The 71,376-nt window shown below is 43.4% G+C and overlaps 3 protein-coding genes across 4 annotated transcripts; 2 read left to right on the top strand and 1 right to left on the bottom strand.

The window, feature by feature from the left end:
* Window positions 1-1,361: 1,361 nt before the first annotated feature.
* On the top strand, window positions 1,362-8,338 carry CCL5 (C-C motif chemokine ligand 5). The gene is made up of 3 exons (XM_069481036.1): window positions 1,362-1,566; window positions 2,479-2,590; window positions 8,164-8,338. Exons 1-3 carry the CDS (start codon window positions 1,491-1,493, stop codon window positions 8,249-8,251), a joined length of 276 nt encoding a protein of 91 aa, XP_069337137.1. The 5' UTR covers window positions 1,362-1,490; the 3' UTR covers window positions 8,252-8,338.
* Window positions 8,339-11,197: 2,859 nt separating this feature from the next.
* On the top strand, window positions 11,198-24,204 carry HEATR9 (HEAT repeat containing 9). Its single transcript, XM_069483125.1, is given in 16 exon segments — window positions 11,198-11,384; window positions 12,903-12,952; window positions 14,715-14,899; window positions 15,193-15,319; window positions 15,526-15,582; window positions 15,775-15,831; window positions 16,576-16,633; window positions 17,019-17,149; window positions 20,653-20,835; window positions 21,203-21,295; window positions 21,401-21,520; window positions 22,506-22,579; window positions 23,035-23,086; window positions 23,526-23,612; window positions 23,852-24,154; window positions 24,157-24,204. Coding segments are annotated over 16 exon segments (1,812 nt in total).
* A 16,179-nt stretch (window positions 24,205-40,383) lies between these two features.
* TAF15 (TATA-box binding protein associated factor 15) lies at window positions 40,384-70,881 on the bottom strand. Of its 2 annotated transcripts, none has more exons than XM_069482297.1 (16): window positions 70,787-70,881; window positions 63,778-63,817; window positions 61,746-61,797; window positions 61,573-61,657; window positions 61,387-61,489; window positions 58,105-58,298; window positions 56,981-57,101; window positions 49,742-49,776; window positions 49,093-49,125; window positions 47,458-47,567; window positions 46,247-46,376; window positions 43,856-43,948; window positions 42,895-42,976; window positions 42,687-42,775; window positions 42,038-42,578; window positions 40,384-40,723 (listed from the first exon to the last, which is right to left on the bottom strand). In XM_069482297.1, the coding sequence occupies exons 1-16, from the start codon at window positions 70,791-70,793 to the stop codon at window positions 40,684-40,686; spliced, it is 1,755 nt and encodes a 584-aa protein (XP_069338398.1). In that variant the 5' UTR covers window positions 70,794-70,881; the 3' UTR covers window positions 40,384-40,683. The 2 variants fall into 2 exon arrangements, with proteins under 2 accessions (XP_069338398.1, XP_069338400.1); XM_069482299.1 differs by having other exon boundaries at window positions 61,582-61,657.
* Window positions 70,882-71,376: the final 495 nt, after the last annotated feature.

Genomic DNA, 71,376 nt, shown 5'->3' with positions numbered 1-71,376 from the left:
GCTCTCACCACACACAAATGAAAAAGTGGTAACTATGTGAGGAATCGGATATATTAATTAGTTTGACTGTAACAATCATTTCACCATGTACATGTATATCAAAATGTCATGTTGTATACCTTATGGACCTTAAATATCCACAACTTTTATTATAAATAAATGCATAAGAGAGCTGGATTTTGAACCTAGACATGGGACTCTAGGGAGCCCACGTACTTAATCTAGGTGCTATAAGAAGTTATTAATATCAAGCCTAAACCAGCATTGATTTGGCATTATGTCCAGGACATTTGTTGGGAAGCAGGGGGAGAATACAAAAAACAAAGGGAAAAGAAAAAGCACAGGACACTGTCACTGTGTTCATGGCGTTAAGACAAGGCCAGTGAAACGATGATTCACAATAAAGGGGTGTAAATTGGCTTGTTTATTGTCTCTGTCTCTCCTCTCCCTCCCCCACCCATCACCCAAACAAGCTCCCGAGGGCAGGGCTTGGCCCGCCTTGCTTACCCTGGTGTCTGCAAGTGCCTAGGACAGTGCCTGGCTCACAGCAATTCTCAGTAACCACTTCAAGAGTGAATATGGAATTATGGACCAATGGTGGGCCACGCACACTGAAGGGACAGGGAGGGCAGAGACGGCCCCGTGACGTTTGTACCTCACCTTACGGTCTCCTAAGCACATCCATGGTCACTACTTCCCTCGACCATCAGTGGGATCAGACAGGCAGCAGTTCCTAGTTTTCAGGAACATGAAGAGCTGAGTGAATAACAATGATAGCTGCGAGAAGGGAGATAAAATCTGTAATGAATGAGCAGGAAATTTGAAGGCAACCAAATAAAGATCCGGTGGCTTCCGATCCTGTCCTAACTGCCCCTTGTCCCCAAGGAAGCAGCTTCTGCTTTCTGGGGAGGCCCCTGCCCTGGAAGGTGAAGCAGGTGCTGCCAGCAGAGGAAGCAGCTCCGCCCCCCCCCCATGCTTGGGCGAAGGGGGAACCTGGAAACATGGCTGACTCATGCCTGTCACACGCAGGGTTTCTAAGAAACTTCTAAACGCTTAACTAAAACCCTCCTGAGACTGTCACATTCTCTCATTTCATACATGGAAAAAATGGGGCTTGTCAGAGGATAAGAAAAGCTAATTAAATACCTACTAAGGATCAGGCATTGTGCTGACTGTTTTATGTATACATCATCTTATTTAGTCCTCACTCTAGATGGGAGGGCAGTGAGGGGGGCGGCGGGAGAGAGAGAAAAAGAGAGAGACTCAAATTTCCGGAGGCTATTTCAGTTTTCTTTTCCGTTTTGTGCAATTTCACTTATGATATCAGCCAAAGCTTGACGGCTGTTTTGGAAACTCCCCCTGGGTGGGGGTGGGGGGCTCTCTCCACGGGGCCGACTCCCCTATAAAGGGCCGGCCCTCGCTGCAGAGGATTCCTGCTGAGGAGCCCGAGACAGCACGTGGATCTCCCACAGCCTTCGCCCACCGGTACCATGAAGGTCTCCGCGGCTGCCCTTGCAGTCGTCCTCACCGCTGCCGCCGTCTGCGCGCCTGCGTCTGCCTCCCCATGTAAGTCCAGGTCCTGACCCCACGGCCCATGGAGTCGGACCCTCTGCCTAGAATGCCCACTCCCTCCCAGTGACTGGCCCGGACCTTGCCCTCTTGTCAACTGTGGCATGGATACTGTCTGGACCCCATTATTTACATTCGGATGCATGGTTTACCCAGATGTCCTGTTGTCCCTGATAGATCTCTAAGCTGCTTTATGGCAGGGACCCCCTGATCGGCTTTTCTGTGTCTGCAGGTCTACACCCTCCCGCCCCTCACTGAGTGTGTCCTGATGCTGGGGACATTAGTCATCATGGGTAGCTCAAGCTGACCTTGAAATATGACTACTCATGCCTGTCACACACAGAGTGTCTAAGAAACTTCTAAACACTTAACTAAAACCCTCCTGAGACCATCATATTCTCTCATTTTACAAGTAGAAAAAAATGGGGCTTGTCAGAGGATAATAAAAGCTAATTAAATACCTACTAAGGATCGGGCATTGTGCTGATTGTTTTACATATACCATCTTATTTAGTACTCACACCTGTTCTTTGAGTAGCTGTCCTTGACTTATAGGTGGGAAAACAGAGGCCCAGAGAGGTTAAGTAACTTGCCCAAGGGAACACAGCTCGGAAATGAGGAAACTGGTATTTGAACCCAGCTCTATCTGGCTGGCAAGATAAACATTACTGCTCTGCTGGGAAGTGGATTAGACGAGGGCTTGGGGAGACCTTCTCAGTCAGTCCTCTGATGGAATCCCCTCTCCACCACTGTGTATCTATGGCCAAGTGACTTTGCCTCTCTGAGCTTCAGTTTCTGCTAAGGAAGATAATAGTCCTTTCAAAATAAATCATATAAAGTGCCCAGCACAATGGCCAGTGTATATTAGCAACGAATAAAAGGCTCTCCTTTCTTCTTTCCTTCTCCTAGATGCCTCGGACACCACGCCCTGCTGCTTTGCGTACATCTCCCGCCCACTGCCCCGCAGCCACCTCAAGGAGTATTTCTACACCAGTGGCAAGTGCTCCAACCCAGCAGTCGTGTGAGTCCCAGCCCCATGGAGCCCTCCGGGGGGTGAGAAAGGGACGCCTCTTGCTTCCAGGGCCAGTGTTCCCAGGGGCCCTCTGAGAGGGTGCCTTACCCACTCCCACCCATCATCCAGCTGCTCAGACAGACATGGCTCCTCCGTCTCTAGCCTCAGAGGCCCCAGCTATAATGTAAAAGGACTAGACAAGGTGTTCTTGGAGGATCCTGCCCACTCTAACGGACTAGGTTCCTAGGACTTCCATCTTTACTGTCATGGCTTTTATTTGAACGTGGTCTGGAATGCCCCTGCATGGAGAAGATCAACTCAGTCATCCCTTTCCAGTTAAGAACCTTAGAGTGGCCCATATTCCACATCCAGTCAAATCCACCTAAACCTCCGAGGAACTAGGGAGGACAGGGCAGAGGTCAGGGGCCTAACTGCAGTCAAGTAGAAAACTAACAAAAAACTACCCAGGCCAGGCACAATGGCTCCCGCCTGTAATCCTCAGCACTTTGGGAGGCCAAGGCAGGAGGATCACTTGAGGCTAGGAGTTCAAGACCAGCCTGAGGAACAGCGAGACCCCATCTCTATAAAAAATAGAAAAATCAGCCAAGTGTGGTAGCACAAGCCTGTAGTCCCAGCTATTTGGGAGGTGGAGGCAGAAGGATCACTTGAGCTCAGAAGTTGGATGCTGCAGTGAGCTATAATGATACCACTAAACTCTAGCCCAGGCAACAGAGTGAGACCCTGTCTCAGAAAAAAAAAAAAAGAAAAGAAAAACCATCCCTTAGAGAAGAAACAATGAAATGAGATTCACCTTTAAATGTGCGAGCTAATATATTTGAAAAAATATACTAATTGCTACTACATAGGAAGTGCCAGCTGGGCATGGTAGCTCACACCTATAATCCCAGCACTTTGGGAGGCCAAGGAGGGAGGATAGAGGATAGCTTGAGGCCAGGAGTTTGAGGCCAACCTGAGCAACATAGCAAGACCTCATCTCTATAAAAAATTTAAAAAATCAGCCAGGCGTGGTAGTGCACTCCTGTAGTCCCAGCTACTTGGGAGGCTGAGGTAGGAGGATCACTTGACTCCAGGAGTTGGAGGCTGCAGTGAGCTATGATTGTGCCACTGTACTCCAGCCTGGGCAACAGATTGAGATCCCACCTCTTAACAAGGGAAGTTCCTACTGTGTGTCAAATGTCTTATGTGCATTATCTCTAAATTTCACATAACAGCCCTGATAGGTGTGCATAATTCTCTTCATGTTTCAGGTAACAAAACTAAGACTCAGAGAGGTCTGTTGACTTAACCAAGGCCACACAGTAAGTGAGGGATGGAACCTATCTCTGGAGCCTCCTCTTTCTACTATAGGAAAGTCATTAGTGATAGTTCCTTAAGAAACTTAAGATGATAGAGACTTTAAAAAAAATGGGTGCAATCATGAAGTTTCCTATATAAGGGTGAAGTTTTTTAATCCAAAAAATTTCATGGCACTGGCACAGTTGTAGGTATTCAAAGATGGACTTTGGGTCTCGTGAATCTCTCAAAGTATAGTGGTAATATTTAGCACTACTAATTTTATCTGAAAACAAGTATTTTTCAAAATTAAAAAAATCCTTCCCAGAGCACATATTATGGGCAGGCAGAGATGACTAAAACCACTATCCCAGCCCGTCCCTATGGGGCTCACAACCTAGTAAGAAAGGTAAGACAGACAACAGCTTGCGGAGAGACTTGGCCTGGCAGAGAAAAGCCTGTGGGGAGGGTATATCAGGCAGAGGGAACATACCCAGGATTCTACTTTGGTTTATGTAGAGTCTGCATGTAGGCAATGTCAGGACAACACAGCAAAAGTGTTAGAGCTGTCAGGTGTAAAATGAGCTAGAACAGGGAAAGCCTAGAAAACAGGAGTCCGGGTAAGAGGCTGTTGTTGTCATTATCCGTGTGAGTAGTGTTGGTGGCTGATCAGTGCCTGAAGAAAAGGAAAGACTGGAGTAAGAAACTTTTCTTTCTTTCTTTTTTTTTTTTTTTTGAGACACAGTCTCACTCTATCTCCCTGGCTAGAGTGCCGTGGCGTCATGGAGACCTCAAACTCCTGGGTTAAGCAGTCCTCAAGCCTCGGCTTCCTGAGCAGTTAGAACTACAGGCAGGTGACACCATGCCCAGCTAATTTTTCTATAATATTTTTTGTAGAGATGAGGTCTCGCTCTTGCTCAGGCTGGTCTCGAACTCCTGACCTCAAGCAGTCCTCCTGCCTCAGCCTCCCAGAGTGCTAGGATTACAGGCGTGAGCCACCTCACCCAGCCCAGGAGTGAGAAACCTTTGAAAGTGGAATTAGCAAGCCCTAACAGGTGATTTGAGGCCAGGGGCAAGGAAGAGAGAGGGGTTGGATGACGCTGAGGTTTCAACCCAGATGGCTGGAGAAGTGTGGAACCACCTTAAGTCTCCAGGAAGAGCTATTTACAAATGAAAGAGCCAAGATGCCAGCAAGACAGCCCTGTGGAAATGGCCACCAGGGAGTGTGAAAGGAAGGGCTGGGAGCTGAGGAACGGGGCTAGAGATGTGACATTCTCTTGTAGGAGGAAGGGGTCTTCCAATAAAAAAGAGGCAATGAAGCCGAGTCTTGGTGAGCACTGGCTCTAGAGCCTGTCTGCCTTGGTTAGGACCCCAGCTGTGCCACTCGCAGAGCTTTGGCCCCTCACTGAACTTCTCTGTGCCCCACTTTCCTCATCTGCAAAATGGGATAATAGAAGTACTTTCCTCACTGGGTCATGATAATCCTTAATGAAAACAATAAAATTCTTAGAGTATTCCCTGGCACACAGTAGGTACACAATTAAGTGTTAACTTACTATTATCATCACCTAAGTGCATTATTACATACACAAAAGTCATAGGTGAAACTTAAGGAATGAATGCAATTCATGCATTCACTTGCTCATTTAATAAACATCCATTAAGCATCTACTGTGTACCAGGCCTAGGGCCAGAGACCTGGAAAACAAGATAGAGAAAAGGGCGTCAACTTTGAGAACACCTGCTCTTAAGGAGCAGGTGAAAAGAGGGAAGCCAGGCAAGTAGAGGGTGCAAAAAACGTGGGCAAGGAGGGAAGACTTGGCAAGGCGGGGCTGTTCTTTGGTATCTCAGGTTGCCGGAAGGAGGAGGAAATGGAGACCTGAGCAACCTCCGTTTCCTCCATTCTTGAGGAAACCTCAGATATTGGTTTCCTGGCCTTTTGACTTCGCGGCCACGGGCTGAGGGTGCCAAGGAGAGCGGACTGCAAGTCTGGCAGGATTTCCTGTATGACTCCTGGTTGAACAAGGGCAGGGTCTGTGTCTGAGGCTCCCACACCATCCCAAATACAAAAACAAACTCTAGGAGACAAGAGAGGCCAGAATGCCCCTTCAGCCCCTTTTCTCATCGCCGCCGCACACCAGGGTGGGAGAAAGAGAGAGCATGTCACTCTGAGCAAGGCGCGGGAAAGATGGGGCCGCTTCCCTGAAAGCAAATCCATGACAGCGTCCAGAGAGCAACCAGGAAATCCTCATTCTCACCAGGCAACCTGAGCCTTCACTTTGTCTGAAAACATTTGGGCTCAAGAATGTATAGGATACACTTAAAAATGATTAAGATGATAAATTTTTTTTTTAATTTTTTTCATAAATTGCTCACACATAGAGGATGGTAAGTTGTATGTTATGTGCATTTTACCACAATTTTTTAAAAAAAATTTTTTTAGATGCTGTTAAGCACGGAATCAGGAGAACCACACAAACTTAGTGACTTTGACAGATACACCGATATATGCTCATAGAAAAGATGAAAATATTAAACCAAAGAATGAATGAGTGATAAGATATTTAGGCCAGGTGTGGTGGCTTACGCCTGTAATCCTAGCACTCTAGGAGGCCGAGGCGGGGAGGATCGCTCAAGGTCAGGTGTTCAAGACCAACCTGCGCAAGAGTGAGACCCCCAGCTCTACTAAAAAAATAGAAAGAAATTAGCCGGGCAACTAAAAATATATAGAAAAAATTAGCCAGGCATGGTGGCACATGCCTGTAGTCCCAGCTACTTGGGAGGCTGAGGTAGGAGGATTGCTTGACCCCAGGAGTTTGAGGTTGCTGTGAGCTAGGCTGACGCCACGGCACTCTAGCCTTGGCAACAGAGTGAGACTCTGTCTCAAAAAACAAAAAAAAAAGATAAGATATTTAAATGAGGTAGGTACATAGCAAATCAGAACGTATTTGAACATAATACTTCAACATAGGGAATATATTTATATTTTTAAAAAGATGATAGTAATCACAAAAGCAAAGGCTGAATTATAAATTTCCTGTGTTCTTTGAGACATAATTCCTCTGTTATGACACATAATAATGTAGCATACCGTATGGCTCAATAAGATTTAAAAAATAAATTTCTGGCCAGCTGTCCAACAATAAGTAGTTAATTTTCTTCCCACGAGAACCTCTGAAATATTTTATCTGGTGTTCTAACTTAAGCAACAGCAATGCTCAAATTTAAAAAAAAAAAAAAAATGCGCAGGAAAATATCCTAATGGAGAAGCCAAACTGAGAAAGGGCCAAGGACGCAGGGCCGACCCAGAAGTAACGTGTTACTTGACAGCACGGCTAGCAAGGCCCAGGCCGCCCAGCAGACGGGCCCCACCTTTTATACTTCCAGCTGACACCATCAACACCTGTAGAGAGAAGGCCTCTAACTCGCACAGACCTCCATATTGTGGCTGGTCCATTGGTAGACGTGCTCTGACATTACCACCGTCTCAGGGTCCTCAACCCCTCTGAGCCACAGTGTCCTGTACCAGGACCTCTGGTTTCATGTTGCTCTGAGCCACCCTGAAGCAGAGAGGTCTCACAGCATTCTAACACCACCACCACATTAATGGTATTTTTCAAAACTTCACACCCATTATCATCTGAGCATCAGAACAATTGTGCCAAGTAAGATTGTTCCTATCCACATTTTAGAGGTTAGCAAATAGACTCAGAGGCCCTAAATGATTTTCACACAGTGATCCAACTAATAAGCGGTGAAATCAAGACTCAAGTTCATGTCCTTCTTTCACCCACCCACCCATGTCTAGTCGTATTCATGTGTTCATTTGCTGAGTGTCTGTTCTGTGCCAGGCACTGTGTGGTCTAAAGTCAAATCATATGTTCTTTTAAGTATTTCTTGTCTCCCACTTAGTCGTGACTCTGTCCTTGGGGGACACTATTCTCTCTGCATCTTGAGCATCCAGCCCAGGGCCTGGAACAGAGGAAGTGCCGAGAAAGGCTAGCAGTTGGCTGGCTCAACCTTGAGCTCCAAGGCTCCAAATCCCCTTAGCTTTTGTGTTTGTATGAGAGTGAAATTGCACACAAATTTGCTTCTGGCTTGGAGCCCTTTGATCCAACAGTACAGGACATGTCCTCTCCTTCAAGGCCACAAATAAAATCTTATGAAGCCCCAAAAGTGCCCCACCCCAGCACCATCATCATTTTCCTTTATGTCTAATCCACCTCATCCTCCAAGTTGACTGTCCCAGTGCCGACAGGCTCTCACCCTCTTCCTCTTCTCTCCCACAGCTTTATCACCCGAAAGAACCGCCAGGTGTGTGCCAACCCAGAGAAGAAATGGGTTCGGGAGTACATCAACTCTTTGGAGATGAGCTAGGACGGAGGACACCTTGAACACGACCTTGCACAAACTCTCCTGTTGCTGCTTGCTCCTGTCCTAACCAGGCTGGGAGGCTTCCTCCCAACCCCCTGCCTCCAGCCCCTCCTTGGAGGGCACAGATTCCACCACACAGCAGCACTTATAAAAGCCTCTGCCACCCAAAGCCCGGACAAGCTACTGAGGCTCTGCCTTGTCAAAAGGAGGTCTCTAGGCTCTGAGCTTCAGGCTCCTTGGCTTGGCCATGGCTCTGCGACCAGGAAGGAAGCCAGTGTGCCTCTAGAGGCAAAGAAGGAAGGAAGACTGAGCTCCTGAGCCTCCCATCTCAGCCCCTCACAAGGGCTGACAGGCAAATATGAAAAATCAGCTTTCCATTAAAATTCTCATTGCAATTACAAAGCTGGCTCTTGGTTTGACTTCCTCCTCGGGAACCCTCCTTCCCCCGAGCATTAAGCATGCTGGGGTCCAGGGGCTTGCACACATCTGCTGTCCAGCCTAGATTTGGGGGCCGTGGCCCCGCCCGGTGAGCAGGGCTGAGAGCAAAAGCTCTCCAAGAAGGAGGCAGAGGCTGGCAGAGCAGTTAAAGTAACTAAGTGACTCATCCACTCTGGGAGGGTGTGGGGGACAACTGTCACCACATCCCCACCCCCAAGTCCCCAGGAGTTTATCTCACTCCCTGCCACAGCGTCTCCCTGTTCCCTCAGACTTGGGTTGGCCTTTCCACCTGAGCCCACCCTTGACCTTATCTCCAGTGGAACCCACCACCCTGGTCCCCCTAACGGGAATTAATGGCAATTCCAAATGCCTCAAGTCTTTCAAATACGGAGAATGAGGTATTTTGTGATTTTCCATGACTGCACCAGGACTTTAAGGTGAGACTACTCCAACCATCCCTTCTATGTGTCTCTTCACGTGAATATACATTGATATTATGTATAGTCACAGCCGTAGTTAACAGCAGCTCACTACGTGCCAGGCATTGGCTCAGCCCCTCACATCCGTCATCCGTTTTCAGCCTCATAACCCCACAGGGTAGGTGCTATTATTAGCCCTGTTTGTAGTCAGGAAAACCCTTGGCAAGAGAGGGAAATGATTTGCCCAAAGTCCTGCAGCTCAAAGAAAAATAAAGTGGGGGAAGAAGGTTTATAATTAAGATTTAAACCCACCAGGTCTAATGACAAAGCCCATGCTTTTCTTCCCCACCTTTAATTTGCAAAATTTCAAACCTACAGAAATTTCCAAGCATACACCCATATACTCTTCAGTTAGATTCAAGTGTTAACATTTTACCACATTTGTGTTATCTGTGTGTGTGTGTGTGTGTGTGTGTGTGTGTATGGTTAGTACATACAATTTTTTTCTGAACCATTTGAGAGTAAGTTGCAGGTGTGATATCACTTCAGCCCTAGAAGTTTCAGTATGTGTCTCCTAGTAACAAGGCAGGCTACGTAACCACACAATGAGTAGCATACTCAGAAAACTTAACAATGACACACTATACAGCACATAATCAAATTCCCCCAGTTGTCCCGATAATGTCCTTTATAGCTATTTTTTTCAAATCCAGGATCGAATTAAGTACACGTATTGAATTTAGTATCGAATTTAGCTGTCATGCCTGTTTAGTGTTCTTTAACATACTTTTTTTGTCTTTAAAAACATGATATTTTTTAGGAGTGCAGATCAGATTTTTGTAGAATGTATCTTAATTCAGATTTGCGTATTTCCTCACAATTAGATTCAAGTTAAACTTTTTTGGTAGGAATACCACATGGATGATGTCTTTCTCAGCGCATCACACCACAGCACATGATGTCAGTTTCCTGGTTTAATGACTTAGTGACCCATGCTTTCTTGCTACAGTGAGCTGCCCGCTGTGTGCCAGACACTGGGGCGGGGGGAGGGGTTCGGGGGCGGGGAGGGAGGTGAAATAGAGGAGTAAATAAGCCACAAAGCACAATCTTTACCTTTAGGCAGCTCACAGTCCAGTGAGGAAGACAGATCTATGGGCAGATTAAACGTATGACAAACACAGGGAAGAAACTGTACAAAAGGCAGTGGTCACATTGTGGGGTGGGGAGGGAGCCTGGGGAAGAAGAGAGACTTCAGAGATGAGATAACATTTGGGTAGACTTTGAAAGATTTGAGGAACATTTTAACAGGTAGAAAAGGAAGGGAAAGGGGCTGGGCATGGTGGCTCACACCTGTAATCCCAGCACTTTGGGAGGCCGAGGCAGGAGGATCACTTGAGGTCAGGATTTCGAGACCAGCCTGAGCAAGAGCGAGACCCCATCTCTACAAAAAAATGAAAAAAATTAGCAGGGCATGGTGGCACTTGCCTATAGTCCCAGCTACTCAGGAGGCTGAGGCAGGAGGATCACTTGAGCCCAGGAGTTCAAGGCTGCAGTAAGCTATGATTACACCATTGCACTCCAGCCTGGGCAATAGAGCAAGACCCTGTCGCTAAAAAAAAAAAAAAAGAAAAGAAAAGGAAGGGAAAGGACTGACAGGTAGAGGGAACAGCATATGCAGAAGTAGGAGGTATGGAAGGCAGCTTCTTTCACCACAGATAAGAATTCAGTCTTTTGCCAGGTGTGTGTCTAAAGGGACTTTCCCATCATTTTCCTGATGACCAATCCCAAGAGCAAACCCTGATCCTAACATAGACCTACCTGAGCTTGACTGTTCACCAATGCTTGGATTTATTTTTCCAATTTATGCCTCACCATAGCCCCTCTACCTAGCCAGACAGGCATGACTTTCTCACTTTTCAGATGAGGAAACTGAAGCTCAGAGAGGTAATGTGACTAGCTCAAGTCCACAGACCAGTAGACAGGCTGGGGCTCAAGAATGGAACTCGTGTGTTCTATTTACCAAAGCACTCTGGTTGCTCAGCACTTGGAAGCTTCTACCTCCAGAAGTCTCGACACCCCACAAGTCCCTCCCATGGCACAGAAGACGGTTATCCTCCAGCTGGGCCCCCAATCCCCTGACAGCTCTGTATATCTTGCTGCCCAAGGCCCCTCCCATGAGGAGAAGAAGAAGAGGGGCTGTGAAAAATCAGCCTATGTCCTTGACATCTCCAGGTCGATGTTCTCATACCCATGGCTGGAATATCCAAACAGGACCAAAGGTGAGGCTGTAATGGACAGGAATGGAGCCAGGGGCGGGGGCCTGAAAAAGAAAGGCTACCAGGTTCCCACTCCCAAGCAAGGGTCTCGGTGAGTTCAGCAAATCCATGGGAAAGGATAGGGCAGGCTCCTGGGCACTGTGGTGGCTCCAGCTCCTCAGTAGGGCCTACAGGGCCCCTAAGATGGGACACCTGTGTGTCTCCCTAGCTTCTGCTCCCACACCTGCACCCTGCTCTCCACCCCAACTCTCACACCTCCAAGTCTTTGCATAAGGATTTCCATGCCTGTCTGGCTGCCTCCTGCTTGCACTGAAGACTCAACAGTGCACAGTCTCCTCTGGAAGCGTTCCCTGATCCTCCCAGCCAGGTTAGGCACCCCTGCTCTGTACCACCTGTGCCTCCTCTAGCTGCACACTCGTTACCCTCCGTTAATCAGTAAGAATCATTCTGTCTCACCCGCTAGACCAGGGCTTCTCAAAATGTGGCCCCAGGACCAGCAGCATCTTGTTGGAAGTGCAAATTCTCAGACCGCCCCCCTCTGATCTAGTGAATCAGATGCTATGGGGATCAGTCTCAGAAATCTGTTTTAACAAGGCCTCCAGGCTGGGCGCAGTGGCTCACGCCTGTAATCCTAGCACTCTGGGAGGCCGAGGCAGGTGGACTATTTGAGCTCAGGAGTTCGAGACCAGCCTGAGCAAGAGCGAGACCCCGTCTCTACTAAAAATAGAAAGAAATTATATGGACAGCTAAAAATATATATAGAAAAAATTAGCCGGGCACATGCCTGTAATCCCAGCTACCAGGGAGGCTGAGGCAGGAGGATTGCTTGAGCCCAGGAGTTTGAGGTTGCTGTGAGCTAGGCTGATGCCACAGCACTCTAGCCTGGGCAACAGAGTAAGACTCTGTCTCAAAAAAAAAAAAAATATATATATATATATATAAAGAAAAAGAAAAAAACCAAGGTCTCCAGGTGGTTCTAATGTACATTCAGGCTACAGAACCCAAATGAGACCATTGGTTTTCACCCTGAGCGGCACATTAGAATCTTCAGGGGAGGTTTCCAAAATGCCTAGGACCCATCCCCGCAGAATCTGACTGAATTCATCTGATGTAGGGCCTATGCATATTAAAAGTTCCCTCTAATAACTCTAATATATTCCCAAGGCTGAGAACACCCTGCTAGACGAGAGATTCTCAAACTTCAAAGTACCAAGGAGTCGCTTAGGGATTTGCTAAAATTAAGACTGTGATTCAGTAGGTCAGAGGTGGAATCTGAGGTTCTGCATTTGAAGAAGTTCCCAGGCTATGGCGATGCTGCTGCTCCGTGGAACATATTTTGAGTAGCAGGAAACAAGAATACGATGAGCCCCTCAAAGACAGGAATTATGCCTTCCTTAGCTCTCTGGTGCCTCGTGAAATACCTGGCACTAACATTGACTAAATGCTGAATGAAAGATTGTTTAACCCACCATTGCAACTGCTGTCTCATTTGTACCACGTACACTCTTCCCCTCTTGCCAGAACTCAAAAAAGCTACATCTCCTGTTTACCTGCCTTTGTCCCGCTACCAGGTAAGACCCCTAACTTTTGCTACCCTGAGAGCTGTGTCAAAGTACGAGGGGAACAAATTGTCCCTTCCCATTCAGGCCAGCTCACAGAACACTGACATTCACCCCAGAGCTGCCAGTAATTCTGTGTGACCTTGGACAAGTCATTTTCCCTCTCTGGGCCTCGGGAGATTCCTTTGTCATGGCCCAACTTCCCTTTGTAGAGATGCTATGAGAAAAAGTCTATAAAGCCTGGCTTATGCAAGGAGTGACTGCTAACAGAAGTAACACAGGGGCCTCACCGTTACGGTTGCCAGATAAAATATGGGATGCCCAATTAAATTTGAATTTCAGATAAACAACAATTTTTTTTTTTTAGTACAAACATATCCCAGGCCAGGCGAGGTGGCTGACACCTGATCCTAGCACTTCGGGAGGCCAAGGCTGGAGGATTGCTTGAGCTCAGGAGTTCAAGACCAGCCTGAACAAGAGCAACACCCCATCTCTACTAAATATAGAAAAATTAGCTGGGCATTGTGGCGTGCGCCTGTAGTCCCACTACTTGGAAGGCTGAAGCAGGAGGATCACTTGAGCCCAGGATTTTGCGGTTACAGTGAGCCATGATGATGCCACTGCATTCTACCCGGGGTGACAGAGTGAGACTGTGTCTCAAAAAAAAAAGTCCCAAATATTTCATTCACTACCTGAAATCCAAATTTAACTTGATGTTCTGTTTTTGTTTGTTTGTTTGTTTTTGTTTTTGCTAAATCTGGCAACCCTACTTACCATGAGTCCACGCTCCATTTTCTGAAATCTTGTCAATCACTTGAGAACCCTTATTATGATTTCAGTCACCAAGTTGGGAACCACTGGCTGAGGTCCCTTTTCCCTATTGCCCAGAGAGATCTGTTGTAAGGATAGAAGACTTGAGAAGAGACAGGGATGAATCCCCTAGCTAAATCCTCAGAGAAAGCCCCTAACCCACCCAAAATACCCCACTGCAGTCAGAACTGCAGTTTCAAAGTTGTTTGAGAGGTGGATTATTTAAAGGAAGTTGGAGCTAGGTGCGGTGGCTTCCGCCTGTAATCCCAGCGACTCGGGAGGGTGAAGCAAGAGGATTGCTTGAGTCCAGGTGTTCAGGCTGCAGTGAGCTATGATTGCACCATTGCACTCCAGCCTGGGTGACAGAGCAAGACCCCATCTCAGAAAGGAAAGAGAGACAGAGACAGAGAGAAAGAAGGACTGCTTTCCCAACTAAGCTGTTAAATTCCATGAGGGCAGGGATGATAACTGCAACCCTAGCACCTAGCACAGTGCTTGGCACATAATAGGTACCCAAATATCTGAATGAGCAGTAGCCTGTCTTTCCCCAACCTTTATTCCACATCTCTCCCACCCATTGCTTTTTCATCTCCCTGCCCAAATGACCTTTTCAAAGAACTTTGAGCTCTTCAACTAACCACACTATGTACTCAGATTGATTTGGAGATCACCAATGGCTTCACAATCTGGATCTCTTTTGATCTTCACAACAACCTTGGGTGGGGAACAGATAAAAAATTATTAGCTCCATTTTGCACACAAGAAGACTGAGACCTTGGTGGGATGAAGTAACTTGTGCAAGTCATGCAGTGGGTTAGGTGGCAGCTGTGACTCTAGCCCAGACGAGAGGCTGAAGTGCATCTGTCTCACTCTGCCTCCCCTCCCTTCACCCCTTCCTCACTCTACCCCCACAAGTAAGGGCTTAGGAGACCCTTCTGACTGCTCTGCCACTCATACTCTCCAGGTGCCAAAGGAAGAATTTCCCCCAAGTCCAGAGTCCTGGATGCAGCACCCAGGCGAGCCAAACTTGGTCCCTTACAGCTACTCGAAGCAGCCTGAAATCTACACACACTGGCACATCCTGTATGGCCAGAGAGGGGAACGGGAGGCCCAGAAGATGCTGTTGCGGAAAATAAGAGATCACCCTAGGTGTGTTTTGCCCACCTCCCTATTCTCCTCACCCTCCACATCTTCTAGGAAAGAGAGGAAGGACAAGGAAGGGGTGGGCCAGGGAATGGGGCAAGTCAGCCTATAGGTCCCCGAGAGGACCCTGGGGTAGAAGGGTGGCTTGGATGGGCTCAGGTGGATATCACTGAGCCCTCGTCTGTCTTCCTCTGGTCCCATCTCTGAGCTGGGCTGTGGCCCTGTGGCAGAGGTGGGCTTGCAACCTGAGAAGGGAAGATGCAAGGGGACAAAGACCACCTGTGCAATTTCTCACACAGGAACCTCAAAGAGGGCACCTACATCAAAAAATTCCATCTCTCCATGAGCAAGTTGACTACAAAACCTCAGGTGGGATCCAAGCCCTTAGAGCCTACCGAGGACCACTTGAAGTGGCAAAGATTAAAGGTCAGGACCCTGGTGGGAAGAGGGAATGGAAAGACTCCCTGTGGGTGCCCTTGCCTTGGGCTCACACCATCCTTCAGCCCTCAGTCCCTGCCTGCAAAATGGAGGGGAGGAAGGAAAGGGGATTGGATTGGATGAGCTCCTAGTTTGAAGTTCTATAACCATATTTTTCTATTTCTTCATTTCTACTGGCTGCCTTGGATGGACAGGAACTCACAAAAAGCCTGAACTCTCCCAGAGAGGATGATCAGTTCTATGCAGCACAGGTGAGAAGTGGCCAGGGAAGAGGACGGTGGTGACACCTAGGAGTTGGCAGAGCTAGAACATAAAAAGCTGCTTGAGGTGGATGGTGGGGTGGGGGTGGTATTCCAGGTACAAACTCCAGCTGTGTCTAGAGGATGGTAACTCCTAGGGGTGGTGTCCAAGGTCTCCTCCCTCTGCTACCCCTCTTCCTGCAGGCTCTGGGGTACTTGGGCATCAGCGACAAGTTTGTCATGGAGGCACTATGGCAGGTGGTGAGTCTGGGGGCCATGTATAGTTGAGGAAAGGAAACAGGGTCTGAGACGTGTAGAGTGTGGGCATCTGGGCACAGATAAGGCTCCCCAAGATGCCAGGATGATGGGTCAGATCCAGTAAGGAGAGAGCCACCGGTGTGTGGAATGCCCCCATCTCATGCCCTTGACCTCTTGGAATAGCAGCTGGATCTAAAAGATGGGGAAGGGGAAATCTGAAGATCCCCCTGGTCTAAGAGAAAAGACATTGGACTGAAAAGCCAGGAAAGCCTGAGAGCTGGGACTAAGTACATCTCCAACTTAACTGAAAACACCCCATGCTTATATATCAGTTTTCCATTGGGAGCACACCTTCTTATCCATAACCTCATTTACATCTTACAACAACACTAGGAATAGGTATTAGTATCTGTATTTTTCTAATGAGAAAATGGAAGCTCTGAGATGCCAAGGGACTCGATCAACACCAAGTTGATCCAAGAAGAGGAGGAACAAATCAATATTGAGAAGTGGCCAGTGAGGTAAGAAGTGACTACTAGATACCAGATAGGCTTGAACAAATGTCTAACTCCCAAGTTTTTTTTTTCCTTCCACTGCACCATCCTGCCTGTATTCTGTATTTGAGCATACACTTTCTAGGTCTCAGTTTCCTCTTTTGTCAAATGAAAAGTTAAGCTGAGACAATCCCTAAATCTCTGACATTCCATCACTTTCCTGTATGTTTCTACCACCCGCATCTTAAATTAGGCCCAAACTGGTCCAGAGAAAGTGAAGTATGAGGCCTATCGAACCCTGGCCATCCTAGGTGAGTACGTCTTCTCCCTGGGTGGGAAGATGGGGGAGGTGAGAAAATGAAAGTGCAGCCACTTTCTCCTTTGGGTAAGGACAAAAGGGAGGGGAGCACACACCCAACCTAGCATTTGGCAAGGTCTGGGAACTATCCTAGGCACGTTGAACACAGAGAGGAAGATGGGGTGAAAAGGGAGAAGAGACTGGAGGGAAGGAGGAGGAGAGCTCCTGGAATTGTGTTCGTGCTCAGCCAGCTGCTCTGGTGTCTGGGAGGATACGCAACAAATTGGCACCTAATACCTGGAACTTTAAGTCTTGCAGGACAGTAGAGTTCAATGGGTCCTTGCAGAGAGAAGTAATATCTGAGGCTCTTCTCTGACTTGAGGACTCTCCCTGTCCAGGTTGCCTGGATAAGCATGTGATCCAGTCTTTCATCAAAAAGTTGAAGGGACAAAATGAGGGTCAGAAGTTGGAGACTTTGGCGGGGCTACGAATGGCTCTGAACTCCTGGGCTGCTGTCCCTAAAGATAAGGTGATTAGGAGCATAGTCTGTAATTGGGGCAAAGCAGGACAAGGTAATTGATAGGTTTGGCTGGAGGTTGGGTCAGGAAGCAGGTAACCTAGCTCTCAGTGTTGACAGAGGATGACACTGTCCTTGTGAAGTTCCTTCTGGAGTTGAATAGGAGCATATGGCTTGACCACTTACTGGCCAGACAACCCCTGAAAAGTCAACTTTCAGAGCCCCAGTTTGTTCATCTTTAAAATGTTGACAGTATAGATGGTCCCTGACTTACGATGGTTCGACTTATGATTTTTCAACTTTACAATGGTACAAAAACAATACACAGTCAATACACTCCTCAGCTTACCATGAGGTTACATCCCAATAAACCTATCCATCATAAGTTGAAAATATTTTCAACTTACAGTGGGGCTATGAGGACATAGTGCCATCATAAGTCAAGGAGCATCTGTACTCTGACTTGGGGGAAAAGGCAGTAGAGGAGCAACGTATGTAACCTGCAATTCTGTATCCCCCATAACAAGATGAAATAAAAAAAAAAAAAAAAAAAAAGGAGCATCTGTAATTGTCTTACAGTACTGCTGAGAAGATTAAATGAGATGATGTATATAAAGCACCTAGTACAATGCCTGTGCTCTTTAAATGATAAGTATCACTATTATCCCTAAAATAACCTATTAGAGTGAAACTTCTGTCTAGAGGGGAGAGGGCCCAAGAGAGTCTTCTGACACTACTCACGGTTTTTTCCCTTTTAACGTTCTCTTACTCTGATCCCATCACTGCTCCATGTAAAAGAGAATCCGTCATCGTTCATCCATTTATTCAGCAAATACACATTCACCAGCTACCATGTGCCAGGCACTGACCTAGGCCCTTGGCATACATCAGCGAACCAAACAGACAAAGATTCTTACCCTTGTAGAGCTTATATTTTAGTCGGGGGAAACACACAGTAACCAATAAATTTAATTAGAAAATTATATAATATGTTAGCGGTGACAAATACAGTGAGAGAAATTATGTGGCAGGGTGAGAATGATCAGGAGTGGGATGGGGATGGGTTGCCATTTTTAATACAGCAGACATGGAAGGCCTCGTTTAGAAGGGGCATTTGAGCAAAGGCATAAAGAAGATGAGGGGGTTAGCCTTATGGATAGCTGAGCAAAGACATTCCAGGCAGAAGGACCAGCACAAAGGCAGGAACATGCTTGGTGGTCGAGGAACAGCAAGAAGGCCAGCGTGGCTGAAGTGGAGTAGACACAGAGAGAGCAACAGGAAGGGAAGGTCAGGTTGAAGAAGTTAACAGGAGACTAGATCATATGTGGCCTTCAGGGCTATTTTAAGTATGTGGGCTTTTAGTCTGAGTGAAATAGGAAGCCATTCATGGCTTTTGAGCAGAGCTATAACACGATCTAACCCTTATATTTCAAAGGGTTCGTTCTGACTGCTGTGTTGCAAAAAGATTGGGAGTGGGAGGCCCAAAAGTGCAAGCAGGGGGACAAATTAGGGGCCACTGAAACCATCCTGGTGAGAGGTCATGGTGGCTCAGACCACAGTAGTCACAATGCAGTTGGTAAGAAGTGATTAAATTCTGGATATATTTTAAAAGGAAAACTCAGATAGGTTGAATGTGAGTTGTAAAATACAATGTGGAAATAAGGATGAAGCCAAGGTTTTTGGCCTAGCAACTGAAAAGATGACATTGTCATCAACTAAGGTCAAGAAAGCTGCAGGTGGAACAGGTTTGGGGGTAACAGCAGAAGTCCAGTTTTATATAAAAATAAAATACAAAAATAAAAACAAATACAAAAAAACACAAAAATAACAAAAAAAGAAGTCCAGTTTTGGACAAGTTATGTCTGAGAACCACTGGAACTCCAAGGGAGATAGCAAGTAAATGGCCAGATATACAATTTGGAGTTTATGAGAGAAGTCTGAACTAGAGAAAGAAATTTGGGAGTTGTTAGTATGCAGATAGCACTTAATGTCACTAAACTCGATGAGAACACTGAGCTTTGGGACACCCCAATGTTAGGAGGTCAGGGAGAAGAGGAAGAATAAATCAGTATTGAGAAGTGGCCAATGAGGTAAGAAGACAACCAAGAGTGTGGTGTTCTGAAAATCAAGTTAAGAAAATGTCTCCAGGAAAGGAGAGAAATCAATCGTCTCAAGTAACGTAAGGCTTGAGAATTGATACGTGGATTTAACAATTTGTGAATCATTGATTAACTTAATGGAACTATTTTGGTGGCAGCAGGTGTTGCAAGTTGGATGGAGCCGTGGTAGGTGTCTATGGAACATCTTCTCTCGTTGCTTTTACTTTCTCAGTGAAGTAGAAAACAAGGTGATCAACTGAGAGCAAGAAAGAGGAATAAGTGTTAGAGGTTCCAGAGGAAAAGGTGTGAATTAGGAAGAGTGAGAAAGAGAATTGCCCCGGGGGAAAACGGTATGATTGCCAGGCAGCATCAAGGACTTGCATGAGGTTTGTGTTTATGCATTTACAGCAAGATCGGTCATCATGACTGTGTATCTTTCTCCAGGAAACGCAGGCACAGAGTAAGTGGAGAGTTGGATTTGACCAGGGTTGCAGTTCTGTCAAGGGAGCACAATGAAGCAAGAGGGGTAAAGGACTTTAGAGCGAGGCAGGGGTGTGGCTATAGCAGAACCATGGAATTCATGCTGGGTAAAGAGGGAAGGAGGTGAGGAGCAATGACAGGCTCAACAGATTGTTAGTCCTTTGTGGAGCAACAATTGTTGGCATTGGAGGTGAGCTGGAAAAACAGGTGACAGTCAGAGAGTGGGAGCCATGAAATGGAGATTACGGACAAGTTGCAGTTGTGGGTAATGACATCTCTGAGGGATTAGTGGCTGAGGCAGAGTGGAGGACATGGTTATTGGAGGAGAGGAGTTGGATCACTTTCATGTCTTATTTTTTTAATGCCAAGAATTAAGATATTAAGAAGTGTTAAAGAGAGTAGCACTTATCCATCCCTGGGATAAACTCATAGAGAACTGAGGAGATATGACCCAGGAGTGAGTAGGTGACAGGGTGGGTGAAATAATCTGATGACATGAGATTCATTTGAGGAAGGAAGGAGAATGGTCTGGAAGTATTGTCTTCTTGTAAAGCACAAAGCCTGGCCAGGAGCAGTGGCTCATGCCTGCAATCCCAGCACTTTGGGAGGCTGAGGTGGGAGGATCGATTGAGGCCAGGAGTTCCAGACCAGCCTGGGCAACATAGTGAGACCCCATCTATACAAAAAATTTAAAGATTAGCCCAGCACAGTGGTGTGTGCCTGTAGTCCCAGGTACTGGGGAGGCTGAGGCAGGAGGCTGGCTTGAGCCCAGGAATTCAAGGCTGCAGCAAGCTTAGATCGTGCTATTACACCGCAGCCTGGGTGACAGAAGAAGACCCTGTCTCTAAAAAATTAAAATTAAAATTAAAAAAGCACAAAGCCTGGTTGACAACATAGCCCCATCCCAACCCACTTCCCTTCCTGTCTCCCTTGTAGAGGACTCAAGTTGGGGATGAAGAGAAGCTGGTACCTGTGCTGCAGATGTTGATAAAGAAGTCCTCGAATGAAATGGCCCTGGAGGCAGCCCTGTGCTTGGGTTTCCTGAAGCCCTGCAGCATCATGGCCCAAGAGTTCTTGCTGCAGTTCCTGCGCAAAGGGCTGAAGACCCAGCGGATGAAGGTGTGAGGGACAGGAGGCTGGGCTCCCTGGAGGGGACTGAGGAAACAGAGGCCAGTCTGAACTGAGTGGGGTCTGGATCCTAGCATCCCGGTGGTAGAGCACTGCAGGGTCCTCTGTGTGTTTATAAATATGTCGGAGTATGGGGTCACGTGGACATACAAGTGTACATGTGTTTGTGTGTATTTGATAGGTATGGGTGTTCATTTACATATGTGCACATATGTACACATGTAAACTTGTGTTCTCACTCAAGAGGCAGGAGAAAGAAAACCCCACACGTTCCTCACCAGTTCTAGGCTCAGCCCTCGAGTCCACCTAGCTATCCAGATGCTTCTAGGCCCTGTACACTCTGCCCCCCCCCCCCCAGGCACTTAGGATGCTGGTCAAGATGATGCGTGTGAACTCAGCCACAGTCATCAGGGCCATCCTAGACCAGCTGTGTTCCTCCAGTGTCCTCGACGTAAGCTCTGGGCTGCCTCGGACCCTTCCTTTCCCGGCGCTACGACAGGGTTGGGGAATGAAGAAGGGAGTTCATCTCTCACACCTCCCCGACCCCTGACCTCAGGACCGCTTTGAAGCCACCCAGATGCTCAAGACCATTGGGCTGGAACAGATCCAGGCACAGGGACTAGAGGAGCTCACATTTGACCTGCTCAGGAGGAAGATACACAATGAACCCTTCGTCGTAAGTGAGACCAAAGCTCCCAAGCCCAGACGGTCCAAACCTGCCTCCTTTCCCTTCTCTGGAGCCCTCTCCTGGCTTGGTCCTCACCACCCCAAAGTATCACGTTCGCCCTAACATACCCCCTGTGCAACTAACACAGTCCACGTTTCGAGCCACGTCGCCTTTGCTCAGGCAGTTGTCTCAGCTTAAAATGCCAAGTCGTCCCTTCCTCTTCTTAACATAAGAAACCGCCTCATACTATTCGCTCCCACTGATAAGTAACCCGTCTCTCTTTCCTATTAAAATACTATATTGTTCCTTCAAGAACCGTCTGAATGACACCTCCTACGGGAAGCTTTCCCAAATCACCAATCAGAATCAATCCTGCCTTCCTCTATGTTCCCTTGCTTTTATCTTTATTATGGCTCATTATAAAACTGACCACAGCATTTCTAAAGACATTTTTCTAAAATGCAGATGAGATTGTCTTACTCTGCATGAAACGTTTCACTGGCTCCCAGTGCCCTCGGGATGTTATACTGCCTCCCTCCCTAGCTTCCTCTCTCATCGCTCCCCCCCAAGCACACCATGTTCTGACGTAGCTGTGTCACAGTGTAGTCACGCAGAGGCACTCTGAAGAGTCCGTTTGGGCACCGCATGAAGCTCAACTATTTTCAGCTCCTCATCCCTCCGCACGTTCTCTTGCCTCCAGGCTTTTGCACACATCTCCCCTCTGCCCCTAAAATCTGCCTGCCGCCAACCCCCTGCCTGATTAACTCCCACTCACCCTCCAAGTTTCAGCTGGGGCTTCATTTCCTCCAAGAAATCTTTCCAGCACTCAAGGCTGTTAGGAGACCCCCCTCTGTGCGCCTGTCTGCTTCCTCAACCAGACGCAAAGCAGGGACTCGATGCAGGGCAAAGCAAGTGTCTACAAAGGTCTGTGAAGCCCTTCCCTGTACACCCCTGCATCCCCGCGCTCCGTTGTCCCACTTTGACCCCTCTGCAGGCTATGAGGCAGGCCGTGGCCGAGACTGTGGAAGAGCTCAAGATGAAGCCTATGATGATGAAGTTAGTGGAGGCGTGAGTGGCCTGGGCTGGGAGCTGCTGGGGCCAAATCCTAGGTGGTGGGAAGGGGGCAGGGGGTCGGTGCGAGGGTCTCAGCTCTCTCTTGCCTGTGCCCTTGACCAAGTCACACTTTGACCTCTGGATTTTTTAATCATAAAAACATGCTAATAATACCTACCACTCAAGGTTGCTGTAAAGCTCTAGTTCATACATGAAAAGAACTTTTAAAAGATGAAGTTCAAGGCAGATATGAGTTCTGACCACCATTTAGTGCCTCCTGGCAAACGGTGGTATCTCTCCCCACTCCCAGCCCCTCTCCTGACCTGAGAAACAAGAGAGGGAAAGAAATGAAACGAGCATTACTTATCGGCATTATGCCCAACTCACCTTGGGCCCAAAAAGCAACCAGCCTCGCTCCCACTCCCCCTGCCCTTAACTGAACCTCAACGTGCTCCCTCCCTTCGACCCAGGCAACTGCTGAACCCAGATGTCTCTGCACGCAAGGAAGCAGTCACCTCTTTGGTAAGGTGGCCTCTGCTTCTCTGACCCGATGCCAGAGAGGTGCTGATGGCGCAGGGAGCAGGCAACTGAACAGAGTCACTAAGGGGAAGAAAGGGCTGTAAAGTTGGGGGAGGTTGTTTATTTTACATTTCCAGCCCTACCAAGAGTTAAGGTAGCCTTTCCTTCAGGGTTGGGGGTGGGTGGGCTAAGGGACAGGAGATAGGTGTGCGGGGTGTTGCTTAGATACTGCAGGAATTGTCTTGATTCTTGCTGGCAAGTAACGGGCACTGAAATCCCACGCAGTGGTCCCAAATGGCACAGAGAGGGATATCTCAGCTGGGAAACCAGACCTCCCCCTCCCTTGAGGCTGCAGGGTCTCACAAAGGGACTAGAATGGGAAAGAGTAGAGGGCATCTTCCTGGGGCTGGACACTTAGTCCTTCTCACTCCGCCTTTGCCAGGGCGTCCTGGGGATCCGCAGCCCACACGTGTTCCACTTGCTCCTGGACATGCTAGATACAGAAGACAACCAGGCTGTGAAGAAGTGTGTAAGGCATCCCTGCTAACCTCCTCCTCCTCTCTACCCCTTCTCCAAGCCTGCCCCACCCGTGTCATCGTTTGCTCTTTGTCGGGAGCAGAGGGAAATGAGCCCTCAGACACGGTCCCTTGACCTCATTCCTTGGGGCCATAAAGGCCTGTGGCTAGAGCTTCCACTCCCTTGGGTGTCCCCTCTCCTCCCAGCCTAAGCCCGAAGTGAGCCAGCCCTACAGCCTTTGTTTCCACGCAGCTACAAGAAACATTAATCCTTTGTGCCTCAACTGATCCCTGGATCCAAAACAAGCTGAAGAACAAGGTTTTCCTTCTATGTGAGGAACCTAAGACTGAAGTAAAGGCGGAGCCTGCAAGGTTCCGGAAGGAGCCTGAGAACCCAGAAGAGTTAGATATCCAAGACTTTCGACTTGCAAAGCTGAAACCCTTGTTAATTGCCAAGTCCATCACCAACGGGGACCAAAAGGAAAAGCTGCCTGCTCTTCCGCCCTGTTGCTCTAAGCCACAAAAACACAGGCCACGGCCCACAGGGCCCTGGCAGAGCCAAAGCTCAGGGAATAGCTCCGGATCGTTCCTAAAACTGCCAGATAGGCCAGCTCTCCGGGCCTACCCCCACTCCCTCCCTGAGGACACTTCTCAGGCTCCCCTGGGAAAATAATCTGTGCTTACCTTCTGTGAATAAACAAACGTCACTCTACCTACCACACCTCTCTGCATCACGACCGCCATTTCTGTTCCCTTCATCAGAGGTCTCCTCACTCCTGCTTGGGTGTTCTTGCCACTGAGCCACATGTCCTTTCACCAGAGGAAAGACGGAAGGACAGAGCCAAAGCTTCTCTGGATAACCAGCCTACTCCCCTAAATCAAATCCTTATCTGTGCCCAGAATTTGATGGCAAAGCTAGAGTTGAGTCTCTGCCTAGGAAGGGCTGCTGACAGAAAACCAGGAGAGAATGTGAGAAACCTTGGACCATTTCCCCTTCCTAACTTGCCCCGTGCCCCGCCGACTTCCGGGTCAGTGGTCAGGAGATAGAATAATTAAGCTTCAATCAGAAGCAGCCGTCCTCTCTGCTGCCTCTTTGCCCTAGGTAACCTGCTTTCTACCTACTTTGGGGTCGTTCCTTTGAGAGACCCTATTTGCTCCCTAAAACTGCCTTCATTTCTCCCTTATTTCTACTGAAGCTTCAGTCTCCCTTTGCCAATAGGACCTGCCACACCAAACCCAACAACTACAACCCCTACCAAGAAGGAAAAGCCCAGGCTGGGCACAGTGGCTCACACCTATGAGCACTTTGGGAGGTTGAGGCAGGAGGATCACTTGAGGCCAGGAGTTTGAGACCAGCCTGAGCAACATAGCAAGACCCCATCTATACAAAAAATTTAAAAAATAGCCAGGCAGGGTGGCATGTGCCTGTAGTCCCAGCTACTGGGGAAGCTGAGGCAGGGGGATGGCTTGAGCTCAGGAGTTCGAGGCTTGAGCTCAGGAGTTCGACTACGCCATTGCACTCCAGCCTGGGTGACAGAGCAAGACCCTGTCTCTATAAATAAAAAGAAAGAAAGAAGGAAAAGCCTAGACTTTGGAATCAGGCAAATCTGATATCTAATCCTAGAGTTCATCACTTATTTGATCTTTGACTTTGGACAAGTTACTTAACATTTCTGATTCTGTTTCCTCACCTATAAAATGAAGAGAATAATGTCTATTACTTCAGAGAGCTCCTATGAGGACTAATGTGAAGCTTAACAGTGCCTAGCATTATAAACACTCAAGAATGAACTTTTCTCTCATTTCCTCTCTTCAGTGTTGTCATGTGAGCCTATGACCACTAGAGGTCAAAAAAGACTGTCTCCTCCCACTCTACTTCCCCAAACCTACTGAAGTGATCTAATGAGAGGTCAACTTCTTCCCAATAAGCATAGAAAGGTCAAAGTTAAATAGATGCTCCCTTCCACTCCCCCATGCCCCAAGTTCTAGAGTAGTCCAAACAATTCTGAATTCAGTGCAGATTAAGCATCCTTAATCTGAAAATCCAAAATCTGAAATGGTTCAAAATTCTAAACTTGTTACATAACAACTGATGCTTGAAAATGCACATTGGAACATTTTGGATTTTGGATTTCTGGATTAGGGATATTCAACTGGTATGTATAATGTAAATATTCCAAAATCTGAAAAAAACCTGAAACTTAAAACACTTCTGGCCCAAGCATTTTGGATAAGGCATATTCAACCTGTATAAGGTGTCACTCAGATTTATCTCCCAACCTGTCCCACCACTTCTAGACTCATGTTTTGCCTCAGAGAAAGCTGTAAGTAAAAACCAAAAGAGTGATTTCACTATTCTGGAGTATAAGCAGCACTGCCTGGGGACCCCTCTAATATTGTGGCACCAAGGTCCAAAGACAAGAAAGATGTTCTTCCTGTCTTGCCCATTCTGCAGCTTTGGATCCATGAGCAGCATAATCCAAATTTCTGTGCCTCAACAGCCTATGGGTGGCCGGGCGCGGTGGCTCACGCCTGTAATCCTAGCACTCTGGGAGGCCGAGGTGGGCAGATCGTTTGAGCTCAGGAGTTCGAGACCAGCCTGAGCAAGAGCGAGACCCCATCTCTACTAAAAATAGAAAGAAATTATATGGACAGCTAAAAATATGTATAGAAAAAAAAAAATTAGCCGGGCATGGTGGTGCATGCCTGTAGTCCCAGCTACTCGGGAGGCTGAGACAGGAGGATCCCTTGAGCTCAGGAGTTTGAGGTTGCTGTGAGCTAGGCTGACGCCACGGCACTCACTCTAGCCTGGGCAACAAAGCGAGACTCTGTCTCAAAAAAAAAAAAAAAAAAAAAAAAAACAACAGCCTATGGGTACAAATGTGGCCTTATTAACTACATAACTCAGGTTCTCAACTTCTGCAAAATCCTGTCCGCAGATCTCCAACCCTTCCTCCTCCATATTTCTGGGTGTCTCCAGAGTATGTCTGGGTACATCTCCAACCCAAAATATCAATAATGAAGGTGGAGAAACCCTGTACTAAAATAATTTATAACTCCACATTGCTAAATGTAATGCTTTCTGTCCTTTACGTGACTCACCCTGTCTTGAGCACTTAACACCATTAGCTTCTCCCGTCCTAAAATCCACTCTTTCCTCGGGTTCCGCTGACCACACCTCTCTGACCATTCTCAGTGTTTCAGGGTCATCTTCTGCTCATCTCTTAAATGTCATAGTTTCTCAGGGTTCTGTTCTAGGCTCTTCTCTCTCTAAATACTGTCCCCTAAAACTGGAATCACGTGGGGCTCTTTTGAAATATGCCCAGACCCCATTCACAGACTCGGAGTGGAGTCTAGACATCTTGTATTTCAAAAAACTTTCTAGCTAATTTTAGCACACGGCTAGGATGGAGAACCACTGCTCTAGGCAGTTTTATTTTAATTATATCCACTCTCATCACTTCAATTCCCATTTATATGTTGGTGACTCTCAAATCTGTATCTGTAGTAGTCATTCATTTAGTCAATATTTGCTGAGTACCTACCTACCCTGTGCCCAACACTGTCCTAGGCACTGGCGTGGACCATGAATAGTTAAGGTTCCCTATTCTCCTGGAGCCTATATTCTAATGGGGGAGGAAAAATTAAAAACCATAAAAAAGATCATTTCAAGTCATGCTAAGTACTGTGAGGACATTACAAAAGATGATGTGAGAGTAACTGGGTAGGGGCAGTGTTTTAGATAAGGTGGCCAGGGAAGACTCGGAAGAATTTGACCCAGTGCTGTAGTGAAAAGGAGTCATACGTGAGGCCGGGCGCGGTGGCTCACGCCTGTAATCCTAGCACTCTGGGAGGCCGAGGTGGGCGGATCGTTTGAGTTCAGGAGTTCGAGACCAGCCTGAGCAAGAGCGAGACCCCACCTCTACTAAAAATAGAAAGAAATTATATGGACAGCTAAAAATATATATAGAAAAAATTAGCTGGGCATGGTGGCACATGCCTGTAGTCCCAGCTACTCGGAAGGCTGAGACAGGAGGATTGCTTGAGCTCAGGAGTTTGAGGTTGCTGTGAGCTAGGCTGATGCCACGGCACTCACTCTAGCCTGGGCAACAGAGTGAGACTCTGTCTCAAAAAAAAAAAAAAAAAAAGAAAAGAAAAGAAAAGAAAAGAAAAGGAGTCATACGTGTGAATATCCGAGGAAGCGAATCCTGCACAGAAAGCATGTGCAGATACTGAAACAGAAGCATATTTGACACTATCATGAATCATGACCAATGTGGTTGAAGCAAACTAAATATGGATAAATGTTATAAAATGAGGTTGGAAAGGAAGAAAGAGGTCAGATCCTACAGGGCTTTGTAAATAAGGGTAAGGAATTTAGATTATAGTCTATATGCAATGTAGTCTTTAAAAGTTTTTAAAGAAGCGTTACTTATGGTTTGATTTACATCTTTACAATATCATTTGGCTGCTGTGTGAACAATAGATTTTAGAGGGGCAAGATTGTATAGGGGGACCTGTACGAATAGGCTACTGTAATTGTCCAGAAGAGATGATTATAGCTTATACCAGGATTGTATTGAAGAATATAAACATTATTTCAGATATATTTTGGAGGTAGAATTTTAAAAGGACCTGTGGGTACAGAATGAATGGGAGAAATCAAGGATAAGTTCTAAATTTTTCAAGTGATCTGATCATTTGAAGATCAAGTGAAGGCATTTACTAAGGTTAAGAAGACCAGGAAGAAAATGATTTGGAAGGGAAGCTCAAAAGTTCTATTCAGTACACATTTAAGTTTTAAGCACCTATTTTATATCCAAGTGGAAAGGTCAAGCAGGCAACATTTTCCTGGAATTAATAAGATCACCTTCCTGTCCATCAGGAAGAAATGGGGTATTTAAGAGAGAAATTAAATCCTGCTAGAGGGGAAAAAGTTACACTTTCTTGCCCTTGATTTTGTGACTTAGGAAATTTGTACCCACTATATATCCTTTTGGGTACTAATCTCTAGTGTCAAGGTAAACTCTTTAGTTAAAGGAATAGTGGAAAGAGGTTTACCAGCAACACAATTCACCAACAAGCTCCCCCTTCTGTGTGTGTGGTCCACAGCCCGGCCCCACACGTGTCACCATGGCTTCTGTCTAGTGGGATGCCAACCCTTCCCTAGCAAGAGGATGACCAGACTCCCATCTCTGATTTTAAAATGCAGATTTGCCCAAGATTCATTAATTTGTGCAAATAAAACCATTTAGGGTCTTTCAGGCAGTAGTGCTCAAACTTCAGCATGTATCAAAATTAGCTGGTGGGGAAGAAGGCAGGGTGGTTGGTAAAATGCAGATTCCCAGTCCTGATCCCTGAATTTTGATTTTGATATAAGTGATCCTTGGTATACCCTTTGGGAAACAGTGTTAAGGGTATTGTACACCATTTGGGGTTCCTGAAAGGCTCCCAGAATGGAAAAATAACTCATTCAAATTCTCTCCTGCAGATTAGTTCTAAAGGCAAACCAAAGTTTTTGAGTGGGAAAAATCACGTGAAAGGTAGTTTCTCTAGAAAGTTGACAGCAACTAGGAGAATAAACGTTCCTGGAACAGACATGACATCTTAATTATTGGTACTGGGGAGCTATAATGCCAGACTATAGAAAGCTTAAATAAAACTGTAGCTCTTTTTCTTTTATTCAAGAGAGCAAGCCCAGGAGTACAAAACCAGAACAAGAACTAATTCAGGAAGATCGCTGGCGTAACACTGTCAGTCACACCGGTGATACGGATAAAGGCTTTGAGCACAAGAATAATTTCAGTGAAAAGGCTTTACCACTTTTTATTTTCTGGGCATTTACAGGAGGCTAAACATGCTGGTATATATTATATATGGAGTGAAAATCAGCAGCAAAATGCAAGCAAAGACCCCCAGACACAGTTGACAGACACTGGTTGCTTAGCAACCAGTCAACTACAGATTTCTCTCTCCCTTTCTTTCTTTTTTTTATTGGGAGCCAAGGATCGAGCTAACAGTTTGGGTTCTAGAGGTCAAGCTTATTTCAATGAAATTAACTTTCCTCAATCAATCAGTCAAGCACTCCTACTAGTGTAGTAGTGCCATTTCCTTAGTTTGAAACGGATGAATGCATGGGATCATGAGGTGAGGGAGGTAGATGGATAGCAGAAGTCAAGCAAGGTGGGGAACATACCTTTCCGCACTCTGTGGTTCTTTCTCTTTGAGGTCTTCTATCAGCCCGAGATGAGTGGGGTTCCCGTGAGCCGCTCAGCTCCCTTTCTCTTTGAAAATGAAGGTGAAAAGTCACTTTGCAGTCCCAGCTTCCTCTTGGTCTGGAATCAGCTTTGGGGTGTACACCACCTGCATGAGCAAAGGCTAGTTTCACGGCCTGTGCGTGGCTCAGTTTAAATGGGGAGCACAATTCCCAGGCCGGTGGGTTACAGGTGTTACTCTCCAAACCTTGTCTCAATGCCCATGTAAGGCCACGTCCTTTGATGACTTAGGACATTGGACACAGGGCAGGGGAAATCATCTTTCCAAATAAGTCTGTCAAGTATCGTTGGGGATCCGAGAGGGATTGAGGGAGGGAGGGCTGTCCGGTCCACATGACAGTTTTCTGCTTGGAAGCCCCACATCCAGGTGTGCCACTGGGTCACTTCACATGGTGATCATGCAGCAGCTCCTCGCACATGGCTGAGCAGAGCATGAGCAATGCTCTCCCACCCTGCAGATCCTCAGAGTCTGAGCCTGGTCTTGTTAGGCTGGCGTCTAGCACCGGTCACGTTTTTCCCCTGTCCTCAATTACTCCCACCTGAGCAACTGCCTGGGCGGGGAAGCACTTTGAACTGAAACTGTCTTGGTGTTTGCATCTTACGTTGAGCTTTAATTGTAGTTCTCCACCTGCTTCTGCACTCCAGGACATCTCTGCGGAGGCCGGTGTGGCTCATTTAGAACCTAGGGAATCCCAGCAAGGCTGGTCAAAAACTCAGGCGCCTAGCAAAGAAGAATCCACAGTTCATTTCTTTGTGGGTTGCCACTAACTCCCTAATGAGCTTATCCCTGTGTCCATGAAGAGACTAACATTAATGAGATTGCATTTTAATTATTACTGCTTTCGTCTTAGGAAGAATTTGGGATGTTGAGGCCATTATTGCTAAAAATACTTTCTTCCTTCTCTTGCTGCAAAAGGAGCTGAAAACCAGAAATAAATAAGCCAGTGGAACAGTTCAGCTGTTGAAAAGCTTATGCACTCAAAGCAATCACAGAGGGCCATGGTTTTGAATAGTTGGGGGTAAACATTTTACAGCTGGGACTGTTCCATTCTAAGGCCTGACAACTTATAGTGAACCTATCCTAGTTACTGATGAAAACTACACCTAATACACTGTTCATGCCTTGGTTGATGCTAGAGCTGTTCAATTCAGTGTGAAAAGAATTTAATTTAGTAGATAGTATCAACCAAATTGGTAATTCCATGGTGTAGGGGCACATCAGAGGCCTAGCTAACTCAATTCTTTGCTTTCCCCAAGTTGAGTTAGAATCATGCAAGGGTCACCTGTGAGCCTTTGTATCTTTATCCTTGGTTATCAACTGTATGCTTGGGGAGGAAGAGGTCAGAGAATTGGCAAAATGGGGAAAATGGACTACAGAGAAGATAACGACAGAGATGTACAGTGTCCAGGCTTCAGAGACCTAGGAATCTCTATAAAAAAATCTTTGAGTGGGAGGTGTCACCCAAGATAAACATTCCCTGTAATTTTAGTCCAACAGGTGTTGGAAATAACATTTTCCTAAGGATGCCCCACAGAATTAACCATCTGGCTAGAGTATGACCATCTTTAATGTATTTGTTGTCTTTTGGTTTCAACCATTTGTGCAGACTTTCAATTTGGGAAATTGACATTTAACACATTTAAAAAGTGTCCACTCGGAAGGCTTAGCTTCATGATCAAAATTGGAATGGAGGAAAGTAGGTAAGAGGGGGACGGCAGCACAGGCGAGTTGCCGTCGCTACTTTTGCTGCAGTCATCCGCAAAGCACTTGAGTCAGAAGGTAGTGTGGGGAGGTCTGAAACACCAGGAGTTGGTGCCTAACACGACATAAGAGGAAGAGGCATTTTGGAGGACATCGAGTGAGCTGGGGACATCTCAAGGTGGCTCTGTGCATTTCCAGTCTCCAATGAATATGAGGCAGAACTCTGAAATTGTCTAATATGCCTATTGAATCTTAAGAACTTCAGGAAAGCAAGACTGTTTCTGAGATGTGTTTTCCACATTTGTATCTTGGGACCTGCAGGGAGAAACATGAGGAAGGATTAGGGTTTTTTCTGGCCCCCAAATGTCCTAGCTTTGGATACAAGCAGCAGGGTGAGAGGACACCATTCTCAGCCCTCAGAGGACACACACAGACAATGTAAGGACTTTCAGACCAGGGGTAGTCCTGGAACCTGTGTCTGTGACAAAGTGTGATGCCAGCGGGCCCCAGGGACTGCTGAGGAGACTTGGAGCAGGCATCACCACGGGGCGGCGCTCTGCCCCCAGCTTTTAGTCACTCCTCGTCTTCCTCCACTTCTTCCAGAAGAGGTTAGCCTCGTGTTTCTGTCTTTGAACGTTCCAGCCTTATCAGAGAGCTGGCCAAATGTTTGTCGTTTACGGACTCCACATTTCCAGTGTACTTACCGTCTTAGTCCGTTTGGGCTGCTGTTACAAAGAACCATAGACTGGGTGGTGTATAAACAACAGAAATTTATTTCTCACTGTTTTGGAGGCTGAAAGTCTAAGATCAGGGTGCCGGTCTGGTGGGGTTTTCGTGAGGGCCCACTTCCAGGTTGCAGACTAACATCTTCTCACTGAATTCTTACTTGCTAGAAAAGAGGGTGGGAAAGCTCTCTGAGGTCACTTTCATAAGGCCACTAATCCCATTCATGAAGGTGACACCTTCATGACCTAATTAACTCTCAACGTACCCATCTTCTAATACCATCATATTGGGGGTTAGGGTTTCAACATATGAATTTGGGGGAAACAAACATTAAGTTCATTGAGCTTATGGTACAAGAGTGACTAACCAAAGCATGGTAGTCTCTCAGTTAATCAAATCTATATTCATTTCTTTTTTTTTTTTTTTTTTTTTTTTTTGAGACAGAGTCTCACTCTGTTGCCCGGGCTAAAGTTCTGTGGCATCAGCTTAGCTCACAGCAACCTCAAACTCCTGGGCTCAAGCAATCCTACTGCCTCAGCCTCCCAAGTAGCTGGGACTACAGGCATGTGCCACCATGCCTGGCTAATTTTTTCTATATATTTTTTAGTTGTCCAGCTAATTTTCTTTTTATTTTTAGTAGAAACGGGGTCTCGCTCTTGCTCATGCTGGTCTCAAACTCCTGGGCTCAAACGATCCACCTGCTTTGGCCTCCCAGAGTGCTAGGATTACAGGTATGAGCCACCGCGCCCGGCCTATATTCATTTCTTAAGCACCTAATTTCATCCAAAGCTCTGGATTCAGGCTGCCTGAGACTGAAACCTCCATTAGCTACTATCTGTAGATGAGTTACTTAATATTTCTGTGCCTCAGTTTTTCCATCTGTAAAGTGGAGTAATAGAATCTGCTCATGTTCTTGGCACAGGGTAAGTACTATGTAAATATCTGCTATTATAATTATTAAAAATCTTCATTCAAAGGGGAGACTCTCAAGTTAACCAAGGATTCTAATTAGATGGCTTCTGGTTAATTGAAAATCTTCAGTAAATAGGCAAGTCTTGAAAAATAAGTCATTTCTAACTGTGAGAGAAAGAATGCATGACACAGTTGGGTTTGGAAGTATCAGACATTTAAAAGACTTCATCTGGGTGATACACTTCTTCCCAGAAGAGTGTTGTATCTATGCAGACACTCTCTAAGTACCAACTGGTTGTGAAGAGCTTATCTTGTCTGCAGTTGTTATTTGATGCTCCCAGGTTTGGGTGCCAGGGCAGGTTGCACCATGATTTGGGAAGTTTCTCTCTCCTTTTGCTGGGTTCTGTAAGGAACAGCTCTTTTGCCATAGGAACAGGTCCCTGAAGATTGTTTCACTTGCTGTAGCTTCCCCCAGATAGGTCCAAGGTTGGGGCCCTCTAGGGATAAAATAGCTTATCCCAGCAGGAAAAGATTGTAACTTCAACTACCTGCATTAAATAAAGTTAGTCCCCGGGGCAAGACCGTAGCAGCTCAGGGAGCATCAATTCCTGGGCACGGGTGACCTCTGTTTTATACAATGCCCAGAGTCAATACGGCTCATTTCTGCCTTCTAAACTGTAATTACTGAAAAATTCTTATTTCCATTTTAACCAAATTTAATTTCTGGTGTTTGGTATATAACCATTCAAATTTAAAATGCCTCTAATTTTAATAATATAGTTATAATCAAATTTTAAAATAATAATTTGCCCCCCCTTTGAATATTTACCATCTCATATTTTAATATGTATAATGATTTTCTCCTAAATTTGTCTTTTTACTTCTAATTTTGATTGAAACATAATTATACCTACTATAACACCATGATTAAATTATTGCACAATGTATACATGTATTGAAATAACACAATTGTACTCCTATGTTCTTTTACAGAAATGTTGTTCCTATATAGCTTTATTCCCCTTTTACCCCTTTTTGTTATACTAATGTTATATGTATTGTACCTATATAGTTGCAAATGTAACAATATGTTCTTATGGTTATCTCTTTATATGTTTAAATAAGCTGAAAGAAGAGGGCAAGGGATCTTCCAGCCTTTTGCCTTTTTTCAATTGGGCTTCAGGCACTGCAGAAAGTGCTCTCTTTACTGAAGCGGCTTTCTTCTGTAAGTTTTCCGCCAGAAAATGACAGTATTTCCTGACCCTGGCAGCACGGCTCATGGTACTGTCTTGGGAGGTCCTTGGTCCTGCAGAACTTTGTTCGTGCTCTGCTCGTTTGGGCCTCCTCCAGGGCTCTGTCTTCTCAGTAGGGCCAAACTTCTCCCTCTGACTCTACCAGGGCACCTTGAATTTTGGGCTGCTGGGCTCCTGCTGCCCCTGGCTGCTCCCTCCGTTCCATGCAGGGTCACATAGCCCCTGGGAAGATGACATTTCCCTAGCGGACTCACCCACGGAACAGGACGGAGGGGCCTGCAAAGGCAACATGTCTGCGGGGGGAGCACGTTGGTGTGACGGCCTTGAAAGTGCCGGCCAGGGGCACAGTCTTGGAGGAGGACACCAATGGCTGGACCTTGAAGCTGGTTCTCTGACTCTACCTCCACTTTGAACTCCAACTTACAAACTTTGCTTTCAGGCGTAGCTCTGCTGGACCCTGGCTGGGAGAAATTCTAGAGAGTGGGGAGCTCTTAGTGGTCTCCAAAGAGCTCAGATTCACATTGACAGCTTCGTAGTTTGTGATCATACTTGCTCCCAAAGTGATTTCCCAAACAGGGGCTTCTCCTCCTCAGCCTCCATGGTCTCCTGGGCCCTTCAGATGAGGAACAGCTGCTGAGCTCCAGCACTGACTACTTCACTACTGCCGGGGTCTCCTGAGGCCACGCTCTCCTTCTCCTCCCCTGGCGCATTCCTGCCCATTGCTGGCCTTGGACTTGGCTCTGCACTGCCTCTCCTGGTCCCCAGGACAGCTCTACTGGGGCAGGTTCTGTCCCCGAGGCTGTATGTGAGGGGCTTAGAAGGTCACCTGCCCCCCTGTCCAGTGGGAGGGGCCTCTCAGTGCCCGCGGTTGTCCCCAGACTGGGGCTCTCTCTGGACGTCCTCTTCCGCACATGAGGGGATAGAGAGAAAACCAGTCAGGGTGAGGACTGACTTCTCTGTTGTCACCTTCTCTCCTGGACCTCTCCAAGGACATTCTCCCAGGAAATTGTCAACCTCACCTATAGAGTCGTCTCCAAACTCAATGATGGCCCAAGAGGGAAAAGCAGAGTGTGGAAGGGGACAGGGCTGAGCCTTCAGATCTATGGGCTCCAGGGACTGGAGGCTTGAACCCCACCTGTGCCTCACCCGGAACCTTACACTGTAAGCTTCGAGCATGTCCTGAGTGCACGGATCGAGGAAGAAAAGCTCCTGGGAGGTGTTCACGCAGCATTTCCAGCCCCTCCAGGATGGCAGATTTGTGGGGTTTGAGTGGGAAAGAATCTCTGGGAAGGACTCCATGAGGGTGAAAGGAAACAATGACCTAGCAGGGACCTAAAATCTGGAGAGGTACCCGCAAGATCCATGCACAGGATCAAGAAATACCTCACTGAAGGTTTTAGAGGAGGAAGAGGAGGCAAATAGTGGGTGGATTAGACCCCAGAGCTATAAATGAGGACATTGCTTACCCAGGGGCACAAAGAAGCAGCATGTGAAAAAAACCCTGAAACCTCATTTGCACAGAGCCCCATCGCCGAGGGTGTGGTCCCTGTGCCTGTGCACGGGTCCTGGCTTCCTGGCTTCCTGGCAGCCATGCTGTTCCCAAGGCTGACACCCACACAAAACCCACAAATCTGCCATCCTGGAGGGCTAAGATGCTGCGTGAACACCTCCCAGGAGCTTTTCTTCCTCGATCCCTGCACTCAACAGATGCTCGAAGCTCACACCGTAAGGTTCCGGGTTAGGCAAGGTGGGGCTCAAACCTCCAGTCTTGGAGCCCATAGAACTCAAGCCTCAGCCCCAGCCCCTTCCACACTCTGCTTTTCCCTCCTGGGCCATTAGTGAGTTTGGGGACGACTCTATTGGTGAGGTTGACAATTTCCTGGGAGAACTAACGTCCTTGGAGAGGTCCAGGAGAGAAGGTGACAACAGAGAAATCAGTCCTCACCCTGACTAGTTTTCTCTCTGCCCCCTCGTCTGCGGGAGAGGACGTCCAGAGCGATGTGAGGGGGCCCCAGTCTGGGCCCCAGCTGTGGTTATGTCCTTGCTGCTTTCGCCTGCACACCCAGGAGGCTGGGAGGGCAGGGAGGCCCCCTGCTTGTCTTCTGCCAAACTCTGACTCCTCCCCAGGAATTCACCCTGATGCTCTATCAGCTGCCCAGATACCTGGGGTCTGCAGGGGGGCCCCACTGGCATTTGTCTGGCATGAAACTTTTTTCAGTATGTCGCTCCTACTGCTCCTGCTGCTCGGGGCTGATGAAATCCCCAGGAGGGTGGAGGCTGACTTCTGGCCCGGGAGGCCCTGCTGTCCTGGGGAAGGTCGGCATGGGTTGGCTGAAGGCTGCCTGAGCACTTTTCAGCAGAGAGGGTGAAATCCTCTTCCATCTCTGTGGCTTCTGCAAGGCCATTCCAGATGTTCACTTCCAGCTGGGATGAGGAGTTGTGCCTCCTCCTGGGATGTGGGGCAGGTTGTTCTCCAGCCTCCTGTACGGTCCCCTTTACTCTAGGGTGGAGAGCAGGATGGGATGTCTGGGGAGGTGGGATGGGAGACAGGCCTATGTGTGCTTCTCATCCAGAGGTGGGGCTCTGGCTGGGACAAGGTTTGAGTCAAAGGCTGGGGCTGGGCCATGTGCTGGGGCCAGGGCTGGGCCTGGGGAGGCTGTGAAGAGGCTTCAGCTCGAGTTTGCAGTGGAAAAGCCTCAGGGACTTCATTGAAAGAAGAGCGATGTGGGATGGGGGAGCGGCTGAGGACCGGGCAGCTGCTCTGGTTTGTCTCTCATGTTCCAGAAGGGGTGTGGAGTCGCAGTGTCCGGCTCCCAGCTCGCTGACTCGAACATATTCCCCAGAGAACCCCAGGGGCAGTCTGGGCCCATGTGTTGCAGAAATGACCCTTTCTTTTCCTCCTCCTTCCACAGCTGCAGTTCTGCTCTCTGGGTGGGAAGCATCTCGAGGAGTTCCCGGACATCAAGGTTGATGAAAGTGGGGTCACCACCCTTTATCTGTCTGTGCGTGGGGTCCCCCCAGAATGAAGCCTCTGGTGGAGGGTGGAGAAGAGGCTCTCACTGGGATTTGCTGTGGTGCGAGATGGGGAATAACAGGGCTTTGGCCACAACCCATCACTGGGAGAGGAACAAAATGATGCATTCAAGGCCTGAGAGGGTCGAGAGGAGAGGCTCCAAACATGAGTAACCTGGAGGTTCGCTGCATGGTACAGTGCCCAGGGGACTGTCTTCAAGTCACACTGGTCTCCTCGACGTTCTAATGACAGTGTGGAGCCCAGAGGTGGAAGGTGCTCGGCCAGGGGAGCCGGGGAAGCCCATGGGGATGAGGTGGTGGGAGAAGCATCTTCCACAAGCTCCCCACGTGGCCGTGGGCTCCGGCAGGTGCTGGCTTGTACCCCTCCCTGGGGGAGTCTGGACATGGTGGCTGACGAAAGCCCCCCTTGTCACGGAGCGTCCTCAGGTGGCTGCAGGAGACAGGAGGCACAAGCTGCAGCAGGGGAGGGTGGGGCCAGGGGTGCAGGCAGGGTGCACCCCCCCCTCCACTGTCCCCTACTGACTTCAGAGCTCTGCCCCTCCCAGGCCCCAGGGCTCCACTCACATCCCTTTTCCCCTCCGTGAGCTCCCCCTCCCGGGTCAGCCCCAGGCCCTGGGTCCCAACCCAGGCTCTCGTAGGAAGGGGGACGGGGAGACAAGGGGAGAGTCCCTCACCTCTGCAGAAGTGAAGTCAGGTCCATAGGCCCCTCCAGTTCCCTCGGGCCATCTCCACAAGCTGGAAATCAGGAGCCTGGTTGGGGGGAAGGGAGGGGCCTGGGTATTTTGCAGGAGAGTGAGTGTCCCCCTAGGACAGACGTGGGGAGTTAGACCCTGCAGCCCAAGCATCAGTGTCCAGGCCAGAAGACCCTGGCAGTGACAGAAACAAGCGCTTTCTCATGTACTCAGTGCTCCACATCCATCCCCCAGGGTCCTCACACGCCCGTGGGTGGGAGAAGACGGGAGTCACCTCTAAGAGGGACCAGCCTTCAGCAGCCTTAGCCACTGGCCACAGTTGGGCCTGGAGGCCCCACCTGCACATGCAGGTGGTTATGGGTCACACCCACCTTCCCGCTGTGGGCAGCAGCCATGCCCGGCCCACCTGGCGTCATGCCCAGCACAGGAGCTGAGAATCCCGGGTCTGATTGCCTTCCCAGGAGCCCGCTCAGGCCTCTGCAGCTGACCTGGGAGACTCGTCCCTCAGGAACAGTGAGGCTAACTCCGGGCCACAGCCTTACCTTGCAGACCACAGCTCTGCTTCCTGCTCCTGGGCCTCCCCGTCATCGCCACTGGACACTGAGACACAAGAAACATCGAGGGGCTGGGACAGTCCTCACCCACCTGCCCCCAGAGGAGCTGCAGACATTCAGTGTGTGTGAAGGACGTGACCTTCTGCATCTACCTGATGGAGCTCTGTCTGCTTTTCTTTCCTTCGTCATTTTTAAAGTAGATAAAAGTATTTTTGTTATCCTTTGTTGAAACATGCACGGAGGGATTTTCTAGGTGAGATCCACCATGGGTGTCTTTTGTCCCCATTCCTCTGCTGGAGAAACTCGCTGACTCGGGCCTATGGGCTGAGCTGTCAGGCGGGATCCTGCTTCCCCAGGAGGCCAGAGGCCACTGCAGTCTCTGATGGGAGGCTCTGGGGGGCTCAGCACAGCCCTCAGGTCACCTGACATAGAGGAAAGGCTGGGCTGAGGCCCCAGCCACCGGAAGGGAACTGATGACTATTGCACCGGGGCCCAGGGCCTTCCTCCCACACAGAACTCAGCCCTCCTATCACCTCGTCCTGACCCCTGAGTCCTGGCATTTAATTTGCCCTCATGCCCCCTGCACACCTGCACATGTGGCCTGAGAGCTTGGGATAGAAATCCCACACCCCTGTCACCTCCCTGCCCCACCTGGGCCTGGGAGGTTAAGGGCATTTTCCATCTCAGGAGTCTCTAGTCAATTTGGAAAAGCAGACATAATAATAAAAAGGAAAGAGAAAGTCATTCTCTGTTGGGTGTGGGCCCAGCGTCCTCACCTTACTGATGCTTCTTTTCTGCCCATGGGGTGGTGAGGATGGGTCACCCCAAGGCCAGGAGTAACAGGAGGAAGAGCCCCAGTCCACAGGGGAAGCCCAGCATGAGATCTGCCACCCAGGCAGCAGAGCTGGGGCTCAGCCCTGGGTCACTAGGCTTTTCAGAGGGGAGAGATGATTCTCCATCTTCTGAATCGCACTGTTACTCGCCAGCCCCTGAGGCTGGGAGTCTCCCCTGGGCCTACTGACCAGGGCCCAGCCCTGCATCACAGAACTCTGGCCTCCCTGTCACAAAGGGCTGCTGGGCGGGGAGGGGTGGTGAGAGGAGAAGGCTGAACCACTGCCCCTCCCCCACTGTCCAGATCCCTCCACCCCTGGGCTCCTGGATCCCTCCCTCAGACTCCACCTGAGCGTGAGCCTGGGGGCAGGTGCCTGGGCAGGATGGGTACACGTGGGGACGTTGGCCTGACAGCAATAGGGCGCCTGACCAGCCACCCTCAATCCTTCAGTTAGTCTGTGTCCTGGCTGGGAATAGAGAAAGGCCTGTGAAGTTTTCCATAACGGAAAAAACGCGCATGTTTTCAACTTTTAGAGGACCAATTAGACGAATTCCACAAAGGGCCACAGATGCAGGGAGGGGCTAGGCTCAGATCCAGGGAGGGGCTGGGCCTGGTCCACCGGCCTTGTCCTGGGCCTTCTCTTTCACCGACGGATGACCTCCAGCAGACAAAAGGAAGCAGGGAATATCTGGCTTCCAGGGGGAAAGAATAGAAAATTGACTGAGGTCCCTCTGTGACAGGTTGTGCAGGTGGAGTCTGAGGGAGAGATCCATGTCCCGAGTGTGACAGAACAATGCACTAATATGTACAAAAGTCCACAAAAACAAGCAGCCTTTATTGCAGTATTACAAAACACTTCTCATTTTGGCAATATTTTACAACGCATTTAGCTTCAGGGGTTGGGGAGGAGAAGGTTGGAAACTAAAGGGGGAAATTTCAGTGGACATTTCTAAAAGAAAAACTGTCCCAGCCCTCCCACCCAAATAAAAATCCAAATGTCACTTAATTTCACTACCCAAGAGGAGGCCACGAGGAAAGCAGCAGGCAAAACTCTGGCAATTTCACTATGGATCATGTCAGAGACAAAGGAACATTCACAACAGTCATCAATATGGTCGGTTGCGCTGATCATTTCTGTAGTCGTTTCTAGGAATAAAAAAGAGAGAGCCAGACTAAATTCTAATTTTCTACCAATGGGGAACATAAGACACTTCTTCAGGGTTCTGGTGATTGGCATCAGCTAGACAATTTCTATAAGGATGACACCATGTCTAATTTATTTCTATATTCCTAGAAGGTACTTAATAAATGTCTAATTTATTAGCTTTAAGACTCACAAAGTTCCTAGAAGCTTTGCTATCATTACCTCTCTTAAAAATTTTCCATCTAGAATTAAGGACTCCAAACCACTGTAATATTCAGATGAGAGACTATGCCGACTCCAGCACCCTAAACAGAAGTGTCATAGTGGAATGACCAAACAAACACTTCCATGGATGAATTCTGGATCTGCCACTTACTACATGACCTTGAAAAAGTTACTAAGTGACTCTGACTCTGTAAAATGGGAGGTACATCTACCTCATGGGTTTGACAGAAGGACTAGCACTAGAGTATATAAAGACACTTTACAGTGTTTGCCACGTGGTAAGAAGTGTTCAACAGATGGTGACTAGGCTATTAATAATTACTAATAGCTAACAGCAATATAGTGTTTACTATAAGCAACTCTTATAACGTAATCTAATACAACTCTACAAAGGATGTATTATCAGCCTCATTTTACAGATAAGAGTCCTGACACTCCTAAGGGTTAAGTAACTTCCCTGAGGTCACACATCTAGTAAGTGGTGGAGTCAGGATTTGAACACAGTCTGTTTTCCAACTCCATGCTCTTAACTACATTCCATACTAATTCTCATTACTCTATACTGCCTCTGGCATACAGATCCTAACTTAGCATAATAATTAAAGTTATTTTACATCACTGGTCTTCAACTTTTTCTGCCTCCACAACACTCGTGCACAATACACTCCCATCAGTGGTCTTCATCTGGAAAACGTATTCCCAGAATCTCCAGAGAAACAATTGCAGGGTAGCACATACGACTTGCAAAAGAACACCACTATGAAAGGTGTGCTCTCCCCTCACTTGGATTGAACCCCCAATTTACATAGTTTCAAATTATCTCTCAATCTCAATTATCTTTAGCTATGAGAAAAAATAATACACACACACCCCCAAATATAAAGATTTATGAAAAAGAATTCCAAAACAAAATAAATTTTAGAAATTGCTAAGCAGGAAACTAAATGGATCTTCTCCATCCTGAGAGAGCTGCCAATAAGAAATTCAAGTTCCAAAAAGTTGGGAAAAAAGAACATGTGGCAAAAAGGCTCAAACTCTAAAATCTAGGAGCAGTGAGGTAAAAAGGTTAACAAGTGCATTCTAATACTCACCTTCCTCCCATTTTGCCTCCATAGCCACCTCGGTCTCCTCCATAGCCCCCACTCCTGTCTCCTCCATAGCCGCCACCACTCCTGTCTCCTCCATAGCCTCCACTTCGGTCTCCACCGTAGCCACCGCCACCACCACGGTCTCCTCCATAGCCCCCCCGACTTCGATCTCCTCCATAACCTCCTCGGTCTCCTCCATAACCTCCTCGGTCTCCACCATAGCCACCTCGGTCTCCACCATAGCCACCTCGGTCTCCTCCATAGCCGCCTCCTCGATCTCCTCCATAGCCCCCTCCTCGGTCTCCACCATAGCCACCGCCTCGGTCCCCACCATAGCCACCTCCTCTGTCCCCACCATAGCCACCCCCACTTCTGTCTCCACCATAGCCGCCCCCACTTCTATCTCCGCTGTAGCCACCACCGCCACTTCTGTCTCCACCATAGCCACCCCCACTTCTGTCTCCGCCGTAGCCGCCTCGGTCTCCACCTCTGCCCCCACGACCTCTGTAGCCCCTCTCTCCGCCGTAGCCTCTCCCCCGGAAATCTGCAAGGTAGAAAGGTAAACCAGTGAGGCCAGAACAACAACAGAAAGCCTCATAAATGTTAGTCAGAATATAAGCACCGTGCAGATGCTATTAAAGGGCTGACCCACCTCCTCCTGAGGGACGAGAGTCCTCTGGTCTAGGCTCATTGCACTGATTGCAGGAATTCCTTCGAGCAAAGTTCATATTACCACATGACCTGAGAAAGGAGAAAAATAAAATGCTCCTATATAGTTTCCAGTGAATTAAGAACCCCTTCTTGTACCCTCCAACCCCAATGCCAACCCCTACTCCCACCAAAGTATATGGAATACTTACGGATTAGGGCAAACCCAGTCCCCACTTTTGGGGTCTCCACCTCTCCCCTGAAAGCCTCCACGGCCTCTATATCCTCCACGGCCTGCGAGGAAGGGGGGGCAAGGGAGAAAAATCAGCAGCAGACAAAGCAAAGGAAAGGCACTAGATGAAAGAAATAAGAGTAGGTGCTCATCAATACCTAGGCAGCCCACACAAAATTAACCCTTTATAGCAGGACTTTGTAATTCCTTGATTTGGGCCTTTATTTAGTTAAATGTAGGAATATGAGAACAGACCGCAGGCACACATTACAGTGCAAATAATTTATTAAAAATCTTCCAAGTCCACTTTCTATAATACAGGTTGAATATCCCTTATCCAAAATGCTTGGGACTGGAAGTATTTCAGATTTTGGATTTTTCACATTGTGAAATAACTGCATTATACTTACAGGTTGAGCATCCCAAATCTGAAAAGCCAAAATCCAAAATGCTTCAGTGAGCATTTCCTATGAGTGTCATGTCAGCACTAAAAAGTTTTTGGATTCTGAAGCATTTCAGATTTTGAATTTGGGATGCTTAACCAGTACCCTACTTAGTTTGAGAATCTCAGTGACAAAGGTTGAGAAGACAGATTCCAAATCTGAGAAAACAGACCCAATAGAATAAAGAACCTGACAGTAACTGCAATCAGGGAGCTTAAAAACTGGTCTGATTAACTACTTCATTAGGTATTACTAAAACAACTGCCTCCTCTTTCCCAAGTGAAAAACACACTGCTATGTAACTTTCCAGAGAGATTTCTACAACCATCTCCCACTACTTTCTTAGCTATATGACATCTCATTTGCCTAATTTCCTATTCAATACCCACTCTCCTTTTAAGACAGAAGGAAAAAGACCCAGGGAGGGAAAGGGGAACGGAACATGAACTCAAATTCAAACCCTCTAGTAACCAGGCCTGTGTGCAGCAAGGATCTTACCTCGCCGCCCTCCTCCACTTCCACCTCCTCTCATGAATTCAGGTCTTCTGGTAGCAAAGGACACTTTAATGATATTGCCATGGAATTCTTTCCCTAAAGAAAAAGAAAATGGTTTTTAAGAAATGCTATTCCACAACTCTACCTCCCAACAAAAAAATAAAACTGTCTTGGAAATTTTTAGTTTCAGAGGAATTACTGACATGTCCTCACAGAAATTCAAACATACTAGTGTTCCAAAGAGTCAAGGTAACAGTGCTAACAATGGCATGCTACTGAATAGGGCAGATCTGCCATTGGGAGACAGTTACTTCTTACTAAACTTAAAAAAAAAAAAAAAAAAAAAAAAAAAAAAAAGCTATGCACAGTGGCTCGCGCCTATAGTCCCAGCTACTCAAGAGGCTCAGGCAAAAGGATCACTTGAGCCCAGGATTCGAGACTAGCCTGGGCAACAAAGTGGGACCCAATCTCTAAAAAAGAAATTGGGGCACATGTCCATCTGTGCCCATGATAAAGAAAACAAAAACAAAAAAACCCACATCTAACATTTTTACATGAAGAAAAGCCAACTACAGAATATGTGAAGTATGCTATCATTCTGCTTTTCAAAGGGAATGTGTGTGTGTACATGAGCGTGCACATGTACTACACTGCCCACTGTGCTTACAAGGAGAAACAAGATCACTAGGGGTCAAAGGTGGAAAAGAAACTCATATTTTATCGTATACCTTTGGTATTATTTAAAATTATTTTACCAGGTACAAGTAGTGTCTTTAAAAATGTGTGTATAAATGACTACTTACATATATGCACACATACATGTATTCTTCTGCCCAAGAACTTAGGTACAGGCATTAATCTTTTTACTTTATATTACATAAGAGAACCGATGTATAAGGAAACATACTCAAAGATTCATAACATGGTTATAAATCCAGGAGCCTTAGCTCCCTGAACAAAGCCCTAATCATTGTAGCTAGAAACTTCCTATGACATCAGATGGTATAACAACTTCTTTGCCATAGGAAGTAACTCATAGATCAGTATTCCAAAAGCTGTAATAATACCTGGTAAAATCTGAACTATGGAGTTAGCTTTAAAAGGCTCATATGTCTTGTGGGCAAAAGACACAATAATTTGTGGGCGGGCAAAAGACACAATAATTTCTAAACATACCATAAACAAAAGAAATTGGTTTGTACTTCACAAAAACTATAAAAGCGGAAAAGTGAGGAGGAATGGACTTAGCCTTCAAGAGCAAGGTGATGAGGCAAATTAGTGCAAAAAAGTAAAGCATATGGAGGTGGGAACAGACAGAGTGCCACAACCTCATCTTTGAAGAAGTACAGAAATACAATTATGTTTGGAAGACGTGGTACTTAACTGGAAGGTGTCTGTCAATCCAGTACGGTTAAATACTTTGGAGACAGTAGAGCCAGTCTGACTGAGTTTGAATCCTGACTCTGCCACTTACTCTGTGATCCAGGAAATTACTTAGCTTCTCTGTGCCTCAGTTTCATTATATGTAAAGTGGGAACAACAAGGCATATGTCTCCTAGGGCTACTACTAAGATTAAATTGAGTTAACGTGTATAAAGCTATTATAATTGTGCCTAGTTCATAAACCACAGTAAATATGCAGTAAGTGTTAGTTATTAAATTAGGGTACAACAAAAAATTATAAATTTATTAACATGAGGAAATAACTATGTTAAAATATTAAATAAAAAAACCATGAGACAAAACTATATTTGGAGTACCATGATAAACTTTTTAAAATTTTTATTTATTTATTTTTCAGAGACAGGGTCTTGCTCTGTCACCCAGGCTGAAGTACAATGGTGCAGTCTTAGCTCACTGCAGCTTTAAACTCCTGGGCTCAAGCGATCCTCCTGCCTCAGCCTCCTGAGGAGCTGGAATGATAAACTTTCAAAAATACATTTAAAAAGACTGGAAGGAAAATTAATCAAAAATATTATCAGTGGCTATCTCTGAGTAGAAACCTATGGATATTTTATTTACTTCTTTTACTTTCCATATTTCCCTATTTTCAATGGGAAAAAAAGTCTTACTATTTCTTCTATGTATTAAGTTTATATGTGAAGAAAATTAATCTAAATTTACAAAGAATATAAATTCAACCAGGCCAACTCTCTACATCTACATCTATATCAGGGTGGCCTCATACACAGTCATGATGGAAGAAATAGTATAGACAAAAAAAGATAGAGCTCATGTCACTTCTAAAAGTACATAAAAATCTGGCCTATATTCTTCCTACGATCTGCAAAGTAAACATGAATATAACCACCGTTTCCCGGAATATATTTTGACTTCCAGACTAGAAAAGATTTACCCAAACTTCATGTTGAAAACTATACGAATGAGGCATACCATCAAACCAGTCAATAGCTGCCTTGGCTGAAGGAGGGTCATCAAATGACACTGTTGCCTCCCCTTTTGGCTTCCCTGTGTCCTTGTCTGTGTAAAGATTTATCATTGGTTTTCCGGTCTTCTTGTTTGTCTGAGGGAAAAACAAGTTGGTGTTACCATTTTAAGAATAAGTGATCATGTACCATTTAGATAATTATTTATTTTTTTAAAAGGAATTCACACATCCATACTATAAAATTCTATTCACCTAATATAAAAATGAAGTCACCTACAGGTTTAGACAAGGAAAACTGTCCAAGCTACGGTAAGTGAAAACCAAGCTATAAAAATGATATAGTATACTGTTTTATCTATGTATAATTTCTTTAAACCCACAAAAATTAAATAGACAATGATTCATTGTAAGCACATACCAAAAAAAGGTTAAAAAATATAAATAAGAGAAAAATAACAAAAAATTTAGATAATGCTCCATGTAAATATGTAACTTGTAAAACATTTTTAAAAGTCAGGAAGGATGTTCACCAAGCAAACCAACTGGTTACCACTAAAGAGTACACTGGGATTTGGCTGGGATACGGGTAGAAGACGGGGAGAATTTTTACTGTATCAGAACTGTATGAATTTTTAACATATTTCATGTGTAATTAATTTTTAAAAAATCATAATTCCCCAAGAAAGAAAAAATGAGTAATTCCAAAGATACCAAAACAAGGACAAATGCAAACTGGCTTCAAGTAAGTGCTGCTATCTCCTTAACACTGTTCTAAAGGCTGCTTTCTAGTTGAAGAGATAAAAAATAAACACATAAAATAAACAGTGCACAATACACTTCAGTGAACAATAAACAATTATAAAATAATGCATTATATGTAGTACAGTTATTAAATACATATACTGGGATTTCAGAGTCTGTACAATGTTCTCACAATCTCCTTTGTTTCTCACGATTTTAGCAGTTAGGCAGAGACTATTTTTAGAGTCCTAGGACTGAAGCTAAAGCACAGGTAGACTGTGGAAAGGTAAACACAAGCAAGGAATAAAATCTTCATATATTTAGCAAATTTAGCAAAGACCTACAGACACATGCATCAGAGGATTTTACGAGACAAGTCTTACTGAAGTATACACTTTTTATGTCATCTATGTATCTTAACAAGAATACGTTAATAATTATGAGATTTTTTTAAAAAGCCATACTGTTTACTCACCTTGATAATTCCTATTTGTTTAAAGAACTCCCCCACTTGATCTGTAGACACACCCTCCCCAAGTCCTTGCACAAAGATTGTGTTGTTATCTGAATTATCAGATTCTGAATCTAAGAGAAAAAAAGTTATGGTTAATATTCCTTGCTTTTACTACATTCTGTCCAGTAATCAAAAACAATAATTTATCGTCCAGTATTCAACTGTTTCTATGAACAAAAGGAAAGAAGGACCAATAAGAATAATCTTACATACATGCAAAGTATTCACAATAATTATTTGGTAGTAGATCAATTCTTACAACTAAACTTCAGGTAAAGTGGATCCAGTCCACACTATGTGAAATATATATAATAGACTAATTAAGGAAGATCTTAAAAATCTCACTCGTCAGATTCCAGAACTAAAGAGATGTAGAGAATTAGTTTAAATTAACATTCCTCTCTCTGGAGAACGTTTTTTTTTTTTTTTTTTTTTTAGAGACAGGACCATGCTCTGTCACCCAGGCTAGAGTGCGGTGGTAAAATCAAGAGCTCACTGTGGTCTTGAACTCTGGGGCTCAAGCAATCCTCCTACTTCAGCCTCCCAAGTAGCTGGGACTACAGGCATGCGCCACCATGTCAGGTTAATTTTTTTTTTAACTTTTTGTAGAGACAGGTTCTCACTATGTTGCCCAGGCTGGTCTCAAACTCCTGGCCTCAAGCAATCCTCAGGCCTTGGGCTCCCAGAGTGCTGGGATTACAAGCATAGGCCACTGGAGAACTTTAATTCTTTATGGCTAATCAGTATTTTAAAGACTCTCCTGTAGAAAATTCCCCGAATTTGATACTTTGGACTACCAAGCAAGCCAAGCACAATTGCCGGTTTCCCATTCATTGCAATAAGCTTTGTATATACCAGAGAGTAGAAGCACCTTGTACACACACCTTACCTTACATGCACACTTTTGGATTAGTACAACAAAGTAAGAAAGATGTATAAAAATTCAGTCCATCAAGGGATAATTCAGAAATTGCCATCCATATAGAATACTTTGGCATCTTAATAAAAACAAAAGTTCTGATTTCAATATATATTAGTATTTTTTGGCTCAAATAGATTTTTAACCTCTAAATTATAACTTTCAAAAGGCTCCACAAGTATATATGTAGCCTTGAATTTCATTTAAAAATAAAAAGCCACATAAAACTAGTCACCTATACCCAATTCTCTCATGTATGAACTCAAGTTTCTTAGACCCACTAAGCAGACTAGCAAACCAATGTATAATTTTCTTAAGCACAGTTTTTCTACTTTTAATTCCACAATGGTATTAATTATTTCATTAAATCTGATTTTCAATAAGTAAATAATTAATGCTAATTAGCAATAAAAAATTCAATTATTTCTTTAAGGAAGAAAAAGTAGAGTACAGGAAAGTACAAACAGCAATTTTCCCCAGCAAACTTTCCTATCAATTCCCCTGAATTTTTCTTTCTGGCATTTCTTTAGAAATGAAGCTCTTCAGTTCTGGCAGCAGTATCCAATTAAATCTTCCTCCTGTGCTAAAACCCACCAAACACACACATTTTTCCCTTCAAAAAATAAAAAAACTAACATTTTCTTAACTGCAAAGTCACAAACTACCATAAACCTTACCAGCATCTGGTCTGGGTCCAAAATCCCTGTGACCTAAGGGAAAAGAAAAGAAAAAAAAAAGCTATTTAAGGCAACTCATTTGAAATCATAAAAGCATAGTAATAATAACCAAGGCACGAAAGGTCAATACTTCCAAAATCCTTGAAAGTCAACCATCACAGATTTACAAAGTAAATATATAAATTAAGTTTTATTAAAAATTTAAGAAATCAAGATGAATGTCAACATTTCCTTAAACTTGTCCTAGACGGCACCTGCCACTTTGGCATTATGCTAGATCACTTTTATTAGGTTCTGGTTGTGAAGGCTGATTAGAAAACCCTAATAATTTAAAAACACCAAGTCAGCTACCTTTATAAAAAATGTATTGTCAAAATCCAGTGAAGGTTTCATTCATTGGTCACCACAGACTCTTTCATGCAAATTCACTGTGTAGAAGCCCATTGGACTGTCTGAAATCAACTTTGGCCTTTTAATGTTTACTTTGATATATAGATATGTGTATATATACATTAATTTTTTTTAAGCACACAACACACACCAGCCTCGACAGAGTAAGAAAGGGTTTTGACTACGTCTGCGGGATATTGGTGGCTTTTAGATTTATATAGCATTTCCACTGAAACATTTTGGGATACTCAGCACTTACCACCAAAATTTTTGAAGCCACCGCGGTCACCACCACTGCAGAGGAAAAATTGAAGAAATGATTTCTTCCTTAAGTCTCTAATGTGCTGAGCCCTGGGCTCAATCTACACTTAACTGTCACAAGTAGAGCGCCTAGGAAAACAGTAGCACCTCTAACTTTCCAGTAAATTCCACTTCATAGACTTCAAAATGTTGTTTCAGTCTAAATGTTTTCCCAAGGATCTATTGCCACAAGATGCCTTTTCAAGCTAACTACATATCTAATATACTCTTATTTTTAAATCTCCCCAACCCCAAGTCAAAGGGATACTATTCAAATATAACTTAAAGCTGGAGGCACAGCATGAAGAATGCTAAGCTAGAGCAAGATTCTTTCCAAAGGGATATTTTTAAAATATGAGAAAAAGAAAAGACTAGAAGAATATAAAACAAGGTTAAGATTTTGATAGTAGAAAAGGAGGGGTAAAAACTTGAGTATTAAGGTTCTGCTGTGATACCAATAGTGGTTTTATGAGATGAATAAAAAAAGTGAAATACAAATATATACAAAAGTGAGCCTGAATGAGAGTAGTCTTAAAATTTCAAATCATTCAGAAATCTGATAAAATGAGGACTGAAAAAGGCATTAACTTAAAATTACCCTCCTACTCCATACCTACTATAATACACTAGATCTCTTCCCATCAGAACTACTGAGGTTCATGCTGCCAAATGCTCTGTACACCAATCAGCAGCACACATTAAAGACAGAATGGAACATTTCCAATATTGTAGCTACCCACAAGACTACAACTTTATCTAGCAAATTACCACTGCCAGGGAAGTCAATGGTTCCTGTGAGCACAACTGTAAGTAAGAAATCAAAGAGGGTCTCTCTTCTCAAGAAACTCTTTAAATACTCATCCACTAGAAGCATGTTTCTCTTGACTAAATTACATAATCCTCTAAGATTCATATGCTGACATGGAAATATAAATACCCGAAGTTTTCAGATGGTGATCTCTGATTTTCTACTACTAATAATCTTATTCTACTATAACCCAAGAAGCTAATACAATATACTAAAATCTCTCACTGCCTAAAAATCTCTGCTTTAGGAATTATCCTACCCTGAGCCTCCTGAAAAAAAAAAAACCACTCTAAATGAGAAAGCATTCTCCCTTATTAATAAATCTATTCTACTACACCTTGATGTAAAAGTATTTTTCTCTTACAACTGGTTTAGGTACACATACATGCATTTTAATTTGCTGTTAATTTTTACATGATTTCCAGAAAAACTGTTTAAGCAGGGGAATAAAGCTATTTCAAGGCTACACAGACAATATGAAACTTAGGTCCTTCATATACATACAATTTGCTATTGCGTTCCTAAGACTACTACTTTAGAACAGTACCCAAACCCTTCCTATACTTCTAAATGATATGTGTATCACTGCTTAACTCTTTAAGAAAGGGAGGCCAACAGAGTTCTTGAGATTAAACTGCTGAAAATCTTATTATTAGAAACTGAAACAGTTCAAGTTTCTTTCTTTTTTTTTATTTATTATTTTTTTTTTTTTTTTTGAGACAGAGTCTCACTCTGTTGCCCAGGCTAGAGTGCCGTGGTGTCAGCCTAGCTCACAGCAACATCAAACTCCTGGGCTCAAGCGATCCTCCTGCCTCAGCCTCCTGAGTAGCTGGGACTACAGGCATGTACCACCATGCCTGGCTAATTTTATATATATATATATATATATATATATGTATATATTTTTAGTTGTCCATATAATTTCTTTCTATTTTTGGTAGAGACAGGGTCTCACTCTTGCTCAGGCTGGTCTCGAACTCCTGACCTTGAGCGATCCTCCTGCCTTGGCCTCCCAGAGTGCTAGGATTACAAGCGTGAGCCACCGCGCCCGGCCAGTTCAAGTTTCTTAACTCCAAAAAGTGAAGAGAGAAAAGAACTAGTGAAAATATTAAGCTCACATTCTTGTATCAGGAGGTTAAAGTCTCCAGGATAAAGATTTTTAAAATAGGAAACTGGCCAGGCATGGTGGCTCATGCCTGTAATGCTGGCACTTTGGGTTGGCCAAGGAGGGAGGATGGCTTCAGGCCAGACCAGCCTGGGCAATATGGAGACCCCATCTCTACAAAAAACAAAAATTTAGCCATGCAAGGCGTATACAGGTAGTCCCAGCTACTTGGGAGGCTGAGGCAGGAGGATTGCTTGAGTCCAGGAGTTTGAAGTTGCAGTGAGCTATGATGATGCCACTGCACTCTAGCCCAGGCAACAGAGTGAGACCCTGCCTCAAAAAAAAAGAAAGAAAAGAAAAAGGAAATTGGAGGTTCCTGTGTTGAGTAACTGCTAGAAGAATACCTCTTAATTACTTTATTGTCATTTTAACACAGTACCAAATTGTTTATCTGACCACAATGGATGGAAAATAAGCAATTTCACATAACAGCTAGTTCCTATAACTTCCATTTTGGCCAGCAATGTAACTTTGAACAACAAAAAAGACATACACCTGCAAAAAGGAAGGGATATAAAACAAATGACATACGAATAGGTTTACAACTTCCTTTTCCTCCATAAAATATTTTAACTTTTCATCTTTACTAAGCATTTCCTTTGAAAATAAAGCAGTTGAAGATTTCAATACAATGGCCATAAATATGGAAATATCATAGACTATTGGAAAAAGAACTAGTCTTCAAACCAAGAGACTTAGGGTATAGTCTTAACTATCACTAATCAATCTTCAAAATGTGGACATGTCAGTAATTCTCCCCAGGCTCCAGTTTCCTTTACAAAACAAGAATCTGCATCCTTACAAAGGGTGATGGAATAGCAGCATAAACATAGCCTGGGAGCTTCACAGAAAAGCAGAATCTCAGGCCGCACCCCAGACCTCTTGAATCAGAATCTGCATTTTAATAAGCTTGCCCAAGTAATTCATATGCACATTGAAGTCTGAGAAGCACTGGTCTAGATGATCTATAAATTTTATGTGAAGCTTTCTTTCAAGTTCAAATGTTTTAATCATTTTCTCTCTCCTTATTAGGAAATTCTAAATTAGTTACAGTACAATCCTTTACTAGGAATTTACATTAAATATAGTATGTTAACTTGAAGTTAACTTACTATATACTAATAGTACTCACTATTAGATAGTAATAGAATATGTGCCAGGGGTTAAGAATCTTTCTTTCAAACCTGCAACAAAGTTACAAGTCCCTTTTCCACATACTAAGGCAATTTAAGATACAAAGGTTTTTGAACATCTGAGTCAAGATGTTACCCCAACAAATTTGTTTTCATTCCCCAAAAAAGCAGATAACTATATACACAAAAAGAATTCCTGAAGTAAGGACATTTTAAGGTGAAGTAGTAGAGATACTTAACAGATATAAGCATACTCAACTTTATTGGCTGAGTACCCCCTGCATAAGAAAACTAGCCGCATATTCTTGACTCAAGTATGGATATAGTTCTCCCAAGCTCAAAACCACAATAAGCAGTCTACCCTCAGGTACACTCTGAGGGTTCTTTCACTGTCACAACATTCCATATTTAGGAGAGAAGAAGAATGACTCAATTTCAAGTGCTTCTCAATAAAAAAAAAGTTCTTTGACAGAATCTCTACTCCCAAGCTTTAATTTTTAAAAAATCTAAACATATCTATTCAAGGACCAAAACTGCCCAGAAGTAGAAGTACAATGCAGGAATCTTTATTCCTAGAAAATTCAATAACCAGAGAGAAAAGGGGGCTAAGCTAAAAATTGAAAAGATTAGTTTAAAAACGCATGCTGAGTTTTCATACTAGTAAATCCAGAATACAATTTTTTGGGTGTGAGGAAAAGACCAACACTAATTAAAAATGTAAATGACTCATTGGATTTAAATATCATTCTCAATAACAGTTGTATTTACATTTTATTTCCTCCCATGTCTTATATGTGGGGTAAAAAGGCTTTCTGGATTCAGCACTTATTAATATCAACATCTCAGGAGGCCAAGGATCTGTCATTCTAGGGCTGCACTGTCCAATACCATATCCACTAGCTACACGTGGCTGTTGAGCACTTGAAATGTAGCTAGTCCAAATTGAGATGTGCTCTAAATGTAAAACACAAAATGGATTTCTAAGAATGTACACTATCTCATTAAGAATTCTTTTATCTTTAGAGGTGTGGTAAAAAAATTCTTTTATATTGATTAAATGATGAAGTATTTTAGATATATTAGGTTAAATAGAATATACTATTAAAATTAATTTCACCCATTTATTTCTGTTATTTTCTTTTTAATGTGGCTACTAGAGAATTTAAAATTAAACACATGGCTCACATTTGCGACCAACATCGTATTTCCAGTGGGCAATGCTATTCTAGACTGTCACCAGAATAAATGCACATTTTTAAAGAAGCTAATTAAACATTTTTGTAAGAGGGAGAAGACACTCAAAATTCAGGATAATTTGAGGCTTGACCCATTTAAGCCTGAAACAGCTACTTAATTTGATGACATATTAATGATGAAAAACAATTCCTTATTAAGTTCTAACAATTTTGCAAGGCATTAATCACAACACTAAAATTAAAAAACAGTAAAATTAAAACACTAAGAATTTATGGCCTTAGCTTCTAATCCAATTGTTAATGCCAATTGTAGATCACAATAAGAAACTCAATCTTAAAAAAAAGAAAGAAAGAAAGAAAGAAACTTAATCTTTTTTGCTACAATTGCTTTTTCAAAGAAAAAGATTAAGTTTCCTATAGTCCCTATAATCTTCACGTTTCATATATGGAAAGCTGATGGCTGCCTTTTGCTCTGAATTTTTCCTCCAGCCAAGCAATCACACAATCTATAAGCCTAAGAATGTACCATCCTTTACCACACATCCAACCTTTATCCACAAACTACACCCCTTCTTCTTTAAATATAAACCCAACTAATGCCAGATATTCTTCAAACGGCCCCCAAAAGATAACATTTTCAGCCTTGTTATTTTTAAGTAAGATGATTAGAAACACAAATGGGAGTGTTGATGAAGACTAATGAAAAATGTTTGGGTATTTTCGGTACTTAAATGCAAAACCAAGTGTGAAAAAGTCTTAAAACTGGGCATTTATATTCAAATTCAGAATGCTTTACCCCAACAAATAAGCTAAAAAGCAAATCTTGAACAAGATGTTGTGACACATGAAAATTATATGAGCTTCCCATTTCAGTATCCATAAATGAAGTTTTTTTGAAATACAACTGTATTTATTCATTTATATATTATTTATGGCTGTTCTGGCACTCCAAGGGCAGGGTTAAATAGTTATAAAAGAAACCATGTGACCTGCAAAGCTTAAAACATTTACTACTTGGCCTTTCACATGAAAAATCTGCCAACCGAATGTTAAGAGTAATCATCATCCATACAGGTTTCTAAAAAAGGCCTTTCATGAGCATCCCATTTATTGACAGGGTAGTACAAGATTGCAGATCCCTTCCTCACCCAATCTTGCCCCCACTTAAACCAGATCAGCATCATTTTGACCAACTATCTATTGGGCTTCAGCATAAGATTTTCTATGAAGGGGTTCTAATAAAAAACTTAGTTCATGAATCATTATCTGGGCCACAAATTATACTGAAATATAGTGCCAAGGAGGTTATAAATCTACTTAAGAAATGGACCCCGGCAGGATTGGTTAAGGTACTCCTTTCCTTCTTCATCAGGAGGATCATTCAAGGTCCTTTCAACCCTCTGGTTAGTTGTAAGATGAGTCATCACTCTCAGATGAAAATATAAAGACTGTACCCTACCCTCTTCCTCCTGAAAAGTGGGCCTTCACCATTCTCAGTCAGATGCTGTCATAGTTTAATAGATAGTCTATTAGGATATAATTATAACTTCCTTATGAGGAAAATTAAGCTTATGATGTACTGTAAAATATACAGCATGTCAAGACAGTCAATTACCTAAAACGTATTAACTGGAAAATTAGAAAATTAAATACACCTGTTGGTTATCTTATTTGACATTCTGTTTTAGGTAGGAGGGAGGCTATTAGGTAGAAAGTAAGCACCACGTCACTTTACATTGTTCATTTATATCCACATGATGGCAGACCGCCCTCTTTGAAAATAAAGAGGCATAAAATATATTTGTTTTACCTTGGTAAACTGACTTTGGCTATCAAAGACTTACTGTCCAAGTATTATAAAAATTTTTAAATATGTTTAGACTTTAGTTTTTCCATAATACCAAAGCACTATACACTAAATACAAGTCAGTGAATTCAAATTGTTGGCTCACCTGAAGGAATAATAGCCTATATTCGACAGTTTTTTTTTCTCAGGTCACCTTAGTACTTACGGAGGAAAAGAGGGAACTGGTACTAATATATTATTAAATATCACTAATGGGTCACTGATAATTTCAATTCTCAAGGAATATAAATTATCTTTAAGACTGTATTTACACACAAATTTGCAACCTGCAAATCTCATCTGAGGACAGATGTCGATTACTTTTTCATTCTTGGTTTTAGGGCCAAAGTGCTAAACTTACAGATATATCTAAAAGTAATTTCAAAACCAGCTTCATAATATATGCTGTAAGTAAACAACAAAACTTGATAATACTAGTGATGGGGAAAAGAAAACCTGAATTAAAAAGTCATTCCTTTACCACAGCTTAGTCTAGATAAAATATACAATGGTACATGTCGTTACACTAATTGTTTCAATTATTATTTATTTAAGGAGGGGGACAAAATAGTTTAGTTATATTAAATCTTTCTCTTATTTGCCAATGCCATCTTTCTACTCTGCTGCTGCCTCCTAAACTTTCCCATCCCAAAGGAATTCAAGATTAAGGAACAGCCTTTCTGCCCCTCAAACTAGAATTAACTTACCTTTTATTTTTTAACATACAAATACTTGGATTTCCCAGAGCCTTCTTTAAAGGTGTTTAGAGTCTAGCTCTGGTAGCAAAAAGTGAAGTGGCTTAACCACAACCACAGTTGTTTCCCCACGGTTCTTTAACATACACCACATAAACTAACTACTAACACAGCCTATTCCAAGGTAATTTATGGGAGATCTTAAGAATAAAAATAAATTTTGAATTTCTGCCCTTTTCTCCACAACATAATCCCTTTTTTAAGCCTCTTAACTAAATTACACGCTGGAATTGAACCAGCTAAGTAACACCACACACACACAAAAAGAAATGTGCATCTATATCTAAATACTTACCTTGATCCTGTCATAGGACCTCTTCCATCCTTGTCATATCCCCCACGCCCTCTACCTCCTCCCTGTGACCCGCCATATCCTCTATTATCTTCTCCATACCTACTCACATCACGACGGTCATCTACAAAAAGGAAAACATTACATATATAAATAAGCACTGTCATTTCTGACAAAGGCTTCAAATAACATAATCTTAAATGGCTCTTGAGGTCACACATTATATCCTTTGGAAAATGGCACGTGTGCACAGCATTCAAATGCAAGTCATCATGTAAAATCAGCTGGAATTAAATATGTTTGAGAATTATATTAATATCTATGTCAAACTCCATTCTGCTAGTCAGAGGGCAAAACAGTGATGTAGAATAGTTTGAGTTAAAATACAATCTAGGTACGAGAACCCTAATTACTTAGATGAAAAGCAGAACCCTAATCTTCAAAGTTATTACTTTCTTCACCTCAAAAACACTTAAGTGTAAATCAAGCATGGACAGGGAATAATCGAATTTTCAAATTGAGAGAAGATATTCAATGAATGAACTTCCACTTTTACACATTCACTTTTTCATTCATTCAATTATTTAACAAATGTTTATTGACCACTTATAATGAATCAAGACATATACGAGGGCTTGAAAGTACAAAAATGAGTAAGACAGGACCTTGGCCTTTGAAGTACTCATTTTCATAGCACGGACACACTACTAAATATCAGTGGTGCATACAAAGTGCTATGGGAAAATAGGAGGAAATAATGACTGGCCCTTCCTAGATGAGAGCAGAGAAGGCTAATATAGGATGATTTCCCCAAATCAAGTACACCAATATCACCAAAAGAAGTGGTGCCAGCAACACTGTCAAATGATCAGAGTTCACTGAGACAACAGAGAAAATTTATGTAACCAGTCCTCAACAAGTCATATGACCATTTAAGAATCTACAAGTTCAGAAACAGAATTCTAATGAACTAGTTTGGATGACCATGAGAAAGAATATATGTTCAGGGTCACCCCCAAGTTTTACAAACAGGTGAAATCCTGTGTGAGTCTTTTAATCTAAAACTTAATACACAAATAATTCTGTGAGAGGAAAAAAGAAAAATAATAGAGGCCAGTATATCTTACCTTGTGTGTGGTGACTGTAATTTTCCCTTTGTGAATGATAGGACTGCTGGTTTTGATTATAGGAATCATGCTGTTGATCATAATTTGATGGCTCATCATATGAGCCTTGATGTTGATCATAGCCTGACTGCTGGTCATACGAATCTTGCTGACCATAGTCTGATTGGTCATAGGAGGGTGCTCGTCCACCTTGGCTAAACAGAAATCAAGAACTTGAGAGACTTCATAGGAGGATTATGTTTACTGTATCAGGTCGACTGAGAATAATATAAGATGTGTGACCAGCTAGACCTCAACCTTATTTACCACTACTTTTTCATGGTAATTATTTAGCTCTTTTATCTACAAAGTCCCCTTATCACCAATGGAATGTCCTTCAAAAGACAATTTCACCACCATTAAAGACATGCCACATTATGAAAAAAAATCACATGCACCTTTGAAAACTATAGTAAAGCAAAAAATAACTATGGTTTTTACTACCTTCCTGAATTAAAAAAAAAAAAAAGGAAAAGATGCTACAAAGTTCAATACATCAGATTCTTTTAACAAACATGCCACAAGTGTTGAGTCCTTTTAATAGTTACATTGAAAGGCTCTGTATCACTTAATTTTAACAACAACGTCATCTCTTAAAGTATTTGTAGAACTATTGTTTTAAAATTATCTTTAGAACCTATTGTATATTCTTCTAAACATCTTCAATCATAGTAAATTTTAGAAGACAGTAATATATCGCTCATATTTTAAGTCTGGTAAGAGGAAGGAACTTGCTTTGTAATGCCATTTTTTATCTGAAAAGAAATCTATCAAGTAATAAGACTGCTTTCTTATTTCTGACAATTTGAAATAAAAATTCTAAGTATGTTCTGAGCAATATGACTGCATTAATTATCTGCTCTCAGGGTGTGAATATTAAAATGCAATACTTAATTGAATTTCAGTTCTAACAGGTTTACTTTAAAAAAAAAAAAGGGAACAAAAAAGATCTCATACCTTAACAGTCACATCTTATTCTGGATCGGAGGATCAGAACAATCTAATAAAGATCAGTGTGTTCCCCAACTCCCTACCAAAAGCACAACACAACCATGATCTGAACCCTAGCACTTTACTTTAAGATGGCTGTCACACCAAACCTAACAAATCTCTTTGGTCTACATTATGTTATGCTTCCAAAAATACATCCTTGATAAAAGGATTCTCCTTAAACTTAAAGTTAACTAACAGGGCATGAAGAAATACTCCCCCAAATGTAGGATGCCTTCTGGATATTATTCCCTATATTTGTACTCTCTACTTTTCACAGCACTCTCATATCTATAAGACTGATAATGTGACCTCAAAAATCATTCCTCACTGCTTTTATTTAATTAAATTTCACTTAGAATAATTACCTTTACTGAAGAAAGAAAACAATAGAGAACTTAATTTCTGCCTAATTCTTTAACTGTGTAATTTGATAAGCTGGATAATTTAACTTTTCTTTACTTCTATAAAATGGGGATAATTACTGACAACTATCTCACAGAGGTATCTGAGGATCAATTACATTAGAGAATGCAAAAGCACAATAAAAAAGAGGTTGGACCTGGTGGCTTATGCCTGTAATCCTAGCACTATGGGAGGCCAAGGTGGGAGGACTGCTTGAGGCCAGGAGTTCAAGACCATCCTCAGCAAGAGCGACAGCGAGACCCGCTTCTACAAAAACCAAAAAATTTAGCTGGGCATAGCGGCTCATGCCTATAGTCCCAGCTACTTAGGAGGCTGAGGCAGGAGAATCACTTGAGCCCAGGAGTTTGAGGTTGCAGTGAGCTATGATGATGCCACTGCACTCTAACCCAGGCTTCAAAGCAAGACTGTCTCAAAAAAATGACTAAATAAATAAAAAATAAAAGAGTTCCTATTATTAAAAATTAAGTACAAGTGAGACATGGTGGCACATGCCTATAATCCCAGCTACTCAGAGAGTGAGGTGAGAAGACTGCTTGAGCCCAGAAGTTCAAGACCAGCCTGGAGAACACAACTGAAACTCTGTCTCAAAAAAATATAAGTTTTGTAAATGAGATGGGAAAGAATAAAGATAACAAAAAATAAAAATTAAGTACAGGCTCTTAAAATTTGAAAATTTAAAAAAACCTTGTAAAACCTACAAACTTAGGCCAGACATGGTGGCTCACACCTATAATCCCAGCACTTTGGGAGGCCAAGGCAAGAGGATTGCTTCAGACTGGGTAACACAGCAAGACTACATCTTCAGAAAAAATTTTAAAACAATTAGCCAGATGTGGTGGCACACGCCTGCAATCCTGGCTACTCATGAGGCTGAGGCAGGAGGATCACTTGAGCCCAGGAGTTCAAGGCTGCAGTGAGCTATGATCGCACCACTGCACTCCAGTCTGGGAGACAGAACAAGACCCTACCTCAAAAAAACAAAAACAAAAAAATCTTGTATACTTGTTGGTAAATATTCACCTACCTATATTAACAAAACAAATTTTAGTATATCTGATATATGTGGATAAGTTTTGGTACTTTTTTAAATTAATATTTTTGTCCCTGTAAAGGTAACACATTCAAATGGCTCAAAAATAAAATGGAAATAAAAAGGTAAATATTGGCCGGGCGTGGTGGCTCACGCCTGTAATCCTAGCACTCTGGGAGGTCGAGGCGGGTGGATCGCTCGAGGTCAGGAGTTCAAGACCAGCCTGAGCAAGAGTGAGACCCCGTCTCTACTAAAAATAAATTATATGGACAACTAAAATATATATATACAAAAAATTAGCCGGGCATGGTGGCGCATGCCTGTAGTCCCAGCTACTCGGGAGGCTGAGGCAGTAGGATCGCTTAAGCCCAGGAGTTTGAGGTTGCTGTGAGCTAGACTGACGCCACGGCACTCACTCTAGCCCGGGCAACAGAGTGAGACTCTGTCTCAAAAAAAAAAAAAAAAAAGGTAAATATTAAGAAGTCTCAATCTATAGTCAGGTTTTTTTTTAATCTCAGGTATAAAGCAGAGGTACAAATTTTCCTAACATTTAAATCATGTATATTAATTTACAGCTAAACAATGATTTTACAAATGACAAATGAAAAATCAAATGACAATGCTATTTCCATATTCTCCATAATACAAAATTGTGAAATCCACACTCCATTAAAACTTTTCTTAAAAAAAAAAAAAAAAAAGTTTAAAGCTAAGAATCTGTTAGTGAAATCTGGTTAATAATATTCAGTGTTATTTCCATTGCCCATAACCATCTCAGTACTTTACTGTTTCCTTACCCTGCTGATGATTCCATGTTTTGTTGTCCCTGGTTATTATATGATTGCTGGCCATATGAGCTCTGCTTTTGATTCTCGTAACCACTGTAGGACTGTGAATAACCTAAAGATTGGATGGGTATACCATTTAGTGAAAGCTCTGATTTTTCAATCTCTAAAACAGCAAATTTAACAAACTAGTCCAACCTGACTGGCTTTGTCCATAACCGGAGTAACTGCTGTAGTTCTGTCCATATGAGGAATCAGTCGTTTGCCCATAACCAGAATAGCTCTGAAATTTAGGTAAATACTCAGGTTTCACCACCTACTTAAGATAAAAATAACTACTTATGAAGAACACAATTTATATTTCAACCTACTTGTGGTGGTTGTCCATATCCTGGGTTGCCTTGATTTCCATAGGAAGAATAACTGTAAAAGAAAAATGTAATATTTGAAAGAAATGTGCTAAAATTTAAAAGCTTAAATGAAGAACCCTGCCTTGATTTTCAACTTTCAACTCAAACATAAGCTTCTTTTCTGAGAAATTTTCAATCTGCCTATCTCTTAAGAGTATAAATTGAAAGGTGATGACCAAAGACTACTAAAAATAAATGAAATCACTCCCAGACCTACTGAATGTCAAACACACACTCAAAGTTTTGCTTTGACAAGCTCCCACAAATCAACAAAACTTCACTGGAGCTAGAAAATTCTAGGAGAATTATGCATGGAGATGAGGGGAACAAAAACAACACGGCAAGACCCGCAATAAATATCTGAAGACTTCTTAAGTTAGCACTTTAATCAATTTAGCTACATTTTGACAGAGTAATTTCTTCCTATCATTTGCCTTAGTTAAATGTCTTTAACTTCCTAGAAGAGGCACAGGGTGGCACTAAATGTCTAGTTTAAATGCCTCCATAATTAAAGGCATGTATATCTCCAGAGTCCTATCATAGAATGAAATTTTATCATATCCCCAGTGTCACAGCAAAGCCTGACATGTAGCTCAGTAAATATTTGTTGACTGACAATGAATTAATGTACCTTCCTGGGATTTAAATTTTCTTTAATTTATATAAGTATATAATAGTATATAAGCTCTAACAATTCAGAAGCAAACTTTCTGAATATATACTATGACTTTCTACATCCAAAGGAAAACAAAGTATTTGTGAAAAAACCCTTTTTATTAGTTTACTGCTATCAAGTACTAACAGAATTCCTTAACTTCTGAAAATACATTTCACTGAATAAATATTTGCTAGATGCCTATTAGGAGGTAAGCACTATCTTCTGAGAATAAAAGAATCAAATCAGTTTTGTTTTGGGGAAGCTTAAAATTTGATGACAGAAAATACCTGAAAAGCTACTCTGAATATCTCACACTGTGCTGCAAAACTTTTATGGTCTAAGTTGAAGGCTGCATTTCCTACTACATTATACACATTCACATAAAAACAGACATTTCTTTTTATTGTGAGAATGGTAAGGACTCTAAAAAATGCCAAAAATTTCTATTAAGATGCTTTTAAAAAGTCTGCATTGTATTATACCATCAAAAAATGAAATGCTTTTTCTAAGAAATTATTATAGAGTTCAATTGCTTAAATCCCCTTAATATTTGTTTCTTCTGTAAAATTTCTTAAAGAAAACATAAACTTTACAATATCTAGGAGATCTGTTTTAATCTCTAGGAGGCATCAATATTTACTGATGCAAACAGATGTTTAAGAAAACAAAGAAGCCCAAGACGGTAGCATGCGCCTATAGTCCCTGCTACTTGGGGGGCTGTGTCAGAATTATCACTTGAGCCCAGGAGTTTGAAGCTGGAGTGCACTATAATCATGCCTGTGAATAGCCACTGTATTCCAGCCTGGGCAATACAGCAAGACCCCATCTCTAAAAATTGGGGGGAAAAAAAAAAAAAAAAGCTGGGTGCAGTGGCTCAGGCCTGTAATCCCAGCACTTTGGGATGCTGAGGCGGAAGGATCACTTGAAACCAGGGGTTCAAGACCAGCCTGGGCAACATAGCTAGACCTCATCTCTACAAAAAATTTAAAAATCAGCCAGGTGTGGTGGTGGCACATGCTTATAATCCTAGCTACTGGGGAGGCTGAGTTGGGAGGGTAGCTTGAGCCCCGGAGTAAGTTTGAGGCTGCAGTGAGATAACAATCATGCCACTGCGCTCCAGCCTGCTAGGTGACAGAAGAAAACCCTGTCTCTTAAAAAATAAAATAAAAAACACAAGAAAAAAGAAAAGGAATAAATGTTTTAGCGTACCTATATACATAGGCCAACTCGCCTTGTGACAGTATCTAATTATCTTAAGACATCCAGATACCAAGTCTCAAAAGAGCTTTTTTCCTCAGTTCTACCCTTTCATATTAAAATGTACGTATACTTTACCTTTGCTGCTCACCCCCAGACTGACCGTAACTTCCAGAATCTAGAACACATAAAAAGAATTTTAAATCTTATTTAAAATTATGCTTTGTTCAAAGGCTGATTTTAGCTCATATAGATGAAATGTGGTAAGAAAATGCCAAAAATTAATTGGAGAAAGAAAGCTAGAAGATAAATACTGTGCAAGGAGAAATCTGTACAAATAGTACTTCCTTTTTACAACAACTACATATTTGAAAACAACTATTCTACAAATGTGTGCAGATGGTCATAAGAACCAAGTGAACAAATGTGAAACAATCAGTGAAAATTCATCCTCCGAACACTCAGAAGCTCAAGCTATACTATCTTTATATACAAAAAGACATCTGTTAAAACTAATCAGGTCCAAAAAGCGGAAGACATGCACTCTTGACATCCCCGGATGACGTTTACTTGTATAGCCTCACCTCCCCAACATATACAACATTCCTCTATGTTGGACTGCTGTGGCTGTCAGCACCTACAAAAGGATTTCCAAAAACTTGCTAAAAGTTCAGTCAGTTGTTTAAAAGTCTGACTTTACCAAGCTTTCAGGGACTCAGTCAATTGGTATAGCAAGTCAGCAATATCTTTTAGCCTCCATTTTAGCAATTAAAAACTACCAAGGAAGGCATGAAGTAACACGTCAAAAAATTAAAAAGAAAAAGAATTTAAACTATGAGCTTTTCTCAATACTTCCAAATATCATAAAAATAATTGTTAAAGAGGCTCTATGTATCCTTAGGCTTCTACTCAGAATCAAATGAATGACCTAAGTTTGTGATCAATAAGAGCAATTGTATATGAAACACTTTGCAACTGCAAAATATGGCTCTACGTCTCAAACTGCTGACCATTAGGCCCCACCTCACCCAAAACAAAATCGTTATCAAACAGTTCTAAAACCAACCAAAAATCAAATGAAATGTTTTTTTCAATTTATATAAAGCTACAATATGAAAAAATATTGCCATTGGTTGGTATTCATGGGTGACATCAAATCTGACACTTTTCTGCTATCAGACTGAACAAGATTTTTTGAAATTCTTATTTGTAAGAATATTAAGTAAAATCTTGACACAAACTATTTATTGTGTAAAGGTAGAGAAGGACGTAGGCTATCTAAAATGAAGATGAAAAAGCAATACATCACTGCCAGGCCCATGATAATAAAATGGCTCGTGTTGTGGCTAACAACCAAATAAGAGAAATAGGAAAAGAATACACAATCTAATTTGACCATAAAGAGATTATATGTATTTCTGAAATGGCAAAGGAAATCAGATTCTCCCAAATCAGAGATTGAAAAGGGATACAAGGGGAAAAAAGCACATGAGCAAGACACCTGGGGACACATGAAGCTTTAGGTTGAACTATATCCCAAAGCATGAATGTGGGCTCTCCCAGTGACAGCGTATAAGATTATAAGATCCCAGCATATTTCCTTTAGGCGTGAGCAAAACTATAGAAGTATACAGCACCTACGTCATGTGACCCTATCTCAAATCTAGAAAGTATTAAGGTCCTTAAACCTTAACCCAGTCACTTTGGCCCTCTGAAATTGGAAATCTGACTTTAGCTGGCTGGCTTACTCCCAGAAGATACAGAAATAAGCATATCAACCAGTAAATCCTGCCCTTAGATAAACACTTGAATGGTAAAGTGCAGATGTCTTATATTCATCAGAGAAAATTAGTTTAAAGTTATTTAAGGCATTTCAAACTGTTCAATGATTACTTGACACTTGAGCCTTGTGTCTGGACCCAAGAATTATTTTAAAGTGCTTTTAAATTTCCAAGTGCTTAGGGTTTTGATTCTTGTTTTTTCTAATAGTACATCACAGCAAAAAAACGTATTTTCTGTATCATTCTTGGTATTTGTTAGGATTTGCTGTTTTGTCTTTCTCCTTTAGCACACGTCCCCGTGTGCTAGAAAAGATTTATATATTTTCTAAATTTTGAGTGAATTCTATACATCTATAACATTATTACACTCATTAGTTGTATCATTCATACTGTATTAATGTTTGGTCTATTCTTACTAATGTTTGGTCATATTCATACTGTTTGCCTCATCTATTAATTACAGAGGTATGTCTTATAAAACTTCCCACTTGACTACAGACTTGTCAATTTCTAGTAATTGCCATTTTTCGTTTTCTATATTTTGAGACCATATTGTTAGGCACATAGAAGTACAGAAGTATCTTCCTGGTGAATTTCCTTTTAACATTACATGAACACTAGCACTAAAAGAGTCCAAACTTTCATTGGTAATATAACTAAACCATCACCTTTTGGTTTGGTTGCTTGGCTAATCTTTTTCCATCTTACTTTCAACATTTCTTTTCTTATCTTTTCAGTATATCCTTTCTGAACAGCATGCTAGATCATTTTTTTTCCAATGTGAAAATCTTTGTCTTTAACTTGTGTTTTACTACTTTTACTATTAGGTTCTTATTTATTTCCACCCTTTTATATTGGAACTTTCTACTTACTATGGTTTTTTTCTCTTTTAACTCCTTTCCTGCTATTAAGATTTTCTTTACTCCCTTTTTTCCTCCTACTGCTTTAGAAGTTGTGTTCAAGTTCTATTAATAAGTCACCATGCGTAATTTTTAACATGCAATCCTGACAAAGTCCAAAATTACCTTCAACCTCCAGTGAATACTGTAAGAACTTTAATATTCTAATACCAATCACAGCCTTCACCTATTATTTTGCTCACTTTTTAAATCTCTAAATCTAATTATTTTAATCTTCAATGTTCTATAGTTAATATTTGCTTTTTTATTTACTATGTTTCCTTCCTCTACATTTTTAACATCCCATTCCTCCCTTCTAGACTTAACTTCCTTTACTGGTTCTTCTAGCACTAACAATGATAGTCTTTTCCAAATACATATTTACATGACAGTTTATTTGGATAGAAAATTCAAGGTCAATGGTTATTCTCCCTCTAAACTCTCAGGATCATTTCATTATTCTCTAGCTTCTTGAAATTTCTAAGTGTTATCAATCTTACCATTGCTCCCTATTTTCTCTGGTAGGTTTTGTTTGATATTGGTGTTTCATAACCTGCAGTTTCACATCAGTGTGTCTAGGTATGAAATTATTTATGTCTCAGGTTTAAAACCGTGCTTCTTGATTCAAAATGTTTATCTATTTTGGAAAATTCTCAACTATCTTTTTCTTTGTAGAGTCAAGGTCTCACTATTTTGCCCAGGCTACTCTCAAACTCCTGGCCGCAAGTAATCCTCCCACCTGGGCCTCCCAAAGTGCTAGGATTAAAGATGTGAGCCACCACACCCGGCCTCAACTCTCTACTTAACTATTGATTCTCCTCCACTTTCTCCTTCTCAAATTCTTATTAGATGTATGAAAGGAATTCTTAATCCATTTTCCATGTTTCTTTTTTTTGATACAGGGTGTTGCCTGGGCTAGAGTGCAGTGGAGTCATGGCTCACTGTAGCCTCCAGCTCCTGGGCTCAAGCGATCCTCATGCCTCAGCCTCCCCAGTAGCTGGGCCTACAGGCGTGTGACACCACAAATACCTAATGCCTAATTTTTCCATTTTTTGTAGAGACGGGGTCTCACTCTTGCTCAGGATGGTCTCAAACTCCTGGCCTCAAGCAATCTTCCTGTCTCAGCCTCCCAGAGTGCTAGGATTACAGCCGTGAGCCACTGTACCAGTCTATTTCCCATGTTTCTTAGTCTTTCATTTTCATCTCTTTATCCTTCTGAAGTGAATTCTGTAAGATCACATCTACCTTCTACATCTACTTATTCAATCTATCATATCTACATTTCTTTGGCTAGGTCTGCTATTAAACTTATCCATTTTTTCCAATTCTAGAAGTTATACTTGGTTCTTTTTCAAATCTATGTGGCTTTTTTTCATAACATCTTGGTCTTAGGACTGGCTCCTTTTAGGTTTTTAATAATTTTAGGTACTACTAATTTCCTATAATGCTCTTTCAGACTATCTTTTAGGGACTCTAATCCTATTTGTCATTAACTCATTTCCTAAAGTTCTGCAATATTTTTTTTTACTATGAACTCATTTTTTGCTAGGCTTTTGAGATTCCTTGTGATCTCAACTGTAAATTTCCTCCAGAAAAGATTTTTCATTTGTTTTTACCAGAATTCCAAGGGTATTACTAGCCCCGAAACAATTTTTATGTTAATTTCTCATAAGGTTTCCTTGAGCCTAAATGAATACCCAAATTGTGTTAAGCACAGGTCCCAGGTTACAATTTCTCAGGAAAAGACTTTTTTTTTTTTTTTTTTCTTTTTCAGTGTTCAGGCTCCCTTGTTATCTTATCCTGGTAGCAAGGTTTTTGTTCCAAGTCATTCCTTCACTGAAGATACAGTCCTTTAAATCGATGTGTTAGTCCAGGATTTTTATGTGAGTTTCAGTTTCCATTACCTGACTCAAATGATCTCCAGGTTTCATCTCTTGTCCTTCGTTACATGGGCAACAAAACCCAAGTCTCTAAATGAGGCTACACCCTCCTTTCCAGGTAGCCCCTAAGTTACCACTATGCCTACCATGCTGGTTTCTACTTCAGTTTTGGCAGTGGGGCTTTGCTCCTTAAGTTTTTACATTTTTTGGTGTTTGTAGACACAGGATTTTCAAATAACCCTTGGTCTGCCATACTGCCACAATGGAAAGTATCGTGATTTTGTAATTTGTATAGGTACAACTGATATTATACTTGTGATTTTAATATGAAAGGTGTCAGTTAATTCACATTTGTAAACAGTATTTGAATGTCAGACTCTGACTTATAATATCTACAATTTTTATTTATTGATTGATAACTTAAGTGCTTATACTTATTAGGTTTATAAGTCTGCCCTGTCAGGCATTCAGAGTGATTGAGTCAATTTGATAGATTAAATTTACAAGTGTAGAAGGAATGCTTACAGGACTGAACTAAAATTATTAATGGCATTAGTTGGTTAGGGGGAGTTTAATCTATTAAGTTTATTAACTTAAACATTCAAAGAACAAGTCAAGTCAAAAGCATTGTTTTCATACAAAGTCAAAAGTATTATTTTTATGCACATTACAAAATTTATAAATAGTATACCAAGACTAAGAACTTAAGTGTCTAGCTTTGTTAATTTAGAAACAAACACTAAGTAGTCCTTTTCACACATGAAAGCCAATTTTGATATTAAAAAAAACTCAAACTACAAAGTGACAAATATTGGGTGTCTTGGTAATTCTTAAAGATTCTTCACAGAGCAAATCCCTTTATTAAAAGGATTTGTTCTGCAAAATTTGGATTCAGTCAAAAGGCCACACTCAAGGATTGAGAAAACCACATGTGGCCCCAAGGCCACACGTTCCCCACCCAAAAACTACCCAGTCCTATAAAAATAGGCCCTTTTTTTTTATACCAATTATGTTAAAAATTAAGACAGGATAAGTTTTTAATGAATACTGTGTCCATTGAAACTTGGCACATTTCTCCATGAGGACACAAATTTTAATTGTTTTCAACCCACGAGATTACAAACCCTCCTGAGGGTGTGCCTTTAGGTACTTCTGTGGAGCTTTACCAGACTTCATCCCCAATCATGCACCTAGTAAAAAAGATGGACCAATGTCTACTGTGGAATAAGAAATTATTCCCTATTTGAGCAAAGATTAAGCAGAAACTGAAAGAAGCAAGTGTAGTTCATGGCTCCTTACATCAAGTAGATGGCCCCCCCTCAAAAAAAATCAACATCCTGCCTCCTGAATATCAACATTAATCTAAAGAAAGTATCATTCTTACGTCCAATCTTTCTTGCTAATCTGTCATCTCCTCTGACTGCTGCTTCCTTCTGGTCGCACATTTCTATCCTTCTGCAAGACTGGTGAATGGGTTTTTTGGTTTTGTTTTTGAAATACTAACAGGTTTGCCCTTAATAAAAACGTAAGGCTGCCAGAAGGCGTACGTTTCACTCTAACCCTATGGCTTCAGGAAATGTTTTTGCAGCAGAAACGTGACACCTGTCATGATGGTGTCTAGCAAACAGATACCTGGGTCTTTGGGGCCTGAGATGGAGCCGGACAATAGAGGACCTTGTGTGATCAGCTAGATCTGCTAAATCAAGAGACCATCCACGTTCCTGACTTTTTATTCTGGTTTAGCAGGATCCCAACCGGCTGTCCTGAAGAGACCAGTGCCTCTTTCTCTCTTCCACACAACGGGAAGCCTCTGCCAATTTAACCACCGCTTCGGGGAAGAAAGGCTGCCTCTGCTTTGGGTCTGCACGTTTTAAGGGGAAATGCCACATGTGCCTACAGGAGAGCATCGATAAGGGACAAGGCTCACTTCCAAGCTCTTTCGGAAGATAAACAACCGGCGGGGGGAGGCGAGTGGCAGGAGAGTGACGAGGAAGCTGAATTATACGCAAACGCCCCCAACTCGAATCCGCGTGCGACAGTAAGTACGATTTCGTGAAAGGCAACGTCCTTTGAAAGGGCTCCCAGCGCGTCAAGGCCCCCACCTGATGAATGGGTGAGTCAGGAAGGCCCAGCTCCACTTCACAGATGGGGAAAGTGAGGTACGAGGCGACGAGACGGCCGGCCCGAGGCCTCGCTGAAAGATCTGAGGCGGAGCGGAGAACCAGAGGCACCGATTCTCTCAGGCTGATGCTCTGATCTCGGCTCCCCCCGCCCCTAGGATGGCGTAGACGGCCTCCGCCCCCCGACTCGCACACACCCTCCCCTGGGAGCGGCCAGTCTCCTCAGCTTCCAAGGACAGGGCCAAAAGACAGGAGGCCCGAAGCGCTCCCGCCGGGGTTTGCAGCCAGAGAGCGTTGGGAGCGTGCGTGCCTCCAGTCCAACATGGCGGCGGCCGCGGCCGCCCCCCCACCCCAGCCTCCCTCCGGGCCGGAGACGCTCCCTCGGGGCCCGCCGGTGGGCGGGAAGACGGCCCAACCCTGCCAGGCCCTTCTCGCCGCTGCCGCTGCTCGCTGAAGGAGTCACCTACCCGACATGACTAACGGCCGCGGCGCGGAGCCCCCAGAGCCCGCCGAGAACAAGGAATACGCCAGCCAGGCGGCGCGGCGGCCGGAGCTGTGTTGAGGGCGGCGCGGCGAGCGGAGGCCGACTGCGGGGCCTCGGCAGCCAATCCGCGGCCAGCGGGCGGCACCACCGCGCCAAGGCGGGAGGGGTGATTCCGCGCTGGCTCCGGCCTCCGATCCCGCCTTGCTCTCTGCTCTCCCCTCCGCGAACGGTACCATTATTGAGAGGGAATTGAGAAGAGAAAGTACCAACGCCAACCCTGTGGTGGGGGAGGCAGCCGAACCGTTCGCTCCGTCCTGCTTAAAATCCTATTCCTCACTTTATTGGATCTGAGAGAATTCGAGGTTAGGAAGCGAAAGAGGAGGGACTTTGTAAACACGGACTATTTGTTTTTCAAAGGTCTTGCTTTCCCTAAAATTTCGAATGGTATGTCCTAGTCTGCTCCGCTTTCGCTGCAGGGAGCTTGAGCCACCTGGGGGCGTTCGGAGTCGAAAAGCTCGGGGACGCGAAGTCGTGACCAGCTCTGGTACCTGACCGCCTCCGGGTTTGTTATAA

The sequence above is a fragment of the Eulemur rufifrons genome, chromosome 9 (genome assembly GCF_041146395.1).
Source record: "Eulemur rufifrons isolate Redbay chromosome 9, OSU_ERuf_1, whole genome shotgun sequence".
In the NCBI taxonomy this organism is placed as follows: domain Eukaryota; kingdom Metazoa; phylum Chordata; class Mammalia; order Primates; family Lemuridae; genus Eulemur; species Eulemur rufifrons.
The sequence above is the reverse complement of the archived record's forward strand: the minus strand, read 5'-3'. Positions and strand labels throughout refer to the sequence as shown.

Coding starts and splice junctions, on each gene's coding strand:
- TAF15 (XM_069482297.1), bottom strand. Junction 47,568..49,092: donor TGGACCCAGACCAGATGCTG/GTAAGGTTTATG, acceptor TTTTTCTCTTAG/ATTCAGAATCTGATAATTCA. Junction 42,977..43,855: donor AAGTGGAGGAGGGCGGCGAG/GTAAGATCCTTG, acceptor CCTTCCTCGCAG/GCCGTGGAGGATATAGAGGC.
- CCL5 (XM_069481036.1), top strand. CDS start 1,491: ATGAAGGTCTCCGCGGCTGCCCTTGCAGTCGTCCTCACCGCTGCCGCC. Junction 1,567..2,478: donor GCCTGCGTCTGCCTCCCCAT/GTAAGTCCAGGT, acceptor TCCTTCTCCTAG/ATGCCTCGGACACCACGCCC. Junction 2,591..8,163: donor TGCTCCAACCCAGCAGTCGT/GTGAGTCCCAGC, acceptor TCTCTCCCACAG/CTTTATCACCCGAAAGAACC.